General features: G+C 35.7%; 4 protein-coding genes across 4 annotated transcripts; all 4 read left to right on the forward strand.

Moving 5' to 3' along the window:
* Positions 1-18,449: 18,449 nt before the first annotated feature.
* On the forward strand, positions 18,450-21,576 carry LOC140864688 (putative late blight resistance protein homolog R1A-10). Its single transcript, XM_073268987.1, has 2 exons — positions 18,450-21,252; positions 21,333-21,576. Exons 1-2 carry the CDS (start codon positions 19,760-19,762, stop codon positions 21,430-21,432), a joined length of 1,593 nt encoding a protein of 530 aa, XP_073125088.1. The 5' UTR covers positions 18,450-19,759; the 3' UTR covers positions 21,433-21,576.
* A 14,628-nt stretch (positions 21,577-36,204) lies between these two features.
* Positions 36,205-37,063, forward strand: LOC140862081 (uncharacterized). The gene is made up of 2 exons (XM_073265084.1): positions 36,205-36,290; positions 36,688-37,063. The coding sequence occupies exons 1-2, from the start codon at positions 36,205-36,207 to the stop codon at positions 37,061-37,063; spliced, it is 462 nt and encodes a 153-aa protein (XP_073121185.1).
* Positions 37,064-64,167: 27,104 nt separating this feature from the next.
* Positions 64,168-66,548, forward strand: LOC140866563 (thylakoid lumenal 17.9 kDa protein, chloroplastic). Its single transcript, XM_073271581.1, has 4 exons — positions 64,168-64,606; positions 65,735-65,852; positions 65,949-66,018; positions 66,219-66,548. The coding sequence occupies exons 1-4, from the start codon at positions 64,275-64,277 to the stop codon at positions 66,437-66,439; spliced, it is 741 nt and encodes a 246-aa protein (XP_073127682.1). The 5' UTR covers positions 64,168-64,274; the 3' UTR covers positions 66,440-66,548.
* Positions 66,549-67,561: 1,013 nt separating this feature from the next.
* LOC140862082 (putative late blight resistance protein homolog R1C-3) lies at positions 67,562-70,186 on the forward strand. The gene has a single exon (XM_073265085.1). It carries the CDS (start codon positions 67,562-67,564, stop codon positions 70,184-70,186), a length of 2,625 nt encoding a protein of 874 aa, XP_073121186.1.
* Positions 70,187-72,089: the final 1,903 nt, after the last annotated feature.

The following is a 72,089-nucleotide window of genomic DNA, read 5'->3' on the forward strand; positions in this document are numbered from 1 at the left end:
CCTCTTCTTACTCCAAGAAGGGGCCAAGTGGAAAGGGTAAGAAACGTTCTGCCCCACCCAAGAAAATTGTACCACAAAAGAAGGCCAAGACAAAAGCTTCAAACGTGAACATATCCGGAGATGTTTGCCATCACTGCAAGAAACCCGGTCATTGGAAACGTAACTGCAAGGAATACCTTGAGCAGTTGCGAACTGCAAAGGGTATGTTTTACATTGAAATAAATGTTTCACTTAATAATACTTCTTGGGTATTAGATACCGGATGTGGATCTCACATTTGCAATGATTTGCAGGTGATGACAAGAAGTCGTAAGCTTAGGATGGGTGAGACCCAGTTGAGACTCGGAAATGGTTCCAGAGTTGAAGCCAAAGCAGTGGGAGACGTTTATTTAGTTTTGCAGAACAATTTTAAGTTATTTTTGAGAGATGTTTTATTTGTGCCAGATTTAGTTAAAAACATTATTTCTGTTTCTATGCTTAATAGAGATGGTTTTTCATGTAATTTTGTGAATGGGATTTGCAATATTTACAAGAATGAATGTTTGATTGGAAATGAACAACTTAAAAACGATCTATATAACTTAAAACTAAAAGACGTTCCAATTAATTATGTTGATAAACCGGTAACAACAAATAAAAGGAAAAACGATAGTCAAAACCCGGCAAACCTTTGGCATGCTAGGCTAGGTCATATTTCCTCAAGGAGGATGAACAAGCTAGTGGGAGAGGGCATGTTTGATATGTCTGATATTAACTCTCTACCTACTTGTGAGTCCTGCCTAAAAGGAAAAATGACTAAATCTCCTTTCAAAGGGAAGCCTGAACGTAGTCAAAATCTGTTGGATTTGATCTATACAGATGTTTGCGGACCATTTAGTATCGGTACTAAATTTGGTCACACCTACTTCATTACCTTTACTGATGATTATTCGAGGTATGGGTATTTATATTTAATGAAATATAAGTCTAAATCATTTGAAAAATTCAAAGAATTCAAGGCTGAAGTAGAAAACAAACAAGGTAGAAGTATTAAAGCAGTTTGATCGGATCGAGGTGGAGAATACTTAAGTACCGAGTTTTTGAGCTATCTAAAAGAGAATGGGATTCTCTCTCAGTGGACTCCTCCTATGACACCTCAGCTGAATGGTGTCTCGAATCGTCGTAATCGAACTTTGTTGGACATGGTTAGATCTATGATGAGCTTCACTGAGCTCCCACCTTCGTTTTGGGGCTATGCGCTTGAAACGACGGTATTGTTGTTGAAAAATGTCCACACTAAAGCAGTAGATAAAACTCCATACGAGTTATGAAATGGCAAAACTCCTAAGTATTCATACTTAAGGATTTGGGGATGTCCTGCTTACGTGAAGCAGACAGTGGGAGATAAGTTGGATAGTCGATCCACCTTATGTTATTTTGTAGGATATCCGAAGAATTCAATCGGATATTATTTCTATCATCCTACTGAAACAAAAGTGTTTGTTTCAAGGAATGCCACCTTCATGGAGAAGGAGTTCATATTAGATAAGAAAGGCAAGATGATGGAACTCAAAGAAATTCGAGAAGAACCCGAGATACAAAATAACGATCCTACACCTCAGGAACCATTGATTGACACGCCTATATCTAGGAGATCCGAGAGGACTTCTAGACCTCCTATTCGATATGGTTTTCTTCTTGAAGGGGATCAAAGTGAACCCGACATTGGATGTGATCCAAGAAACTTCAAGGAAGCAATTTCTGATGCGGATTCTAATTTATGGCTTGAAGCTATGCAGTCGGAAATAGATTCGATGCATTCGAACCAAGTTTGGCCTTTAGTAGATCCTCCCGATGGAATTGTTCCAATTGGGTGTAAATGGATCTACAAGAGAAAACTTGGGCATGACGGTAAGGTATTGACCTACAAGGCACGATTGGTGGCAAAAGGTTATACTCAAAGACAAGGAGTTGACTATGATGAAACCTTTTCACCAGTCGCAATGTTCAAGTCCATAAGAATCCTTATTGGCATAGCAGCTTGGTATGACTATGAGATATGACAAATGGATGTAAAGACTTCATTTCTTAATGGAAACATTAAGAAAAGATCTATATGATGCAGCCTAAGGGATACATATCCATAGGAAGCGAGCATAAGGTATGCAAGCTTCAGAGATCAATCTATGGTCTCAAACAAGCATCAAGAAGTTGGAACCAGAAATTTGATGAAACAATAAAGGATTTTGGTTTCATCAAGAACCCGGAGGAACCATACGTGTACAAGAAAGTAGTTAAGGATGCGGTAACATTCTTAGTACTTTATGTTGATGACATCCTACTCATTGGGAGTGACGTAGAGATGTTGCAGTCAACAAAGATATGGTTATCACGTAGATTCTCGATGAAGGACTTAGGTGAGGCATCCTATATTCTAGGAATACAGATCTATAGAGATAGATCTAAACAAATGATAGGACTCACTCAATCAACCTACATCGACACCATATTGAAAAGGTTTTCAATGGATGGGTCCAAGAGAGGACATCTACCTATGTGTCATGGAGTTTCTCTATCAAAGTCTATGTGTTCCAAGACTGATGAAGAGATAGAGAAGATGACACTCATACCATATGCGTCAGCCATAGGTAGTATCATGTATGGGATGATATCTACCAGACCGGATGTGGCCAATGCTCTGAGCGTCACGAGCAGATATCAAGCCAATCCCAGTCAAATGAATTGGAAAGCCGTGAAGGATATTCTTAAGTACTTGCGAAGGACTAAGAATTTATTCATGGTTTATGGAGGGAGAGAATTGAAGTTGGAAGGCTATACTGACTCTAGATTCCAATGTGACGTGGATGACTCGAAGTCAACCTTTGGATTTGTATTCGTGCTCAATGGCGGTGCTATCTCTTGGAAAAGTTCCAAGCAGGACACCACAGCGGATTCCACCACTGAGGTAGAATACATTGTAGCATCAGCTGCGGCTAAAGAGGCGGTTTGGATAAGGAAATTCATCCAAGAGTTGGGTGTAATTCCTGAAGCTGTTGGTCCAGTCCCGGTGTACTGTGACAACACGGGTGTCGTTGCTTTGGCAAAGGAACCAAGGTCTCATCAGAAGTCCAAACACGTACTGAGGAAATACCACATCATCCGGGAGATCGTGGAAAGAGGAGACATCATTGTCGAAAGAGTGTCCTCTACAGACAATATCGCTGATCCACTTACTAAGACCTTGCCAGGACCATTGTTTGACAAACATCGCGAAGCAATGGGATTACGTAGTATGACTAGTTGGCTTTAGGGCAAATGGGAGATTGAAAGAGTGGGTGCCCGGTTAGCCAACTTGTGGCTAAAGGGCTTTTATGACTCTATGTATAAACAATCTTTGTTTAATATAATTTATATTCATTAATGGCATTTTCTTTATCTTTCTTCATATTGTTATATTGTGATATACTATTGCTGTTTTGATAAAGACCTTGAATATACTATAGTGTAAGTAAGATGAGATAGTGAATAAAGAGAGATCACTATTATGAAACACATCTTATAGTCACTGTATATTCTAAACAGTTCCTAGTCAATTGAGCCGTCCGCAAATAAGGATAAGGATCGCTCGAGATTGAGACTAGCATTTGTGATGCCAAGTACCACGTTTCATTGGTAATGAACATGGAGATGTTCAAAGCATGCAAATGGATATTCATATGATGAATGATCGAACTACCCTATTCGGACTTTCCAAGTGGTTATTATTTATCGAGTGGATAAAGTCCGCGGTTTTGGTTGTACACCATTAGTCCTTATTACTTGAAACATCATTGAGACTTTATATGCTAGTACTGTACTTTGACTCGTTTACCGACTCTATTGGGGTCATCAGGTGTCGGGATTGGTACAGTTACGACACATATAGGAGTCGATGCTTTGTTGTCAAGGATTCACCACATACTTGCGAGTGTGGATATCCTATGCAATCTGAGGAGATATTAGTGTGACAAATCTCTGGCCAGAGTACTCGATGTGATTTAGGTTACTTGGTTTCCTAGTAGCACATGCGATGTCACTATTTGATCTTCAAGATGCATTGCATAGTTATCGAATCTCGAACAACTCTCGATGTACCAATGGTTGTTGATTCGATCGGGATATTTGGATGAAGGGACTGTACTGTACGCTAACCAAAATCTACTGGTTCTTGCAGGCACTATCAGTGATACCTAGGGAATCATGGGGCGATGTTGCTAGACGCTCTTACCATGATTCGATGGGTAAGTCGGAAATTGTTGTTCCGAGTCACAAGGAGTTGTGAGCCCACGGCTAGCTGTATCCCTGAACCATTGAGGGTTACACAAGTAATGGATTACTAAAATCCCGTAGAGATAGTTAAATTTAAAGAGTTAAATTTAATGAAAAAGAAGTTGGACTTCTTAACTAAAGGGAGTGAGATTTCCTAAAATGACATAGGGATGGGCATTTTTGGAAATCACTGAATTCGGATTTAGAAAAATTATCTTGACTCTAAAAGATGCAGAAATGGTTTCTGTGCACATTGGTGAAATCAGTTTATCAATCGGAGTCACGATGAATTTTATATTAATTTCTAGAACAACGGGATTGCCTTGTTGGGCTTAAGTTATGGATTGTGGGCTTTAAGGAGTTAGAGTTCTAATACAATTATAACTTAATCTAGTCTAGAAATTATCTATAAATAGGCAGCAGTGTTCGAAAATTCCATACAGTTCATTCTTGAATTTTCGAAAATACTGCATCAAATTATTCAAGAGGATTTTCGAAAAATTCCTCTGTTCCTTTTGAGAAAATTCGGACTGTAATTTTTGTGAAAAATTGCAATCCGAATTAACAGGTCAAATCTGTTTATTCTCTACGTAAAACTTCTGATTGATTTTTAGTGCAGTCAATCAGAGAGTTTCTGTTTTTCGTTCGTGGACCTAATTCCGGTGATTGATCGTGACGCCATCGGTTCCCGGGATTTAGAAGAAGAGCAGATTAAGTTCTGTTGGTGTCCATAATTTCGCTTCGAGATTTTAAGGTAAAATATTTAATTGTGATTATTTGTTTTACTTACACATATTTAATCGTAAAAGTTTTGATACCCTTGATATGGAATCGTTTCATATAATAAAATAAAATTTTTAAACTTCCGCTGCACCGGGTATCAATTCTTGATTGATCTGAACACGTTTTCCAACAGTGGTATCAAAGCCAGGTTGCTCAGATCAAACGATTAAATTGATCGATTGTACAAAATTTTTTAAGCCTCGGTTTTTGAAACAAAACGAATTTTTAAAATTAAAATTTAATGGGAAAATCGGGCAGCGATTGTCGCTGCCCAAGGGATCGCTGCCCAGGGCAGCGCTGGAAAAATTAATTTTTAATTTTTCAATTGAAATTTTAATATTTTGAAATTCTAGTTTTTGATCCGATCGAAAATTGTTTTTGATTGGTTCACGAGGCATCGGATCGAATTGTTCGAGTTCGAAAATTTTAAAATTGATTTTTGGATAAATTTAAATTTTTGGAAAATTTATAAATTTTATCCGTTAAATTAAATTTTATAAAATTAATTATTTTGGTACAATTGATGATAAGATATGATCTTATGGATGGATAATATAAAATATGATTTTATCTTTTAAATTATGATGTCTTTGCATGTTTATCCAATTATTTAATTATTGAATTAATTATTGGATAAAGGATGATCGATTGCCATGACCAATGTTTTAGGTGTATGTTAGGTAATTTAAATTTGTCTTATTGTTGTGGATTTTATTAATGGGCTTGGTTTATAGCCCAATATGATTGTCATTTGTAATAAAAAGTGGGCCTGGTTTATGACCCGTTCCCACCCCTAAAAATGTATCCCATATTTGTCATAGAAATTTATTGTAAATTTATGAGACTTAGTGGGAGACAAAGATTTGAAGACAAGGTGGGCCCAGCAGACAATGAAGACCGAAGAAATGTAAATTGGAAGCTCAATGTAATAGGATTGCATTGCATACTTGCATATCACCTAGGATTGGACTTAGACTCGTGATTGGCAACCACGGGTCGATTAGTTAATGGAATCGATCATCCTTAAATAATATATGATATTATTGATGTATGCATGTTTAGACTAAATTGTATGAATCCCGCAAGCATACATAAATTGCATGATGAGACAAATTTTCAAAATTAAAATCTCTCATTTTAAATATGATTTAAAATTGATATCAAGATTAATAAAAAGAGAATTTAAATATTGTTTAAATATTCCTACCTTCCATCAACGATCAATGTATGAGATGCTACCCGCGGATACGGTCCGGCTCATATTATTGGGGGGGCCCGTTCGTCGAAAAGCTGTACATTGGATCGACACATGTTGTAAGTTGGGTGGAACTCCCATGGGATTGGCTCATATTATTGGGGATCCACATGGCGATCGTCCATCACAACTTAATATTGATGGGTAATCTTGACATGTCATAATAAACGGCGTCATATTATTGGGCCCTTATTAGACATGAGGTAAAAACATGGGGATTGCTTTGGAAGCAATTGGGCTCTACCTTTTGAAAATTATGGTTGGCTGATATTATTCAGGACTATGATTTGTCAATTGGACTCCATGTTCCCACTAAGGAAATCGGCTTCTCGTTTTCACTAGAGGGTAGTGAAATCGTTAAAATAGTGGGAGTGTAATTCATAAAATAAATCTCGCCATATTTTATGTCTTAGTAAATTAATTAAGCAATCACTGATTATTGTCTGTTTCTTTTCAGTATTTCATTACAATGAATTCGCGAAATCCACTATACTCAATTTTCGAACAAAATAAATTGACTGGCGCAAACTATACGGAATGGTTCCGTAAATTAAAGATTGTTCTAAACTCGGAGAAAATTTTCTACGTGTTAGAAAAGAATCCTCCAAAGGAAGCACCGGCCAATATAAGTCCGGAAGAATTGGCAAAACTTGATCAATGGTGGGACCATGATATCAAGGCTAAATGCTATATGCAAGCTTCAATGTCTGATGAACTCCAAAGGCGATTTGAGGATGCCGTGAATGCTGCTGACATACACATGCACCTCAAGGAACTTTTTGGAGCTCAGTCAAGGTCGGAGAGGTATGCCACCGTCAAAGAGCTCATGACATGCCGCATGCGAGATGGGACTTCGGTCCGTGAGCATGGGGTACACATGATTGGGCTCATTGAAAAGTTGGTAACACTCGATTTGACATTGGAGCATAAGCTAAACGCGGACTTGTTACTTCTTTCACTTCCTTCGTCGTTTGACGGATTTGTGGTGAACTTCAATATGAACAAGATAGAGGCCACCCTTGAAGAGATAGTCAATATGCTTGTGTCTTATGAGGCCACATTAAAGAAGGATAAACCGGTACTCTTGGTTGGCTCCTCTTCTTACTCCAAGAAGGGGCCAAGTGGAAAGGGTAAGAAACGTTCTGCCCCACCCAAGAAAATTGTACCACAAAAGAAGGCCAAGACAAAAGCTTCAAACGTGAACATATCCGGAGATGTTTGCCATCACTGCAAGAAACCCGGTCATTGGAAACATAACTGCAAGGAATACCTCGAGCAGTTGCGAACTGCAAAGGGTATGTTTTACATTGAAATAAATGTTTCACTTAATACTACTTCTTGGGTATTGGATACCGGATGTGGATCTCACATTTGCAATGATTTGCAGGTGATGACAAGAAGTCGTAAGCTTAGGATGGGTGAGACCCAGCTGAGGCTCGGAAATGGTTCCAGAGTTGAAGCCAAAGCAGTGGGAGACGTTTATTTAGTTTTGCAGAACAATTTTAAGTTATTTTTGAGAGATGTTTTATTTGTGCCAGATTTAGTTAAAAACATTATTTCTGTTTCTATGCTTGATAGAGATGGTTTTTCTTGTAATTTTGTGAATGAGATTTGCAATATTTACAAGAATGAATGTTTGATTGGAAATGAACAACTTGAAAACGATCTATATAACTTAAAATTAAAAGACGTTCCAATTAATTATGTTGATAAACCGGTAACAACAAATAAAAGGAAAAACGATAGTCAAAACCCGGCAAACCTTTGGCATGCTAGGCTAGGTCATATTTCCTCAAGGAGGATGAACAAGCTAGTGGGAGAGGGCATGTTTGATATGTCTGATATTAACTCTCTACCTACTTGTGAGTCCTGCCTAAAAGAAAAAATGACTAAATCTCCTTTCAAAGGAAAGCCTGAACGTAGTCAAAATTTGTTGGATTTGATCCATACAGATGTTTACGGAACATTTAGTATCGATACTAAATTTGGTCACAACTACTTTATTACCTTTACTGATGATTATTCGAGGTATGGGTATTTATATTTAATGAAATATAAGTCTGAATCATTTGAAAAATTCAAAGAATTCAAGGCTGAAGTAGAAAACAAACAAGGTAGAAGTATTAAAGCACTTCGATCGGATCGAGGTGTAGAATACTTAAGTACCGAGTTTTTGAGCTATCTAAAAGAGAATGGAATTCTCTCTCAGTGGACTCCTCCTATGAAACCTCAGCTGAATGGTGTCTCGGAGCGTCGTAATCGAACTTTGTTGGACATGGTTCGATCTATGATGAGCTTCACTGAGCTCCCACCTTCGTTTTGGGGCTATGCGCTTGAAACGGCAATATTGTTGTTGAACAATGTCTACACTAAAGCAGTAGATAAAACTCCATACGATTTATGAAATGGAAAAGCTCCTAAGTATTCGTACTTAAGGATTTGGGGATGTCCTGCTTACGTGAAGCAGACAGTGGGAGATAAGTTGGATAGTCGATCCACCTTATGTTATTTTGTAGGATATCCGAAGAATTCAATCGGATATTATTTCTATCATCCTACTGAAACAAAAGTGTTTGTTTCAAGGAATGCCACCTTCATGGAGAAGGAGTTCATATTAGATAAGAAAGGCAAGATGCTGGAACTCGAAGAAATTCAAGAAGAACCCGAGATACAAAATAACGATCCTACACCTCAGGAACCATTGATTGACACGCCTATATCTAGGAGATCCGAGAGGACTTCTAGACCTCCTATTCGATATGGTCTTCTTCTTGAAGGGGATCAAAGTGAACCCGACATTGGATGTGATCCAAGAAACTTCAAGGAAGAAATTTCTGATGCGGATTCTAATTTATGGCTTGAAGCTATGCAGTCGGAAATAGATTCGATGCATTCGAACCAAGTTTGGTCTTTAGTAGATCCTCCCGATAGAATTGTTCCAATTGGGTGTAAATGGATCTACAAGAGAAAACTTGGGCCTGACGGTAAGGTATTGACCTACAAGGCACGATTGATGGCAAAAGGTTATACTCAAAGACAAGGAGTTGACTATGATGAAACCTTTTCACCAGTCGCAATGTTCAAGTTCATAAGAATCCTTATTGCCAAAGCAGCTTGGTATGACTATGATATATGGCAAATGGATGTAAAGACTGCATTTCTTAATGGAAACATTAAGGAAGAGATCTATATGATGCAGCCTGAGGGATACACATCCATAGGAAGCGAGCATAAGGTATGCAAGCTTCAGAGATCAATCTATGGTCTCAAACAAGCATCAAAAAGTTGGAACCAGAAATTTGATGAAACAATAAAGGATTTTGGTTTCATCAAGAACCCGGAGGAACCATGCATGTACAAGAAAGTAGTTAAGGATGCGGTAACATTCTTAGTACTTTATGTTAATGACATCTTACTCATTGGGAATGACGTAGAGATGTTGCAGTCAACAAAGATATGGTTATCATGTAGATTCTCGATGAAGGACTTAGGTGAGGCATCCTATATTCTAGGAATACAGATCTATAGAGATAGATCTAAAAGAATGATAGGACTCACTCAATCAACCTACATCAACACCATATTGAAAAGGTTTTCAATGGATGGGTCCAAGAGAGGACATCTACCTATGTGTCATGAAGTTTCTCTATCCAAGTCTATGTGTCCCAAGACTGATGAAGATATAGAGAAGATGACACACATACCATATACGTCAGCCATAGGTAGTATCATGTATGGGATGATATCTACCAGACCGGATGTGGCCTATGCTCTGAGCGTCACGAGCAGATCAAGCCAATCCCAGTCAAATGAATTGGAAAGCCGTGAAGGAAATTCTTAAGTACTTGCGAAGGACTAAGAATTTATTCATGGTTTATTGAGGGAGAGAATTGAAGTTGGAAGGCTATACTGACTCTAGCTTCCAATGTGACATGGATGACTCGAAGTCAACCTCTGGATTTGTATTCGTGCTCAATGGCGGTGCTGTCTCTTGGAAAAGTTCCAAGCAGGACACCACAGCGTATTCCACCACTGAGGCAGAATACATTACAGCATCAGCTGCGGCTAAAGAGGCGGTTTGGATAAGGAAATTCATCCAAGAGTTGGGTGTAATTCCTGAAGCTGTTGGTCCAGTCTCGGTGTACTGTGACAACACGGGTGCCGTTGCTCAGTCAAAGGAACCAAGGTCTCATCAGAAGTCCAAACACGTACTGAGGAAATACCACATCATCCGGGAGATCGTGGAAAGAGGAGACATCACTGTCGAAAGAGTGGCCTCTACAGACAATATCGCTGATCCACTTACTAAGCCCTTGCCAGGACCATTGTTTGACAAACATCGCGAAGCAATGGGATTACGTAGTATGACTAGTTGGCTTTAGGGCAAGTGGAAGATTGAAAGAGTGGGTGCTCGGTTAGCCAACTTGTGGCTAAAGGGCTTTTATGACTCTATGTATAAACAATCTTTGTTTAATATAATTTATATTCATTAATGGCATTTTCTTTATCTTTCTTCATATTGTTATATTGTGATATACTATTGCTGTTTTGATAAAGACCTTGAATATACTATAGTGTAAGTAAGATGAGATAGTGAATAAAGAGAGATCACTATTATGAAACACATCTTATAGTCACTATATATTCTAAACAGTTCCTAGTCAATTGAGCCGTCCGCAAATAAGGATAAGGATCGCTCGAGATTGAGACTAGCATTTGTGATGCCAAGTACCACGTTTCATTGGTAATGAACATGGAGATGTTCAAAGCATGCAAATGGATATTTATATGATGAATGATCGAACTACCCTATTCGGACTTTCAAAGTGGTTATCACTTATCGAGTGGATAAAGTCCGCGGTTTTGGTTGTACACCATTAGTTCTTATTACTTGAAACATCATTGAGACTTTATATGCTAGTACTGTACTTTGACTCATTTACCGACTCTATTGGGGTCATCAGGTGTCGGGATTGGTACAGTTACGACACATATAGGAGTCGATGCTTTGTTGTCAAGGATTCACCACATACTTGCGAGTGTGGATATCCTATGCGATCTGAGGAGATATTAGTGTGACAAATCTCTGGCCAGAGTACTCGATGTGATTTAGGTTACTTGGTTTTCTAGTAGCACATGCGATGTCACTATTTGATCTTCAAGATGCATTGCATAGTTATCGAATCTCGAACAACTCTCGATGTACCAATGGTTGTTGATTCGATCGGGATATTTGGATGAAGGGACTGTACTGTACGCTAACCAAAATCTACTGGTTCTTGCAGGCACTATCAGTGATACCTAGGGAATCATGGGGCGATGTTGCTAGACGCTCTTACCATGATTCGATGGGTAAGTCGGAAATTGTTGTTCCGAGTCACAAGGAGTTGTGAGCCCACGGCTAGCTGTATCCCTGAACCATTGAGGGTTACACAAGTAATGGATTACTAAAACCCCGTAGAGATAGTTAAATTTAAAGAGTTAAATTTAATGAAAAAGAAGTTGGACTTCTTAACTAAAGGGAGTGAGATTTCCTAAAATGACATAGGGATGAGAATTTTTGGAAATCACTGAATTCGGATTCAGAAAAATTATCTTGATTCTAAAAGATGTAGAAATGGTTTCTGTGCACATTGGTGAAATCAGTTTATCAATTGGAGTCACGATAAATTTTATATTAATTTCTAGAACAACGGGATTGCCTTGTTGGGCTTAAGTTATGGATTGTGGGCTTTAAAGAGTTAGAGTCCTAATACAATTATAACTTAATCTAGTCTAGAAATTATCTATAAATAGGCAGCAGTGTTCGAAAATTCCATATAGTTCATTCTTGAATTTTCGAAAATACTGCATCAAATTATTCAAGAGGATTTTCGAAAAATTCCTCTGTCCCTTTTGAGAAAATTCGGACTGTGATTTTTGTGAAAAATTGCAATCCGAATTAACAGATCAAATCTGTTTATTCTCTACGTAAAACTTTTGATTGATTTTTAGTGCAGTCAATCAGAGGGTTTTTGTTTTTCGTTCGTGGACCTAATTCCGGTGATTGATCGTGACGCCATCGGTTCCCGGGATTTACAAGAAGAGCAGATTAAGTTCTGTTGGTGTCCATAATCTCGCTTCGAGATTTTAAGGTAAAATATATAATTGTGATTATTTGTTTTACTTACACATATTTAATCGTAAAAGTTTTGATACCCTTGATATGGAATCGTTCCATATAATAAAATAAAATTTTTAAACTTCCGCTGCACCGGGTATCAATTCTTGATTGATCTGAACACGTTTTCCAACAGATTGTAGGCCGCAACATTACAATCCGCATATAGTTTTACGTCTTTATGCCAAGACTACAAACACAATCTTTAACATCTTTGTGTAAAGACTCTCACTCAACTAATCTATGAAATATATCTCTCTTTTATATGTGAGTGAGTTGGGTGTGAAGAACTTGACTTTTCAAGCTCAAGAATTTTGATGTATTCTTCACACCTTGGGCTTTGCTCTCAACTTACTTATTTCTTCAAGTAGGCTGCCCATGCTTTGAATCTCCTTCAAAAGCTTGTGTTTGAACTCCAAGATTTTGTACTTATAGGCTCCAAGAGTGATATAGCCGTTAGACACAAAAATAGAGCCGTTAAAATACTTTTGTATTGTTTCTATACTTTTTCTGGAGCTAAAATAAGTTCCACTAAACTGATCTTGGGAAACTGAATTTAGTGCGAAACTGGTACGGTAGCAGTTTCGGCACTGTAGCAGTTGAGCGATCTTCAGTTCGGGTGGGTAAACTACTCTTGGTCAACTTCACTTTAGGTAGTAGTTTAGCAACTTTCGAGACATGTGATCAGTCTAGCTTTGTATCTCTTGATTTGTTGATTTTTGGGCAAAGTGATGGATACAAAAGTTGTAGCCCTTGATCTTATATTTCCAACGCCACCAGAATCAATCAATTTGGAGTTCATATGCAACAGTTATGCTTGAAATACCAGAGCTACTCAAAATCAGTTTAGCACAAAATCGATTGAGTGCATATGATCAGTTTAATGTTATATCTCTTGAAACATTGATTTTGGGAAAAGTCATAAACATAAAAGTTGTAGCCCTTGTTCTTAGCTTTCCACGGAATTAAGAACCACTCAATTCGGAGTTAATATGCGAAAGTTATGCTTAAGAAACCAAACTATTGCAGAAATTCACTTCCGCACCAGTAACTTCAACTACGTTTAGCATCTACTTAGGAGCCGATTCAGTCTTCAACTTGTGAATATGATTTGTATATCATTCTCTTATCTTTCCAACCTATGGTGAATCATTCCATTCGGATAATGGAGCTGCAAGATATGGCCAAATTATCAGAACTGCTCGAATTAAACTGATGGTGTATTTGCTGCTAAACTGATCCGATTCAGTTTGGTATTGCGACGTTAGTTTGGCCAAGATAACATCCGTTTTTGCTCAACTGACTTGAAATACAATATGTTCCAAATTAAGTTTTCTTTGCAGTTGATTTGGCGGATAATCATTTGGATAACTGATGTAAGATATCATTGAAACACTGGAGCTCGCCAGAAATTCAGTTTAGCTGATTTCGAGTTTTGACTTCCATCTTAAAATGACTTCACTAGAGTAAATATGTTAGAAACACAATAACAAGTTTTGTTATCATCAAAATCAAGATTGTTTGTGTTCCAAAAACCCAACGCTTTATTCCATACCAATCAAATTATTGAATTTAATTAATTTAATTTTAATAATTAATTAATTTATTTATATATATATATATATAATCTATCTATATATAATATAATATAATATAATATAACCCCAATAAATATATGAGTTTCATTTGTGAATTTTTCTAATTGACCTTTTCCTCCATAATTAATTATTATTTATTCCTTAATTATTATTACTTGTTAATTACCCAACTAATTGACCTATTCTTCGATAATTAATTACTTGCTAATGACCATAATTTAATAATTATTCTTCTATAATCTATAAACAAATATTTATCCTTTGACGTTAATTTAATAAACAAATTTAATGATTATTCTTCTATTATATATATAAAAATATTTATCATTTGACGTTAATTTTAATAAACTTTGTTCTATACCAATCAGGTTTTTATTATTTTTAATGTAAAAAATAAATGTAATTTCAAAAATAACGTAAAATAAAAAAAATTGCAATTAATAACGTAAAACATCGAGCGTTCGCCACCAACTGTGGTGGACGCTGCCTTGTCGGCGGCCACAAGGCAGCGTCCGCCATCGACTGTGGCAGACGCTGCCTTGTTGGCAGACCCCGACCCCGCTACCCACCCCGCTGTCAACCACCGTTCCCACCCACCATCTGCCCGTAATCATCCATTCCCCCACCCACCCATCTATTTTTTTTTAAATAAATTATGGGAACACGGTATTTACACGTATATTTTCTTGACGCGTAAATATATATATATATATATATATATATATATATATATATATAATGCCACATCGCAAAATATATATAAATATATATACAAATATCGATTTATCGAATATATATTCATATATATATATATATATATAAATAATATATATGAATAAATAACGCCACATCGCAAATAATATGAGTGCTCAAAATATGAAATCTATATATATATATATAACTTTGGTTTTTTTTAAATATATATATATATATATATATAGGAATTTTCAGCTGCCCAACCATGTTTTCCCACTTGGTTCGCGACCACTAAAACCTGGTAGTGGGTTTTTAGTGATGCGAAAAAGAAAACAAAAAACACTAAAACCCACTACCGGGTTTTAGTGGTCGCGGACCAAGTGGAAAAACATGGTTGAGCAGCTGAAAAATATCTTATATATATATATAAATATATATAACGCCACATCACAGATTATATGAGTGCTCAAAAAAATATGAAATCTATATATTTATATATATGTATCTATCGTATATATACATATATAAATAAATATATATATACTGATAAATATATGTATAAATATCGTGTATCATATATAAATATAAATATAATGTACAAATATATATATATATATATATATATATATATAACATAATTTTGAATGTAAAATTATTTAAAATGAATGAAACATTAATATACTTACTTTAAGTTGAATTTTGCAGATGACGAAAACGAAAATTGAAGTCGATGAACGAGAGATGCGGAGAAGAGATTAGACGAATACTAAGCCCGACGAACAACAAAAAATTAAAGATTATGGATTTGAGAGAACGATACAGAAATTGAGCAATTGAGTTGAGCATATTGTGCGAAGTGTATTTAAAAGTCATTCGTATAATTAAACGGATAATTGAACATATATATGAGCGCATCTCGACCGTTGAAGTGGATACCCATTAAAATCGATACCGTTTAATTGGATATCGATTGGATTTCGATTGGTGGAGGGCTGCCAACAATTGGATATCACTGCCAACAAGGCAGCGTCGTCATAACTCGTGGCGGACGCTTGTGGCGTTTCACCTGAAACTTTTTAAATTTTACATTATTTTTGAAATTATATTTAATTTTTACATTAAAAATAATAAAAACCCAAAAAATTATTGATACCGTAAAAAAAAAATCAAATTATTGATATTAATAAAAAAACTGTATATAATTAGTTATCGATAATCATGAATCTCTTTAATAGAAAATTAATTATGGTGGCTTATATAAAAACAAAATCACTAATCTTAACAGAAAATAAACATAAAAATCTTATTACATTAATAGTGGAGACAGTCGAGAATAAATAGTATGAATTATTCTTCCATAATCAATATAAAAAAAAACATTTATCCTTTTGACGTTAATTTTAATAAACAAACTTAATTCTTCTATTATCTATAAAAAAAATATTTATCCTTTGACGTTAATTTTAATAAAATTTGTTCTACACCAATCAAATTATTGATATTAATAAAAGAAACTTTATATAATTAGTTGTCGATAATCATGAAGCTCTTTAATAGAAAATTAATTATGGTGATTTATATAAAAATAAAATCACTAATTTTAACACAAGATCAATTATAAAAATCTTATTATATTATATTGGATAGAGTCGAGAATAAATAATATGAATTATTCTTCTATAATCTATAAAAAAAAGTATTTATCCTTTGATGTTAATTTTAATAAACAAATTTAATGATTATTCTTCTATTATCTATAAAAAAATATTTATGCTTTGACGTTAATTTTAATAAACTTTGTTCTATATCAATCAAATTATTGATATTGATAAAAGAAAATTTATATAATTAGTTATCGATAGTCATGAATCTCTTTAATAGACAATTAAATTATGGTGGCTTATACAAAAAATTACTAATCTTAACACAAGATCAATTATAAAAATCTTATTATATTAATAGTGGAGAGATTAATTCGAAAGTAGATAGTTTGAATTTAATGTTATGTGTATCGTGAAAATAATTATCAAATTGCATAATCGTTCGGTACTTAATCTCATGCAAACAAATTGACTCATCGTTCAATTATTTATATATAAATATATATGTCAAGATAATGTCAATGACTCCGTCTATGAAATACACGTGAACATTTATCATAAAATTCTCCATCATTATCATTTACTTACCGTGCGTATATTAACGAGAATCCATGTGTACATTCATTCACGATTTAGATGATGTTTACAACCTCAAAAGATAAATGATTATAATTTTTTTTAAATAAATTATAATAATAAAATATTAATCAATAACAACATATTAAAGATGCTATATGACTTTTTGAATGTTTCCTATGACTTACAAATGTTAACTTATCCATTAAGATGAATTCGAATATCCATACAAAATCAGCTTTTTGCAGTTCAATAACATAGATGCAATAGATGATATTAAACACACATGCACCACTTAGAGAAAAATAACGACAACCAAGAGGTCGATATATGTCAAGATATGTATTCTTAGGCAAAATAACGAAATTACACTTTAAAAAGATAAAATTATATAATATGAATATTGATATCATCGATCAAAGAGTGATTACTTTGCTATTACAACAAAAAAGTTTTCAATATACATGTTTTTACAGTTAAATGAATTGAAGTTTGGTTTAGTTGTACGCACCAGAAAATATGTCATTTGCCTTTAATTATATCTGAAAAATCATCGCAATGTCTGTGTAACCATTACGATTCATAATTCGCTTGATTTGTGTCTGCATTGTAGGGGACACGTATTCATGAACTCATTTTCTCAAATCTAATCTACAATTTTCGAGCACTAATATTCGAGGTATCGTTAGCTTGTTATTTTTAATTTTATCCTTTCACATAATTAAATGTGATTGATTTAATTTGTGTCATATTGAAACAAAATTTAAGTCATCGGTAGTCAACCAACTAATGAAATGACTTGATTTCAGACTCTCAATTTTCATATATTTTATCTCTATATCTATTTACGAGTCATTATCTTGTAAATAAAAATTGATGATGGATTCTTAATCTTTTTTTCATATGAATATATACTCAATTTGAACTAATTGAAAAATTAGTTTCTCCATGTCATTAAATTACTAAAACAATCAATTATCTTTTAAAACTGTGATTTAACTCTGACTCATTCATGTGAAATTAAGTCCCTTTCGAGTAAATTATTTTTTTTAAATCAACACTTTTTTCCATCTAATGATGTTATTCACATTTTTTTTTATCAATAATCGCACCTAATTAATATACACATCATCTTTACTATATTATGATTAATAAACCCATTAGAGTAACTAACTTTGATCATTTTAATAAATTTTCAAATTTATCCTTATAATTATTTCAAATCTATTCAATGATTAAGAGGTAAAAATGTTATTTAGGATTAAAAAACTCCCAATTCTTATTCCCACTATCCCACTATCTTAATTTTTAATTATCATTTTTATAAAAATATATTATGTGCACATGCATTGCATGTGCTTAGTGTATTAATATTAATTATTATTCAAAAAACTGAAAAGCCTCATTCCTCTCTCATTCAACCTAATAAAATCTCCTTCTCTATCCACAAAGCACTTTTTTTTAAATACTTTCTACCAAATCCAAACGGGCTCTAAATTTCTAAGCAGAAGAGAAGCAATTCTACACGAGATTACGAAAGATGGTTTGGTAGCTTGGGAACTACACCAGAAGACGTGAGAATTTGGTATTCGAGAGATGCATTATTGGAGAAGGTTAGCCAAGAAAGGGAGCTTCGGAACTACATGACCAGGAGAGCCAACGCTGCTACCTTGATTATTCAGGTTAAAACTTGATTTTGTATCTTGAAAATTAAATTGAGTTATTGTTTATTGGGTTTTCAGTATCTTCTTTTTTTGTCCAAGTTTGAGATGAATTCAAAGTACGTGGAGGTGACATCATGAGATCAAAATGATAGAATTACTCCAGCGGCAGGAGTGGGAAATAATGATGAATAAAAGTGTCAATAATCTCACCAAAGTTGGTCAGGATTTGTGGAGAGCGAAAAACAAAAGGGATTTCTTATGTTCAGTGCATATTAGAGAGGGTTTTAAGTTTGTCTACAATAATTAAATGTGATGTGTATAATATTAAATACCATACGTGTATGTGATGTGACCAAAATAATCATTCAAATCTTCTTTGTCACCAAAAACCATGCCAACCCATCCATCATGATAAAAAAAATGACCCATTTCTAAACATTTTAAAAATAGTGGAATTAAATCAAAACCGACAAGATATCATATCAAAATTTAAAAGTGATAAATTTATAGGATTAAATATCAATTTTTCCAAAGTTATATGTATGCTAATTTAAGCAGTTCCTTATACCGTCAATTAATGCAATAACTCTCAAAAGCTTCAACTATCTAAAAATTAGGGCGGTGGTCAACGCCTAGGCGGTTTATCAATCTCTCTAGCTCAACTATTATATATCAAGTTATTTTAAAATTTTAGAATGAAATTTATTATAATTTGTAGGAGAAAATTAAATTTCAAAAACAAAATCAGAACCGATCTCTTGTAAAAAAAAATAATGATTAATTAATGGTATTATTCTTCCCGCACCCAGTTTTCCCAAAGCTAAATACATAAATAATGATTAATTTCCTTCGGGTCAACCCTTTTCTTTATAAATAATGATTAATTAATTGTATTATATCAAGAAAACGCGTGGCTCTCATTTTCCCATGGCTGCTTACGCTGCGCTTCTTGCTCTTGCTCGATCTTTGCGAGAGATTGGGGATCTTCAACAGTATGCCGATCCTCTTCACAAATTTCTTTCCATGATAAAGTTGATTTAATCATCACTTTCCTTGAAGATTATTCAGACAAGCATCATGGAACACTTGATTTTGTGGAGAATGGGATCAACAAAGCTGCATTTGAAGCTCAAGATTTCATGGATTCGTATTTGTGTTGGGCATCTACTACTGATCATGATGATGAGATGAATTTGGATCGAGACTTAACCATGGCGTCTGAAAGAATTGATTTTATTTTGGGAGAGACGCTGAAGATGAACAACAGTGACACAGCTCAAGATCTCCCATCCCTGTCTTATTCTTCTCCTGTTGATTCTTTATCTACGATCCAAGCCACTGCCAAAAAAATGGTTGTGGGATTTGAGGATGACTTGAATTCAATCAAAGAAAGGTTATACGAAGATTCTGCTAAGCTTCAAATCATCCCAATTGTGGGGATGGGAGGAATCGGGAAGACGACTCTAGCTAGAAGAGCCTACGAGGATTCAATCCTTTCTCAATACTTCGACACACACGCATGGATTACAGTGTCACAAGAGTATCAAAGGAAAGAGATTCTTTCGGGGCTTTTGAAGTCCCTCAAGAATGAACAATCTAATGGGAGCCAAGCAGAATTGGCAAAACGAGTGTACCAAAATCTCATGGGCAGGCGATATCTCATTGTGATTGATGATATGTGGAGTACCGAAGCATGGGATGGTTTAAAGATGACATTCCCCGATGATGGTAGTGGAAGTCGAATCTTGTTAACCACCAGGCTGTTAGATGTGGCTTCTTATGCAGGATGTTCAGATACTCTGGTTCACCAAATGAATTTTATAACTGAAGACCAAAGTTGGGAACTACTTCAAGAAAGAGTTTTTGGACAACAATCTTGTCCTCCCCAACTGGTGGAGGTCGGGAAGAAGATTGCGAAAAATTGCGGTGGACTTCCACTCACCATCGTAGTGGTTGCTGGACTACTGATTTCTGCAGAAAACGTCAAGAGAGAAGAAGTTTGGGAAAATATTTCGGACAATATAAGTTCTAGAGAGCCTACAATTGCACTTCAATGCTCAAAGATACTCTGTTTTAGTTATGATCGGTTACCTCTCCGACTAAAACCATGTTTCCTATACATTGCGGCTTTCCCAGAAGATTTTGAAATAGATGTTTCTAAGCTACTCAGGTTGTGGGTTGCGGAGGGATTTCTGAAACCAAATGATGGGTTCAAATGCTTGGAAGATGTTGGGGAAAGTTACTTGGAGGATCTTGTGAAGAGAAGTTTGCTCTTGGTGAGCAAGAAAAGGCGGGATGGTAAACTCAAAGCAATTGGAATCCATGATATGTTGAGGGAGATTTGCATAACAAAAGCTGAAGAAGATGGGTTTCTTCATCGTCATGTGTCATCCAAAACAGATTCCGGAACAGAATTCATAGAGAATCCATGTCGCCGCCTCACAATTCAAAACACCGAGGGAGATAAAGAATGGGAAGTCCTAGATTCAAGCGTTCGATCAATTCTACTGTTTTCCCATACAAATTCTCTGTCAAAATTACATGTACGGTCTAGGCACATCTGTATCTTCGATACACCAGGCATAAGCGGGTCCAACTTTTCAGATACAATCTCCACATTCCATAATTTGAGGTACTTACATTTTTCCAAATTGGATACATCTCCAGTCTCATTATCAAAATTTCCTAATCTTGAAACTATTGTTCGTGAAGATTATTTCCCAGTAGACCTACCATATCAAATTTTAATGATGCCCAAGTTAAGGCATCTGATCTTTCACGAAGGCCTTCATTTATACTACTACCCCTCTGACACCGAATTTGTTCATGAAAGTGATCTACAAACAATCGAGAGAGTGATAGATTTTGTATTCGCCGACCAGATCACCAGAATACTCGTGAATCTGAAAAAGTTGAAAGTTGCATATAATATGAAGAATCGTGGTTGGGATTATTTTAATTTCGGCAACCTTTCGGATTTACGAAACCTCGAGCACTTGGATATCATTGTGCGGTATAAGAATCAGGACTGGCGCCATTCCTCAATAACATGGAACCATGCTTTCCCAATGGCTCTAAAGATTTTAACTCTGGAAGGAGTCCCATTACCTTGGGAAACATGACCATAATCGGGTCGCTCCCGAATCTTCAAGTGCTCACGATGGCGGATAATTGTGGCACTAAACTTTCCGAGTGGAAAACAGTGGAAGGTGAATTTCTTCAACTCAAGTATTTTTGTTCTGAGTTAGATGGGCTGGTGAAGTGGGAAACGGAAAAAGAGCATTTCCCATGCCTTGAAACCTTGATTCTCGTGATGGCCAGGAGCATGGATGAGATTCCTGTTGGCATAGGAGAAATAGATACCCTTCAATGCATAGAGCTGTGGGGCTGTAAAAAATCATTGGTGGACTCAGCCAAGCAAATTGAAAAACATCAACATGAAAATGGAAACAATGGGTTTCGTGTCATTCATGACGATTAATGGACATTTTTTTTTTTTGAAGAATTATTACGAAAGAGATTCTTGTACATGGAACTATAAAAAAAAAAAAGAAAAAAAAAAAGAAAGTGTGGCCAATTGTGTTTTTAGTTTTTTACGTGCCTTCCACTGGGTTTATTGTCGTGTATCTATCTATTTATTTATTCTATTATATAAATATATGAGTTTATTGTCGTGTGTCTTCGTTTAATTTTTGAACTACGTTATGACTTGATCGCTATATTGGATACGTAGACAATTTAGATATATTCTGAGTACAGTCATAAATTTGTTGTTTTCTTTTCGCATGAAATAATAATGTCTCATATTTTTAGTGAAAGTTAAATACAATCAAAAGATTGGAAAAAAAAAATCTTCAAGTTTTCTTAGGTAGTCAAATAAATTCACAAATGAACTCACATAAATAAATTATTGAAAGAGAAAATCACATTAATTATTTAGTAGTGAGAAAAAAGTACTCAATTAAATTCACAAATGAACTCACATCTTTATATATTGATAATGATAAATTGTAGATGCAAAAATATGAAAGTGTATAATAAAAAATTAGTGTGTAAAAAATAAAAATATTTAAGTTAATTCACAATTGTTAATCATATGTTAATAATAGTAGTAAAATACATATTAGATAGATTAGAAATATTAAAATAAAGTAGATATTCATTAGATTAAAAAAAGTACACTATGCAACCTTTTTTATTTTAATTATTCATATACTATCTTAAAAAAATATTATTAGTAATTCATGTACTTGTTTATTTGTGAATTATAATATTGAATAAAATAAATTATAAAGTATGGTAAAAATATTTATTAGTCACATAAATAAATTATTGGAAGAGAAAAACATATTAATTATTTAATAATTAAAAAATGATAGTCAAGTAAATTCATAAATCAACTAACATATTTATATATGTAATAAATAATAATATAAATAGATAGATAATAGATAGAATAGATATATGTAATACATTATATATATATATAATTATAATAATAAACAAAGAACAAATTAAATTGAAGACATTAATGAGGGAATGACATATAAGTAAATTCACAGTTCAACTCACATATTTATATATGTAATAGATAGATAATAGATAATATATAATTTTAATAATAATAATAAACAAAGAACACATTAAGATATTAGATAGATTAAAAAAAATTAAAGTACACTATGCAACTTTTTTATTTTAAGTATTCATATATTATCTTATCAGAGTATTATTAGTAATATATATAATGTTACACACACAACGCGTGTGCTGCGGTGAATAATATATACTAGGCATAAGCATGTGTGTTGCATGTGTCAAGCAATGAAACCTATATTTCATATTAATAATTATATTATATGTCAAAAAAAATATATCGGTCAACTCTATGTTGAATTCAACTGAAAGAGACAAGAGTTGAATTTAGGCAAAAACGACGATAAATAATAGAACAAAAATGATATGAGTCTTTATGTATAAATGAGACATGTGTTAATGTTTCTACTGTATGATTGTTCAAACAGCAACGAGTTTCTTGTTATAAGACGCGGTCTTTCTATTTAATAATGAGAAAATGATAGTCAAATAAATTCACAAATCAACTCACATATTTATATCACGTTATTATAATGAGATGTCATAGAATCTTTTTATATAATAACATAATATTATATATTAAATATATACAAAATAGTAATACATGCTTAAATCTATCTATCTATATATTATATAAATATGTGAATTTATTGTCGCGTGTCTTCGCTTAATTTTTGAACTACGTTATAACTTGATTTCTATATTGGGTGCTTAGTCAACTTAGATATATTCTGAGTATAATCATGAATTTGTTGTTTTCTTTTTCACATGAAATAATAATATGTCTCATATTTTCAGTGAAAGTTAAATACAATCAAAAGATCGGGAAAAAAAATTCTTCAAATATCCTTAGGGTAGTCAAGTAAATTCACAATTGAACTCACATAAATAAATTATTAAAAAAATAAAAGCTCATTAATTATTTAATAATGAGAAAAGAGTAGTCAAGTAAACTCACAAATGAAGTCACATATTTATATATTGATAATGATAAATAATAGATGCAAAAATATAAAAGTGTATAATAGAAAATTAGTGCGTAAAAAATAAAAAATTTAAGTTAATTCACAATTGTCAATCATATGTTAATAATAATAGTAAAATAGATATTAGATAACTTAGAAAAATTAAAATAAAGTAGATATTCATTAGATTAAAAAAATAAAGTACACTATGCAGCTTTTTTTATTTTAAGTATTCATATACTATCTTAAAAGAGTATTATTAGTAATTCATGTACTTGTTCATTTGCGAATTATAGTATCGAATAAAATAAATTATAAAGTATGGTAAAAATATTTAATAGTCACATAAATAAATTATTGAAAGATAAAAACATATTAATTTTTTAATAATGAGAAAATGATAGTCAAGTAAATTAATAAATCAACTAACATATTTATATATGTAATAAATAATAATATAAATAGATAGATAATAGACAGAATAGATACATGCAATACATTATAATTATAATAAGGGAAAATAAGTTTTTTGGTCCATTAACTTGTCCATGTTTTGATTTTGGTCCATTAACTTTTTCGATGTGGGTTTTGGTACACTAACTTTGCATTTTTTGTGTTTTTTGGTCCAACTGCTTACGTGTCAACTTCTGATTGGTCCAAAAAAATGACGTGGACCAATCAAAAGCTGACACGTATGCAGTTGGACCAAAAAACACTGTAAATGCAAAGTTAATGTACCAAAACCCACATCAAAAAAGTTAATGGACCAAAATTCAAAGGGGGTAAAGTTATTGGACTAAAAAAATTATTTTCCCTTATAATAATAAACAAAGAACACATTAAATTAAAAATAGTCAAGTAAATTCAAAAATCAACTAACATATTTATATATGTAATAAATTATAACATAAGGTACCGCTTGGTAGTTTTGATGAGATAAATAATACATAGATAAGTAATATAATGTAATAAAAAATAAATAAAAAATGATAGTAAATATAGTATTTGATTTGATTGATGGATTATAATTTATTGATTTGATTTATAAAATTTATATTAAAAAATGACAAATTACCATTTTATCCTTTTAAAAATAAAATAAAATATGAATAATATTATTTATAAGGGGTAATATAGTAATTTAAATTAAATGATTTGATTGATGTAAGATAAATAATTGATGATTTGATTGATGTAAAATAAATAATTAATAGATGAATAAATAATATGATGAGAAGAACGTGGGATTTGATAGGATAAATTATACACATATTAATAATATAGGCTACCAAACGGAGCCTAAATAGATAGATAATAGATAGAATAGATATATGTAATACATTATAATTATAATTATAATAATAAACAAAGAACACATTAAATTGAAGACATTAATGAGGAAAATACATATGAGTAAATTCACATTTCAACTCACATATGGATCGAATGTTATTGTTGAAAGTAAAAGCTCAATTTGGTGCATACAAGAATTTGAAAAAAAGGTACACTTGATTTTTCAATTTCAATTTTTGTAATATCTTATTTATGATATTTTGTTCAAGGAAAACAATTTTGAAAGATGTCTGATTAATGTTGTCCATTCTTTTAAGAGAACATGACAGTGTCAATGAACACAGCTGATATACTGTAGTTTAATTCTTCAAGGAAGAATATGTTATCTCGCATGAAGCGATATATGAATTATGAATTTGACACAAAATATTGAAATATACGTCATAATCAAGTATCGTACTAAGTGTACATCGGTATCTCATATCACTATCGTACCTGAAGTACGTAAAGAGATTTTATTGATATCTATCAAGCAATATATAAAAGTTTGTGGAGACCGTTGATGTCTACCAAAATTATATGTTTCATCGTATGTTGATATAAATGTATGAAAGATCTTGAAGATCGTTTGATTGACGATGAAAAAAAATGATATGATGTGCTTGATATTATAAAATAGTGATATACAATATTGACGTATATGGATTTTTGAATCTAGTAGATATTGATTTGATTTAAATAGTATATTAAAAATTAATATTTTTAGAAGAGCTAAAGAGCTCCAAAAGTATCATTGATATAAATACTTTTAGAGTTTGACATAATGGATTGAATTGAACATTCAAATTATATAAATAGTTGAAAAACTATTGATATAGTGCACAAAGTTGTTAATGAATAAGCCAAAAGTCCCTAGACCCTAGATCGATAAATATGAATGTTTTTGAATCAAAGATCCATAAAATTTTATGAATTCTTATTGGCTTATCAAATTTTATATCACTATCATTAGCTCAAATTGGTAGAGAATCCCCATATTATCTAGAATGAATAAATAACGTGATCCCACAAAGCGCAACATGATGTTTGCAAAAATACGTATTGAGAAAAACTTCCAGAATATGTAATCAAGACAAGCTTGATCAAAAAAGAGTATATGCATATCAATTTTATGATTATAAATACGTTGGTTTAGTTGATTTATTTTTCCTCCAATAAACTATTAAACCATAAAAATAAATGGGTCATATTTGGAGATATCTGAAAGATATATTATAAATATTATGCCAAATGCTCATGTACTGGAAGTTAATGTTTATGCGATAAATGCACTACATAAATCTCTTGAAGAGATTGTAAATATGTTGGAAATAAATTAAATCTTATGATCAATTATTTGAGCAATGAGATTTTATGACGCAAAATTCTCATTTGTTATTTTTGTAAAACAATGTTTCCAACATTGAGGGGGAGAAATTAGAAGCTACAAGAATATTTTTGAGATCGATCCCAATGAATATAAAGTGAAAATGATGTTCAAAGTTTAAATCTCAAAATACATTATTTGATCTTGTGTATAATATCATTTATATTATTTAGCTTCATTTATGTTCAAGTTGAACAATATATATAAATCTTCTTTAGTGACGAAATCCCTTTAAAGAAAATGAGTGAACATCTCAATGTGAAAAGAATAATGAAGGCTGGTCGTTGTGAAAAGAAATTAATGTCCTGCAGGACCATATCTTATATTACTTGCAAGTAAATGAGAAAGACGCTAGAAGCGTGAACGACCAATTATTTCAATGAATTCAAGTTGGATTATGTTATTCCTGAAGAATAACAGATATATTAAAAGATGAGATTTTGCAAATTATTTGGGATCAAAACTATATAATCATTTGTGTGTTTTGCTATTATGCAAAATGATGATTATTTTGAACTACAATTTGTAGAGATTGTCAATAACAAATGATTGACAAGTGACATGTGACATATGAGCAAATATTAACATTTCAAGCGGATTATGAGAAAATATTTGCACTTATCGTGGATGCACTGATTTGATGGTGATACATATAGAATCATCATCGAAGGATTTGATGCTCAAAATATTGTTTTTGACAACTTGAAGAAGAAGATATATTTGGTCTTGAAGTAACATATCTATGGCAAAATCAGCATCTGAATCAATTTTTGGCAAATACGTGCACAAGATTGGAATAAGACGAGTTAATAATTTCAAGTGATGCTTGAAAGAGGGGGAACAATCAAAGTTGTACTCTTTTTCCATTGTCTATGATTTTTTCCACGTGATTTTCATAACAAGATTTTTAATGAGGCAATTAACAAGTATCGCGAGAGATGTCGTACTCTTTTTCCTTCATTAGGATTTTGTCCCATTGGATTTTTCTTGATAAGGTTTTAATGAGAAGCATCTGATAAGTGCAATTTTTGCACTTATATTTTATATGAATTAGCTTGGCTTTTGTTATGTTTTGAGCGATGTTATGCGTATTTTCTTGTCATTTGTGTAGTTGCAAGAATTTAGGTGACAACCAAATTTTGTTGAGAAAATGAAGTAAAAAAATGATGGAATAAGAAATTAAAGAAGAAAAGATGAAGAAAGGATGGTGCACCCGCGCACAAGCCCGGCGCACCCACGCCCTGTAAAGAATTTTCGAAGAATTGTGGCAACGTATGGCCCCCCGCGCCCATTCAGCAGCGCACCCGCGCTGTCTTGTTTTAATCGTGGCGCACCCGCGCCGGTGGAGAGGGCACCCGCGCTGCTTAGTCTCCTAAAATTTGGAAAGTATTGAGTCAAGTTAAAACAAGGATTTGATAAGTTATTTTGGGAGTTACGAGGGATTATGGACTTTTCAGAGCATTAGGACGTTTATTGAGAGATTGGGATTGCAAAAGAGCTCGAGAATTTGGTACGAAGGCTGAAGACGGCGGAATCCGGTGACGGAGAAGCTTCATTCTAATTCGTTCTAGTTTTCCTTTGAACTCTATTTTTCTTAGTTTATGGATTGTTGAAAAAACATGTCTTATTTGATTTTGAATTGCGTTATGAACTAATTTCTTAGTCTAGAGGTAGACTGATCTTGACTGGAAACAATGATTGAGATATTTTGATTTATTTATTTAAATTTCTTCGCACAGTTTATTTGTGTTTTCCTGATTTTAATGCTTTCAATTTACTGGCAATAGATTGAATGATATTTTGTTTAGAATCTATCACTCGAGAGAGGAAATTTTGAATACGACATAGAAAAATACATCTTTGTTGTTTATATTGTTCGAGAGGCATATAACTCCATAAAAGTCATTAGAAGAATTCTTGTACTATTTTCCGGATTTAATAATTGAACTTTGATAGAGATATTGAGTTTGTTATTGAATACGAATTTCTGCTTGACACTCGAGAGAGGTAGTAGAAAATAATAGGGATTCTTGGCTAATAAATTAGAAGATTTTATAATTGAACAATCATTAGAAATAAATTTTGGTGTATAGTCAAGTGAAGTCGAACCTCTAGCATTCATCGCTTATTGAATTTTTCTCTTGCGAACTCGTGGTTATTTAGTTTTGTTTATTGCAAATTTTAGTTTTATAAAAAATCAAACTATTTTCGTAGCTCTACATAGGATTATGATTTTATTAGTTGCAAATATTTGATCAAGATGTCCCTTTAATTTTGGAGAGACCATTCTTGGCGACTGGCAGAGCGTTAATTGATGTGCAGGAGGGTGAAATAACTCTACGATTTGGTGGTGAAGCTGTCACCTTCAATATCTATAAAACCATGAAATACCAAGATGAGGTACATTCTTGTAATCGCATTGATTTATCTAATTCTTATGAGAATAATTTTTGTGTAGGAATGGAGTTGGAGAACTCATTGGCTAGGTGTTTAATTAATTCTGTGAACCAGTTTGATGTGGAGGATTGGGAACTTAGAGAGCAATTTCTTGCTCTTGAAAGTTTGCCAAAGGAAAAAGATGGCCAAGACAAAATTAAAGCATTGTCTGAGGAATTCGAAAAAGAGGTACAAGTTTTTTCTACTACTGAATTGAAAGAATTGCCTGGTCATTTATGCTATGCATTTTTGGGAGAAAATTCGACCTACCCGGTAATTATTTCATCCTCTCTTTCTCATGATGAAAAGGATAAATTATTAAGAGTTTTTAGAAAATTTAAATCTGCTTTGGGTTGGTCAATTTCTGATATCAAAGGAATTAGTCCCAATATTTGCATTCATAAGATGTTAATGGAGGAGTCGTATAGTCCTTATGTAGATTATCAAAGCATGGGCACAATCTTTAATGTCTTTGTGCTAAGACTTTCACTCAACTAATCTTTCAAAGCATGCCTCTCGTATGTGTGTGAGTGAGCTCTCTTCAACTCATATACAAAGATATTGAACATGGAAGAGTGTTCTATAAAGTGGGTTTGGTGTAGAGGATTTAACGTTGAAAGCTCATCTTTTCATCTTCTTCCTCACACCTTGGGCTTGCTCTCATTCTAGCTTCTTTTTCTTCTATAATCTGCCCATGCTTTTAATCCCCATCAAAAGCTTGTGTTTGATCTTCAAAGTGTTGTATTTATAAGCTCCAAGAATTATTTGAACGTTAGATTCAATAATATGACCGTTTGGAATGTTTTTGGACACTTTTTGAAGTTGCAACGGTCATATTTGAGTTGCTGTCCAGTTTCTGAAGTTGAGCTGATTTTACTGTTCATAGGACTGGTTTGACCAATTCGATCTGGTCAAACTTATCTGGTCTGGTCAAGCTTTGATCTGGTCTGGTCCGACTTTGATCTGGTCGAGCTTTGATCTGGTCTGGTTCAATTGATCTGGTTAGGGCAACTTCGATCTGGTCTTGTTCACTTGATCTGGTTTGGCCATGTTTCATTTGATCTGTTCATTTGATTATAGCTCTTGATTCACTTATTTCTGGGAAAAGTAATGAACATAAAAGTTATAGCATTTTTTCTTGGCTTTCCACGGAATCAAGAATCGCTCAATTTCAAGTTTGTATGTGAGAGATATAGTTGAAATACTAAGCTGTGTCAGAAATTCTGTTCTGCAGAATTTCTGTGCAGATCTTGAAACTTCATCGTGCTCTATCTGCTTCTTATGCTCCGATTCAGATTGAGATTCTTAAAGATTATTTGTAGATCATTGTCGTAGCTTTGTAACGCATACTGAATCATCCCATTTGGATAAGTGAGCTGTATGTTATGGCCAAAATACCAGGACTGGTCTGTTTGATCTGGTTGCTGTAGCTTTGATCCGATTCGCATCCAGCTCAATGTTTCGACCACTTTTTCGCCTTGATAACGTCCGAATTAACTCATCTAGCCTGAGATATGACTTGTATATATTTGAGTAAGCTTTCCAACCGTTTTGGCCTCAAGTCATTTGGATCACCGAGCTATGAGATATGATTGATTTACTGAACTGCGCCAGCTTGAGTTATTTGATTTCCAGCTCAAACTTTCCAACTCTCATCTACTATCTACAACACTGGATGAAATATGTTATAAACATAATAACAAGTTTTGTTATCATCAAAATCATGATTGATTGTGTTTCACAACCCAACAATCTCCCCCTTTTTGATGATCACAAAACTTGGATAAAAATATGAACGTTATTTTTATCTAACATATTTCTCTCCCTTTTTGTATGAATCAAAAAGGTGTATTTTAAGCAAAAAAAATTTTCTCCCCCTTAAAATTATAATTAGCTCTCCCCCTATATTTATGAAACTTTAAAATCGATAAAAGTAGAGGGATAACTAAACGACATTTTTAAAAAAAATGCAATGCACAACAAATAAACAAATTGACAATTAGCAAGCTTTCATCAACATTGAACCAAATTATCTCAAACTATCAAGCATCACAAAATCAAGATTGATATGCCAATTGAAATATTCATGAAACATTTAAGTGTTCCTTTAGTCACTAAGCACAACCACAATTGTAAGGGAAATGACTAGACATTCTTCATTCAAGACATGCTAGCACAAATAGAATATCAAGATGGCATTCGAACTCAAAAACTCTTTAAAAGCTAATATTAATACGATTGTACCGAGTTTTCTTGATGACGTATGACTGAAATTTGAGTTTCTTTGTCCCATATATTGATGAGTGCAATATCTTTGAGCTTTTTGACAAAAACACCAACTTTATGTCCATTTCCAGTTTCTGCCGTAGCACACATGGTCTGACTTCAACGAATAAACTGAATTTTTTGGCGCATTACCAGGCTGCAAATTTTATACCGCTGCAATCCTCTACAAGTCTCGTTTGCAATGAAAAAAGCGGTTTGTCGTTTGGATACTCGATCAAAGAGTTATGCAATTTTTCCCAATGTCGCTGCAAGCTGTCAAAAATTATCAACTATGCATATATGTGTTAGAAAATCTTAAAAACAAAATTTTGAAGATCTAAATCAGTTTCAAGTGCTTTTTCAAGAACAACCTCTCTGATACCAATTGTTAGGATCGAAATATGTGTGTAGAGGGGGGGTGAATACACACTAAAAATATTTTAGAGCTACAATAGCTCGTTCTTGAAATGTTAAAAAATAAACCGAGCACCGATGAATTATATCGAGTTTGGTTTTCAAACCAAGCGGAATACACTCAAAATAATCCTTCGTATAAACCGAATAAACATTTTGAAAGTCATTTTAAAATAATGCAAGTTCAAATAATAAAAATAGTTTGGTTGAAGCATTTTATCAAACACTTTGTGTGTAATATTTTTGTTTATGAAGAACACATAAAATGCTTCAACAATGCATCTTAAAAACAGTGGCAATAATAATGTAAATGCGATAAACAAATATACACGAATTTGTTTATGGATGTTCGGAGCTCAATCTCCCACGTCACCCCTTCTTCCACCTCGGAAGGATCCACTAGAAGACTTTGATTTATACAACCCATTTGTACAAACCCAATCCGATTTAGGACTTATCCAATGCCTAAACAAGAACTCGTAGCCACTCTCGATCGTATGCCTCAACCTCACAATCCACATAATGTTTTACGTCTTTATGCCAAGACTACAAACACAATCTTTAATATCTTTGTGCTAAGACTTTCACTCAACTAATTTTTCAAAGCATGCCTCTCGTATGTGTGTGAGTGAGCTCTCTTCAACTCATATACAAAGATATTGAACATGGAAGAGTGTTCTATAAAGTGGGTTTGGTGTAGAGGATTTAACGTTGAAAGCTCATCTTTTCATCTTCTTCCTCACACCTTGGGATTGCTCTCATTCTAGCTTCTTTTTTTTCTATAATCTGCCCATGCTTTTAATCCCCATCAAAAGCTTGTGTTTGATCTTCAAAGTGTTGTATTTATAAGCTCCAAGAATTATTTGAACGTTAGATTCAATAATATGACCGTTTGGAATGTTTCTGGACACTTTCTGAAATTGCAACGGTCATATTTGAGTTGCTGTCCATTTTCTGAAGTTGAGCTAATTTTACTGTTCATCGGACTGGTTTGACCAATTCGATCTAGTCAAACTCATCTGGTCTGGTCAAGCTTTGATCTGGTCTGGTCCGACTTTGATCTGGTCGAGCTTTGATCTGGTCTGGTTCAATTGATCTGGTTAGAACAACTTTGATCTGGTCTTGTTCACTTGATCTGGTTTGGCCATGTTTCATCTGATCTGTTCATTTGATTATAGCTCTTGATTCACTAATTTTTGGGCAAAGTGATGAACATAAAATTGTAGCCCTTTCTCTTGGCTTTCCACGGAATCAAGAATCGCTCAATTTCAAGTTTGTATGTGAGAGATATAGTTGAAATACTAAGCTGTGTCAGAAATTCTGTTCTGCAGAATTTCTGTGCAGATCTCAAAACTTCATTGTGCTTTATCTGCTTCTTATGCTCCGATTCAGATTGAGCTTATTAAAGATGATTTGTAGATAATTGTTGTAGCTTCGTAACGCATACTGAATCATCCCATTTGGATAAGCGAGCTGTAAGTTATGGCCAAAATACCAGGACTGGTCTGTTTGATCTGGTTGATGTAGCTTTGATCCGATTCGCATCCAGCTCAATGTTGCGACCACTTTTTCACCTTGATAACATCCGAATTAACTCATCTGGCCTGAGATATGACTTGTAGATATTTGAGTAAGCTTTCCAACCGTTTTGGCCTCAAGTCATTTGGATCTCTGAGCTATGAGATATGATTGATTTACTGAACTGCGCCAGCTTGAGTTATTTGATTTCCAGCTCAAACTTTCCAACTCTCATCTAATATCTACAACACTGGATGAAATATGTTATAAACATAATAACAAGTTTTGCTATCATCAAAATCAAGATTGCTTGTGTTTCACAACCCAACACCTGCGTTGAAAGAAGTAGTAAAAGCTGAAGTGTTGAAATTATTGAATGCTGGTATTATTTATGCTATATCTGACAATTTTTGGGTGTCGCGAGTACAGGTTGTGCCAAAAAAAGGAGGTATGACTGTTAAAAATGATAAAAATGAGTTGATCTCCACTCGTACTGTTACTGGTTGGAGAGTTTGCATTGATTATAGAAGGTTGAATAAGGCTACTAGAAAAGATCATTTTCCTCTTCCTTTTATTGATCAAATGCTTGACAGGTTGGCAGGCTATAAACATTACTGTTTTTTAGATGGCTATTCTGGCTACAATCAAATTGATGCGCCAGAGGATCAAGAGAAAACAACTTTCACATGTCCCTATGGTACTTATGCTTTTAGGAGAATGCCATTTGGTTTTTGTAATGCATCGGCTACTTTTCAGCGGTGCATGATGGCAATTTTTTCTGACATGGTGGAAGAAGTTATGACAATTTTTATGGATGATTTTTCTGTGTTTGGGTCTTTTTTTATCATTGTTTGCATAATCTGATCCTTGTTTTGCAGCGTTGCCAAGAGAAAAATCTAGTGCTTAATTGGAAAAAATGTCACTTCATGGTGCAAGAAGGCATCGTACTTGGGCATAAAGTGTCATCTAATGGGTTTGAGGTGGATCGAGCAAAAGTGGTTGCGATTGAAAAGCTTCCACCGCCAAATAATGTGAAAGCCATTAGAAGCTTCTTGGGACACGCCGGGTTCTACAATTGTTTTATCAGAGATTTTTCTAAAATTACTAAACCTTTGTGTAATTTATTTGAAAAAGACACATCTTTTATTTTTGATGATGCGTGTTTGCAGGAATTCACAAAGATCAAGGAGGCATTAATTTCTGTGCCTATTATGATTGTGCCTGACTGGAAGGAGCCGTTTGAAGTGATGTGTGATGCCAACGATTATGCTGTAGGAGCAATTCTGGGACAAAGAAGAGATAAGATGTTTCGGGCAATTTACTACGCAAGCCGCATTCTTGACGGATCACAACAAAATTACACTACTACGGAAAAAGAGATGTTGGTTGTGGTTTTCTCCTTCGACAAATTCAGGTCCTATCTCATTGGCTCAAAAGTAATTGTTTATACTGACCATGCAGCAATTCGTTATCTCTTTGCCAAGAAGGATGCCAAGTCGAGATTGATTCAGTGGATACTCTTACTACAAGAGTTTGAATTTGAAATTAGAGACAATAAAGGAAGTGAGAATTTAGTGGCGGATCATCTGTCTCGCTTGGAGTTGGAAGGAAAAGTTGAACATGAACTCATCAAGGAGCCGTTTCCCGATGAGCATTTTTTTTAGGTAAATTCTAAACTTCCTTGGTTTGCTGACCTTGCTAATTTTCTTTCTTGTGGTGTTTTGCCTCCAGATCTTAATCATCACCAAAGGAAGAAATTTTTTCATGATGTCAAGTTTTATCTATGGGATGATCCGTTTGTGTACAAGAAGTGTAACGATCCACTGTATCAAAACGGATCTTTTCAGCGTGCTTTTGTCCTCACTCGCACGCACCCTAAGAAACTTCCCAGGGGGTCACCCATACTATAATTTTCCCAAGTTAAGCACGCTTAATTTTGAAGTTCTTATGTGATGAGCTTTCGAAAAGAAGATGCACCTTCTTGATATGAGTAATACATATGAAATCTTTTAAACTCTCCTCAACTATGCAGTCCCATACCTACACAGTCTCAGAATCCCTCTCATTCCGGTAGGATCGGTTCTTTCATGTCTCCCTCCGCCTTGAAGCCTACCAGGAGCCGCTCATTGTTCGTGCAACCTCTTGGCACCGACGATCACTCCTCGCCTCCTCAGCCCCAAGCGTCACATGCCCACCAGCTTCCGCTTGGTTCGTCCCCGAATCATACCGTACTAAGAGAGGTCGTCTCTGATACCATTTGTAACGACCCACTATTTCAAGGTGGATCTTTTCAGCATGCTTTTGTCCTCACTCACACGCACCTTGAGAAACTTCCCAGGGGGTCACCCATCCTATAATTTCCCCAAGTCAAGTACGCTTAACTTTGAAATTCTTATGTGATGAGCTTCCGAAAAGAAGATGCACCTTCATGATATGAGTAGTACATATGAAATCTTTTAAACTCTCCTCAACTATGCAGTCCCATACCTACACAGTGTCAGAATCCCCCTAATTCCGGCAGGATCGGTTCTTTCATGTCTCCCTCCGCCTTGAGGCCTACCAGGAGCCGCTCATTGTCCGTGAAACCTCTTGGCACCGACGATCACTCCTCGCCTCCTCAACCCAGGGCGTCACAAGAAGTATTCGGACCAAGTGATAAGGAGATGTGTAGATGAAGCTGAAGCAAAATAAATTTTGGAACAATGTCACTCTGCACCGTATGGTGGTCACTTTGGAGCCTCACGAACAGCCGCAAAGGTACTGTAGTTTGGTTTTTATTGGCCAATTTTATTTAAAGACAGTTATACCTTGGTAAAATCCTGTGATAGATGTCAAAGGATGGAGAATATATCTAGGCGTCATGAATTACCCATTACAAATATTTTAGAAGTTGAATTATTTGATGTTTGGGGTATTGATTTTATGGGACCGTTTCCACCTCCTTTGGTCAATCTTATATTTTATTGGCTGTTGATTATGTTTCAAAATGGGTGGAAGCAATTTGCACCCCCACTAATGATGCTCGTGTAGTGGTTAAGTTTGTGCAGAAAATTATTTTCACAAGGTTTGGAACCCCAAGGGCCATAATCAGTGATGAAGGTACGCATATTTGCAATAAAATCTTTAATTCATTACTGACAAAATATGGTGTTAGGCATAAAGTGGCATGTGCATACCATCCGAAAACAAATGTGCAAGCTGAAATATCCAACCAGGAAATTAAGCAAATTCTGGAAAAGACTGTCAACACGAACCGGAAGGATTGGACAATCAAGTTGGATGATGCACTATGGGCATACCGGACCGCGTTCAAAACTCCTATTGGCATGTCGCCATACAGGTTGGTCTTTGGTAAAGCATGCCATCTGCCAGTGGAGTTACAGCATCGAGCGTATTGGGCGGTGAAAAAGTTGAATTTTGATATGAAAGCTGCTGGAGAAGAGCGTTTGTTGCAGTTGCATGAGATCGATGAGTTTCGTAATAATTCTTACGAAAATGCCAAGCTATACAAAGAACAGACCAAAAAGTAGCATGACAAAATATTACTGACGAGAGAATTCGAGCCTGGACAGCATGTATTATTATTTAATTCTTGTCTCCGCTTATTTCCAGGTAAGTTGAAATCGAGATAGTCTGGTCCGTTCACCGTGGTGAAAGTGCATCCCTATGGAGCTATTGAACTGAGTTGTCATGATAGACAGACTTTTCAAGTCAATGGGCAGAGATTGAAACATTATTTTGGCAACAAAGTACGGAACATTGAGAATGTTGCATTGATCGAGTCGGTGTAAAAGCACTAGGAAATTCGGGCTGACGACATTAAACCAAGCACTTTTTGGGAGGCAACCCAAAGTTTTATTGTTCTCGCGTTTTTTTTTAGTTTTTATTTTTCTTTTTGTCATTTTAGTGTTTATTTGTATTGTTATCTTGTTTTCTTAATTATTTAATAATTATTATTTTTTTTCAGAGTGCACCCGCGCTTCAAGAGGGCGCACCCGCGCCCAAAGTGGCAGAAACTTTTGGTAAAAATTTTTGGGATGGCGCACCCGGGCCCTCAGGACAGCGCACCCGCGCTCAAAGTGGCAGAAAAATTGATAAAATTTTCTTTGAGACAGCACACCCGCGCTAGAGAAGGGCGCACTTGCGCCCAAATAGGCAGAAACTTTGGATTTTTGGTAGGCATTACAGCGCTCCCGCGCTCGGAAGACAGCGCACCCGCGCTCGAATGGCATGCCACGCGGCGCACCCGCGCTCTGTGATTTATAAGTCACGGCTTTTATCATTATTTGACAGATCCGTTCGGCCTTCTTTCCATCCAAGCTTCTATCTCACTTCGAAAATCTCCATTCCTGACACTCTAGGGCTGAAATCGTCCCGTATTTGTGCTTGGAACTTCAATTTGTGGGTTTTACATCTCATTTGTCTAAAAGAAATCTCCACAATTTCGAAGTTAGGGTTCCTCATCGGTGGGAATTTCAGATTTTGTTCTTTGATTACTATTGTGAGTTAGAAATTGAAGGTCTTTTGGAGTTGTATTTGCAATCTTACAAGGCTTTTGCACCTCTACGCGCCCAAAGCTAGTGAAAATCGAGGTACTTGGCTTAAACCACACTTTTATTTCGAAAATTTGGGGATTATTGCGGAAAGTGATTCAATTGATTGCCGTGGTGTTTTTGGGTGCCTATTTAATTGATTTATTGGTTGTAGTTGGGAGTGTGTTGGTTGTAGTTGAGTTTTGAAGTGTTGAGGAATTGTTTGCACGCCAAGTGTTTGATATGGGGCCTAAACGAAAACAAAAACAAGCTGCCTCATCTTCATCGGTGGATGTTTCGGATAATAGATTCGTGGACGAGGCGGTTACCGCTCATTATACCGCGATGTTGGCAAAAACTTTGGTGAAAGAACGCGGTTTTGATATAAGCAGGAGCGTTCATGCCATGAGAGAGATGGGTGAGGCAAGACAGTGGCTAAATTTCATGAAACAACCAAGGGATGCGGTTGTTCCAGTGGTTAGAGAATTCTATGCAAATTTAAAGGCGAAGAACGAACATTTGCGTGTGTTGGTGAGAGGTAAGTTGGTGGAGTTTGATGCACACACCATCAATACTTTGTATACATTGCCCATGATTTTGCACGACGAGTATGCGGAGTATACTAGTGATCAACAAGAATTTGAAGAAATCTGTGAGCGTATATGTCGAGAGGGTACTGAATGGAAGGTGAATTCGAAGGGCAACATGTCTTTTGCCAAGGCTGATTTGCTGAGTATCGAGAAAGGGTGGTATTCTTTTGTGGCAGCTAGGCTTTTACCGTCTGATCATACCACCACTGTCACACAAGAGAGGGTTGCATTGGTATATTCTATCGTCACGGGCAAGTCCATGGACCTCGGACACATAATCCAGGATTCCATTCTTCATTGCTCCACCGGCTCTACTACAGGCGGACTCACACACCCATCGATTATCACTAATTTGTGTCGCCTTGCTGGTGTTACTTGGGAGGCCACCGAGGAGTTACTGAAGCCTCGGGCAGCCATTTCTGTTACCCATGACCCAGCACCAGACCACCAGCCTGCAGTGGTACGACCGCCATGAGCCGCACCTGCGGTCTCTCCTCAGACTATCCCTGCCCGACTCACTCGACTGGAGCACGATATGGAGCAGTTTCGCTATCGAACGGATGTCTTTATGGGCTATATGATGGATTTCACATCTATTTTGGAGCAGCGGTTTCCAGCCACATCATCTGATGCTCCTCATTTTCCTCAACAGCCTGTTTGGCCTCCACAATACCCACCACCAACCGATCCCCATGGTGATGTTGCGGGCGATGACCACTGACGGTCGTCGCCATAGGTACGTGTATTCCCTTGTTCTTTTATTGATTCAGTGTACATTAGGGACAATGCACGAATCTAAGTTTGGGGGGATTTCTGTATGTTTAGTTTCATTTTGTTTGTTTAGTATGTGATGTTGTTTTTTAATCGAAGTGTTTGTCTGATCCTGTATCTGTGTCATGTTTGTTTTCTCTTATTGTGTTTGTTGGAAAACGATGTTCAGATCAACTAGAATTGATACCCGGTGCAGCGGAAGTTTAAAATTTTTCTTGGTATGGAACGATTCCATATCATGGGTATCAAAACTTTTACGATTAAATTCACACAAGAAAAATAAATAAATACAATTAAATATTTTACCTTAAATCTCAAAGCGAGATTATGGACACCAACAGAATTTAATCTGCTCTTCTTGTAAATCCCGGGAACCGATGGCGTCACGATCAATCACCGGAATAAGGTCCACGAACGAAAAACAGAAACCCTCTGATTGACTGCACTAGAAATCAATCAGAAGTTTTGCGTAGATAATAAACAGAATCTGTTAATTCAGAATTGCAATTTTTCACAAAAATCACAAGACCGAATTTTCTCCGAAAGGGACAGAGGATTTTGAAAATCCCCTTGAAATATTTAGAGTAAATTTCGAAAATTGAAGACTGAATCTCTTATGCAATTTTCGAACCCTACTGCATATATTTATAGTTAATTTTTAGACTAGATTAAGTTATAATTGTGTTAGGACTCTAACTCCTTAAGGGCCCACAATCCATAACTTAATCCAACAAGCCAAGCCCGTTGTTCTAAAAATTAATATAAAATTCATCGTGACTCCGATTGATAAACCGATTTCACCAATGTGCACAGAAACCATTTCTGCATCTTTTAGAGTCAAGATAATTTTTCTGAATCCGAATTCAGTGATTTCCAAAGGCGCCCATCCATATGTCATTTTAGGAAATTCCACTCCCTTTAGTTAAGAAATCCAACTTCTCATTCATTAAATTTAACTCTTTAAATTTAACTATCTCTACGGGGTTTTAGTAATCCATTACTTGTGTAACCCTCAATGGTTCAGGAATACAGCTAGCCGTGGGCTCACAACTCCTTGTGACTCGGAACAACAATTTCCGACTTACCCAACGAATCATGATAAGAGCGTCTAGCAACATCGCCCCATGATTCCCTAGGTATTACTGATAGTGCCTGCAAGAACCAGTAGATTTTGGTTAGCGTACAGTACGGTTCCTTCAACCATATATCCCGATCGAATCAACAACCATTGGTATATCGAGAGTCGTTCAAGATTCGATAACTATGCATAACGTCTTGGAGATCAATTAGTGACATCGCATGTGTTACTAGGAAAACCAATTAACCTAAAACACATCATGCACTCTGGCCAAAGATTCGTCATACTAATATCTCCTCAGATCGCATAGGATATCCACACTCGCAAGTATGTGGTGAATCCTTGACAACAAAGCATCGACTCCTATATGCGTCGTAACTGTACCTAATCCCGACACCTGATGACCCCAATAGAGTCGGTAAACGAGTCAAAGCACAGTACTAGCATATAGAGTCTCAATGATGTTTCAAGTAATAAGGACTAATGGTGTACAACCAAAATCACATACTTTATCCACTCGATAAGTGATAATCACTTGGAAAGTCCAAATAGGGTAGTTCAATCATTCATCATATGAATATTCATTTGCATGCTTCGAACATCTCTATGTTCCATACCAATGAAACGTGGTACTCCGCATCGCAAATGCTAGTCTCAAACTCGAGCGATCCTTATCCTTATTATCGGACGGCTCAATCGACTAGGAACTGTTTATAATATACAGTGACTATAAGATGTGTTTCATGATAGTCATCCCCATGTACTACCACATCTTACATACACTATAGTATATTCAAGGTCTTTATCAAAACAACAATAGTATATCATAATATAACAATATGAAGAAAGATAAAGTAATTACCATTCATAAAATGTAAATTATATTAAACAAAAGATTGTTTATACAAAGAGTCATAAAAGCCCTTAGCCACAAGTTGGCTATCCGGGCACCCACTCTTTCAATCTCCCACTTACCCTAAAGCCAACTAGTAATACTACGTAGTCCCATTGCTTCGCGATGTTTGTCAAACAATGGTCCTGGCAGGGGCTTAGTAAGCGGATCAACGATATTGTCTGCAGAGGCCACTCTCTCGACTGTAATGTCTCCTCTTTCCACGATCTCCCGGATGATGTGGTATTTCCTCAGTATGTGTTTGAATCTTTGATGAGACCTTGGTTCCTTTGTCTGAGCAACGGCACCCGTGTTGTCACAGTACACCGGGACTGGACCAACAGCTTCGGGAATTACACCCAACTCTTGGATGAATTTTCTCATCCAAACCGCCTCTTTAGCAGCAGCTGATGCTGCAATGTATTCTGCCTCAGTTGTGGAATCCGCTGTGGTGTCTTGCTTAGAACTCTTCCAAGATAAAGCACTGCCATTGAGCACGAATACAAATTCAGAGGTTGATTTCGAGTCATCCACGTCACTTTGGAAGCTAGAATCGGTATAGCCTTCCAATTTCAATTCTCTTCCACCATAAACCATGAATATATTCTTAGTTCTTAAGTACTTAAGAATATCCTTCACGGCTTTCCAATGCATTTGACCTGGACTGGCTTGATATCTGCTCGTGACGCTCAGAGCATATGCCACATCCGGTCTAGTAGATATCATCCCATACATGATACTACCTATGGCTGACGCATATGGTATATGTGTCATTTTCTCTATCTCTTTGTCAGTCTTGGGACACATAGACTTGGATAGAGAAACTCCATGACACATAGGTAGATGTCCTCTCTTGGACTCATCCATTGAAAACCTTTTCAATATAGTGTCGATGTAGGTTGCTTGAGTGAGTCCTATCATTCTCTTAGATCTATCTCTATAGATTTAAGAGGATGTCATTGTTGACTGCAACATCCCTACATCATTCCTGATAACCATATCTTTGTTGACTGCAACATCCCTACATCATTCCCAATGAGTAGGATGTCATCAACATAAAGTACTAAGAATGTTACCGCATCCTTAACTACTTTCTTGTACACGCATGGTTCCTCCGGGTTCTTGATGAAACCAAAGTCCTTTATTGTTTCATCAAATTTCTGGTTCCAACTTCTTGATGCTTGTTTAAGACCATATATTGATCTCTGAAGCTTGCATACCTTATGCTCGCTTCCCATGGAGGTGAATCCTTCAGGCTGCATCATATATATTTCTTCCTTAATGTTTCCATTAAGAAATGCAGTCTTCACATCCATTTGCCATATCTCATAGTCATACCATGCTGCTATGGCAATTAGGATTCTTATGGACTTGATCATTGCGACTGGTGAAAAGGTTTCATCATAGTCAACTCCTTGTCTTTGAGTATAACCTTTTGCGACCAATCGTGCCTTATAGGTCAACACCTTGCCATCAGGCCCAAGTTTTCTTTTGTAAATCCATTTACACCCTATTGGAACAATTCCATCGGGAGGATCTACTAAAGACCAAACTTGGTTTCCGACTGCATTGCTTCAAGCCATAAATTAGAATCCGCATCAGAAATTGCTTCCTTGAAGTTTCTTGGATCACATCCAATATCGGGTTCATTTTGATCCCCTTCAAGAAGAAGACCATATCTAATAGGAGGCCTAGAAGTCCTCTCAGATCTTCTAGCAATAGGCGTGTCTTGTGATGATTCTTGAGGTGTAGGATCGTCAATTTGTATTTCGGGTTCTTCTCGAATTTCTTCGAGTTCCATCATCTTGCCTTTCTTATCCAATAAGAACTCCTTCTCCATGAAGGTGGCATTCCTTGAAACAAACACTTTTGTTTCAGTAGGATGATAGAAATAATATCCTATTGAATTCTTCGGATACCCTACAAAATAACATAAGGTGGATCGACTATCCAACTTATCTCCCACTATCTGCTTCACGTAAGCAGGACATCCCCAAATCCTCAAGTACGAATACTTAGGAGCTTTGCCATTCCATAACTCGTATGGTGTTTTATCTACTGCTTTAGTGTGAACGTTTTTCAACAACAAAACCGTTGTTTCAAGCGCGTAGCCCCAAAACGATGGTGGGAGCTCAGTGAAGCTCATCATGGATCAAACCATGTCCAACAAGGTTCTATTACGACGCTCCGAAACACCATTTAGCTGTGGTGTCATAGGAGGAGTCCACTGAGAGAGAATCCCATTCTCCTTTAGATAGTCCAAAACTCGGCACTTAAGTATTCTCCACCACGATCCGATCGAAGTACCTTAATACTTTTGCCTAGTTTGTTTTCTACTTAAGCCTTGAATTCTTTGAACTTTTCAAATGCTTCAGACTTATATTTCATTAAATATAAATACCCATACCTTGAATAATCATCAGTAAAGGTAAGGAAGTAGGTGTGGCCACATTGAGTACCAATCCTAAATGGACCACAAACATCTGTATGGATCAAATCCAACAGATTTTGACTACGCTCAGGTTTCCCCTTGAATGGAGATTTAGTCAATTTTCCTTTTAGGCAGGATTCACAAGTAGGTAGAGAGTTAATATCAAACATATCAAACATGCCCTCTCCCACTAGCTTGTTCATCCTCCTTGAGGAAATGTGATCTAGCCTAGCATGCCAAAGATTTGCCGGGTTTTGACTATCGTTTTTCCTTTTATTTGTTGTTACCGGTTTATCGACATAATTCATTGGAACGTCTTTTAATTTTAAGTTATATAGATCGTTTTCAAGTTGTTCATTTCCAATCAAACATTCATTCTTGTAAATATTGCAAATCCCATTCACAAAATTGCAAGAATAACCATCTCTATCAAGCATAGAAATAGAAATAATGTTTTTGACCAAATCCAGAACATAAAAAACATCTCTCAAAAATAATTTAAAATTGTTTTGCAAAATAAATAAATGTCTCCTATAGCTTTGGCTTCGACTCTTGAACCATTCCCGAGTCTTAGTTGGGTCTCACCCATCCTTAGCTTACGACTTCTTGTCATCACCTGCAAATCATTGCAAATGTGAGATCCACATCCGGTATCCAATACCCAAGAAGAAGTATTAAGCGAAACATTTATTTCAATGTAAAACATACCCTTTGCAGTTCGCAACTGATCGAGGTATTCCTTGCAGTTACGTTTCCAATGACCGGGCTTCTTGCAATAATGGCAAACGTTTTCATCTTTATTCCCATTTGAAACCTTGGCCTTTCCCTTCTTATTTGGTACATACTTCTTGGGCGGGGCAGAACGTTTCTTACCCTTTCCACTTGGCCCCTTCTTAGAGTTAGAAGAGGAACCAACCAAGAGTATCGGTTTTTCCTTTTTTAGTGTGGCTTCATATGTGACAAGCATATTGACCATCTCTTCAAAGATGGCTTCTATCTTATTCATATTGAAGTTCGTCACAAAACCATCAAACGATGAAGGAAGTGAATGAAGTAACAAGTCCGCGCTTAGTTCATGCTCTAATGTCAAGTTGAGAGTTCCCAACTTTTCAATAAGCCCAATCATATGTACCCCATGCTCACAGACCGAAGTCCCATCTCGCATGCGACACGTCATGAGCTCTCTGACAGTAGCATATCTCTCCGGCCTCGATTGAGCTCCAAAAAGCTCCTTGAGGGCTTTGTGAATGTCAGCAGCATTCACGGCATCCTCAAATCGCCTCTGAAGTTCATCAGACATCGAAGCCTACATGTAGCATTTAGCCTTGATATTATGATCCCACCATAAATCAAGTTTGGCCAACTCTTCCGAACTTGTATTAGCCGGGGCTTCCTTCGGAGGCGGCTTCTCTAACACGTAGAAAGCTTTTTCCGAAGTTAGAATAATCTTTAACTTTCGGAACCATTCCGTATAGTTTGCGCCAGTGAGTTTGTTTTGTTCGAGAATTGTAAACAGTGGATTACGCGTATTCATTGTAATGTAATACTGAAATGGAAACAGACAATAATCAGTGATTGTTTAATTAATTTACTAAGACATAAAATATGGCGAATTTTAATTTTATGAATTACACTCCCACTATTTTAACAATTTCACCACCCTCTAGTGAAAACGAAAAACTTTTTCCTTAGTGAGAACATGGAGTCCAATTGACAAATCATAGTCCCGAATAATATCAGCCAACCATAATTTTCAAAAGGTAGAGCCCAATTACTTCCAAAGTAACCCCCATGTTTTTACCTCATGTCCAATAAGGGCCCAATAATATGACGCCGTTTATTGTGACATGTCAAGATGACCCATCAATATTAAGTTGTGATGGACGGTCGCCATGTGGATCCCCCAATAATATGAGCCGATCCCATGGGAGTTCCACCCAACTTACAACATGTGTCGATTCAATGTACAGCTTTCCGACGAACGGGCCCCCCAATAATATGAGCCGGACCGTATCCGCGGGTAACATCTCATACATTGATCGTTGATGGAAGGTAGGAATATTTAAATTCCCTTTTATTAATCTTGATATCAATTTTAAATCATATTTAAAATGAGGGATTTTTAATTTTGAAAATTTGTCTCATCATGCAATTTATGTATGCTTGCGGGATTCATACAATTTAGTCTAAACATGCATACATCAATAATATCATATATTATTTAAGGATGATCGATCCCATTATCTATTCGACCCGTGGTTGCCAATCACGAGTCTAAGTCCAATCCTAGGTGATATGCAAGTATGCAATGCAATCCTATTACATTGAGCTTCCAATTTACATTTCTTCGGTCTTCATTGTCTGCTGGGCCCACCATTTCTTAAAATCTTTGTCTCCCACTAAGTCTAATAAATTTACAATAAATTTCGATGACAAATATGGGATACATTTTTAGGGGTGGGAATGAGCCATAAACCAGGCCCATTTTTTATTACATATGACAATCATATTGGGCTTTAAACCAAGCCCATTAATAAAATCCAACAACAATAAGACAAATGTAAATTTCCTAACATACACCTACAAAATTGGTCATGGCAATCGATCATCCTATTATCCAATAATAAATTCAAAATTTAAATAATTGGATAAACATGATGTGGCATCAAAATTTAAAAGATAAAATCATATTTTATCTTATCCATCCATAAGATCATATCTTAGCATCAATTGTACCAAAATAATCAATTTTACAAAATTCAATTTAACGGATAAAATTTATAAATTTTCCAAAAATTCAAATTTATCCAAAAATCAATTTTAAAAATTTCGGACTTGAACAATTCGATCCGATGCCTCGTGATCTAATCAAAAACAATTTTCGATCGGATCAAACACTAGAATTTCAAAAATTCAAAATTTTAAAAAAATAAAAATTTTAATTTTCCGGGCTGCCCGGGACAATCCCGGGCAGCCCGTGCCTCAACCGGGGCTCGAGCTGGGCAGCCCGTCGCTACCCATTGGGCAGCGCCGATCGCTGCCCATGGCGCTGCCCTGCCCTGGGCAGCGATCCAATCGCTGCCCGCCCGTGTTACGCCCGTCAAAATTTTTTATTTTTTAAAAATTTGTTTTGTTTCAAAAACCGAGGCCAAAAATTTTGTACAATCGATTTAATTTAATCGTTTGATCTGAGCAACCTGTCTCTGATACCACTGTTGGAAAAAGATGTTCAGATCAACTAGAATTGATACCCGGTGCAGCGAAAGTTTAAAATTTTTCTTGATATGGAACGATTCCATATCATGGGTATCAAAACTTTTACGATTAAATTCACACAAGTAAAATAAATAAATACAATTAAATATTTTACCTTAAATCTCGAAGCGAGATTATGGACATCAACAGAATTTAATCTGCTCTTCTTGTAAATCCCGGGAACCGATGGCGTCACGATCAATCACCGGAATAAGGTCCATGAACGAAAAACAGAAACCCTCTGATTGACTGCACTAGAAATCAATCAGAAGTTTTGCGTAGAGAATAAACAAATATAATCTGTTAATTCAAAATTGTAATTTTTCACAAAAATCACAAGACCGAATTTTCTTCGAAAGGGACAGAGGATTTCGAAAATCCCCTTGAAATATTTAGAGTAAATTTTGAAAATTGAAGACTGAATCTCTTATGCAATTTTTGAACCCTACTGCATATATTTATAGTTAATTTTTAGACTAAATTAAGTTATAATTGTGTTAGGACTCTAACTCCTTAAAGGACCACAATCCATAACTTAATCCAACAAGCCAAGCCCGTTGTTCTAAAAATTAATATAAAATTCATCGTGACTCCGATTGATAAACAGATTTCACCAATGTGCACAGAAACCATTTCTGCATCTTTTAGAGTCAAGATAATTTTTCTGAATCCGAATTCAGTGATTTCCAAAAATGCCCATCCATATGTTATTTTAGGAAATTCCACTCCCTTTAGTTAAGAAGTCCAACTTCTCATTCATTAAATTTAACTCTTTAAATTTAACTATCTCTACGGGATTTTAGTAATCCATTACTTGTGTAACCCTCAATGGTTCAGGAATACAGCTAGCCGTGGGCTCACAACTCCTTGTGACTCGGAACAACAATTTTCGACTTACCCAACGAATCATGATAAGAGCGTCTAGCAACATCGCCCCATGATTCCCTAGGTATTACTGATAGTGCCTGCAAGAACCAGTAGATTTTGGTTAGCGTACAGTACGGTCCCTTCAACCATATATCCCGATCGAATCAACAACCATTGGTATATCGAGAGTCGTTCAAGATTCGATAACTATGCATAACGTCTTGGAGATCAATTAGTGACATCACATGTATTACTAGGAAAACCAATTAACCTAAAACACGTCATGCATTCTGGCCAGAGATTCGTCACACTAATATCTCCTCAGATCGCATAGGATATCCACACTCGCAAGTATGTGGTGAATCCTTGACAACAAAGCATCGACTCCTATATGCATCGTAACTGTACCCAATCCCGACACCTGATGACCCCAATAGAGTCGGTAAACGAGTCAAAGCACAATACTAGCATATAGAGTCTCAATTATGTTTCAAGTAATAAGGACTAATGGTGTACAACCAAAATCGCAGACTTTATCCACTCGATAAGTGATAACCACTTGGAAAATCCAAATAGGGTAGTTCAATCATTCATCATATGAATATCCATTTGCATGCTTCAAACATCTCTATGTTCCATACCAATGAAACGTGGTACTCCGCATCGCAAATGCTAGTCTCAAACTCAAGCGATCCTTATCCTTATTATCGGACGGCTCAATCGACTAGGAACTGTTTAGAATATACAGTAACTATAAGATGTGTTTCATGATAGTCATCCCCATGTACTACCACATCTTACATACACTATAGTATATTCAAGGTCTTTATCAAAACAACAATAGTATATCATAATATAACAATATGAAGAAAGATAAAGTAATTACCATTCATAAAATGTAAATTATATTAAACAAAAGATTGTTTATACAAAGAGTCATAAAAGCCCTTAGCCACAAGTTGGCTATCCGGGCACCCACTCTTTCAGTGTTAACTGTGTGTTGCGTTTCGTGTCAGTTTCATTGTGTGTTTGTCTTTTTGAGAGAAAAAAAATGAAAAAATGAGAAAAACAAAAGAAAAATGGCCTATGATGATGAGTTAAAAAAAGAAATATAGCATATAATCTAGTGTTGGCGACATTGTATCTTGAGTTCTCGCTTTTTATGCAACTATAACCTTGACTGTCGATCCTCCTGATAAGTAGAAAAAGTTTTGTGGATTTTGTAAGCGGATTGGATAATTTGACTCTTAACTTTGGTGATTTATGCTCAAGACCGAGGTAGACTGATACAAGCATAGAAATGATTTAGGCAAATTTAATTGAAAAAATGACTCCATCCGAGTTAGGAATAAGGGACTGAAATCCTAGTCGTCTTATGCTTGACTATGTATGCGGATTAAATGGGGTTGCAAAAGTAAAAATCTAAATTTTCTTACAACTCCATCTGGGCTTGGACAGTGTTTGAAATCCTATTCATTGTTCCATGCTAAGTTTGCGGAAAAAAATAATGGGATTGATGCTCCATCCGGGCTGTAGATGAGAGGATTGAAATTCGAATCCTATCTTTAATTATAGCCAAGTCTGCGGGTAATTTATGGGGCACAAATAAATAAAATAAAATAAAACTCGAATGCAAAATCCGGTAATTTTGAAAATGTAATTACTGATAAATTCCTTTTGATTTATGCGAGTAGAAGTTGAACTTGGTTGAGAGTATTTTGAAACTAGAGGGCGGGGTTAATGACTCTTTGAGGCTTACAGGTTGCATGATTTGATCAAAAGTTAGGTGGGTAGATGGGATTGGCTAATCACACACGAGGACTCTTGAGAAAATTAGCTACACATGGATTAATTGTTAAACATCTGAGGCCAGTTGGGTTATTCTAGTTTTACTGCTTTCTTGTGTGTTTTTAATTCCCTGTGTGTCTAAGTGTTTTGTTTGTTCTGTTTTGCTCGGGACTAACAAAAGTTCAAGTTTGGGGGGATTTGATAAGTGCAATTTTTGCACTTATATTTTATATGAATTAGCTTGGCTTTTGTTATGTTTTGAGCGATGTTATGCGTATTTTTTTGTCATTTGTGTAGTTGCAGGAATTTAGGTGACAATCAAATTTTGTTGAGAAAATGAAGTAAAAAAAAATGATGGAATAAGAAATTAAAGAAGAAAAGATGAAGAAAGGACGGCGCACCCGCGCCCAAGCCTGGCGCACCCGCGTTCTTTAAGGAATTTCCGAAGAATTGTGGCAACGTATGGCGCCCCCGCACCCATTCAGCAGCGCACCCGCGCTGCCATGTTTTAATCGCGGTGCACCCGCGCCGGTGGAGAGCGCACCCGCGCTGCTTAGTCTCCTAAAATTTGGAAAGCCTTGAATCAAGTTAAAAAAAGATTTGATAGGTTATTTTGGGAGTTACAAGGGTTTAGGGAGTTTTCATAGCATTAGGACGGCTATTGAGAGATTGGGATTGCAAAAGAGCTCGAGAATTTGGTACGAAGGCTGAAGACGGTGGCATCCGGTGACGGAGAAGCTTCATTCTAATTAATTCTAGTTTTTCTTTGAACTCTATTTTTCTTAGTTTATGGATTGTTGGAAAAAAATGTCTTATTTGATTTTGAATTGCGTTATGAACTAATTTCTTAGTCTAGAGGTAGACGGATCTTGACTGAAAACCATGATTGAGATATTTTGATTTATTTATTTAAATTTCTTCGCACAGTTTATTTGTGTTTTCCTGATTTTAATGCTTTCAATTTACTGGTCATAGATTGAATGATATTTTGTTTAGAATCTATCAATCGAGAGAGGAGATTTTGAATACGACATAGGAAAATACATCTTTGGTGTTTATATTGTTCGAGAGGCATATAACTCCATAGAAGTCATTAGAAGAATTCTTGTGCTACTTTCCGGATTTAATAATTGAACTTTGATAGAGATATTGAGTTTGTTATTGAATACGAATTTTTGCTTGACACTCGAGAGAGGTAGTAGAAAATAATAGGAATTATTGTCTAATAAATTAGAAGATTTTATAATTGAACAATCATTAGAAATAAATTTTGGTGTACAGTCAAGTGAAGTCGAACCTCTAGCATTCATCGCTTATTGAATTTTTCTCTTGCGAACTCGTGGTTATTTAGTTTTGTTTCTTGCAAATTTTAGTTTTATAAAAAATCAAACTATTTTCGTAGATCTACATAGGATTAGGATTTTATTAGTTGCAAATATTTGATATAATATCATTTATTCATTCTTCGTGGGATCGACTTTGACTTAGTTTCTATATTATAACTTGACTACGTGCGCTTGCGAGCGAAAAACATGCAACAACATCTATCGTCGGGAAGACATGCAAAGAAAATATATGTTGTTGTACTCTTTTTTTCTTTGTTCAGATTTTTCCCACGGGGTTTTAGTGTCAAGGTTTTAATGAGGCATCACTTGAGTCCCGATGAAGTTCCCGAGCATCCATCTTGCCAAATGGAGATTTTGAATAATTGATTGCTTGTGAAAATAATCATCTAAGGAGGAGTGTTATAAATATATTGTTATTATAGATGATTATCTTTATCTAGATAGATTTGGAAGATTTGTTATCAAGATAAATATTTCAAGATAATATTTGTAAAGATTTGTATCTTGTAATCTTTCCCTATAAATAGGATGATCGAGTTCAATAATAATTGCACATGAATATTGACTCATATGAATTTTCTCTTTTCTCATGAATTCTCTCTACTCATCGCTCTATTTCTATTATGATTTATAACAACAAATACATTATCTTACATACGAAATACATATCTGTGATATTAATTTAACATTAAATTAAATGTATACATTAACATTAAATTAAATATATACATTTAATAACATAAAATCTAAAACTCAAAACTTGTAAAAAAAAATCTAAAACTCAAAACAATGAACCGAAATTTGTTCATTAATCTCAAAGAATTAGCTATCTCTATATAAATCTACCACATTAAAAAAAAAAGATCATTCGCAAGTTCAACACTATCTAAAAGTTTCAAAATTTATACAACACCCTTCATGAATTCATACTCATATTTTTTTTATAATTTAAATATATGCAGGAAAATATGATCCACTGTATTTTATTCTCAAACATAATTGACCAATTAAGAAACACAAAAAATATCAGATCCATCAAGTTAAAGTCAAGAAAATAAATAAAGATTTCCCTAATGTCAACAAAGAAATCGAATTAGCACTACAACCCCACACAACTTAATTCAGACCCCATCAATTTCATGTGCACATTTATATTTAAAACATTTGAAGAAGCGAGAGACCAAAGTAACATAAACAAAGATATTGTTAAGATTTATTAATATCATAATGATTGATTTTACAATTTATAACTAATCATGATAAAGTTTATATAAACAGATGTCATTGGAATAATAAAAAAGGTCAATCATATAATTTGTTTCTCAAGGGATGAAAAAGGAAAATGATTTAGAAGAGAAAGGTAAATTTCAAATTGAAATATTATTAAAATTATTTAATATCATGACTTAATTTAATATAAAATGTGTTTTATAGAATGTATACAATTACAATAACTTTATGGGATGATCTCGCACAAAATGAAGGAAAAATATTGCAAATGGAAGAAAACAATCATCCAATTATGGCATTCTGCAACATGCGATCAACCAATTATCTCAGTAATATTGTATAATTATGACTCAATTATTTTTTCATGTAAATATAAATGCTCTAATAATATTAAAAAATTATAGATACAATCCAATTAAGATCATCAACGACCACTGGGATGTTAATATAACCTTATTGCATTGAGTCGGCAAAAATGAAATCATGATAAAAAAAAAAATCAATGTTTGTAATCAACTAAATAATTTGCTACTGGTTTTTCCGTTGTATTCTGAGGAACAGACGTCTGTAAGTGTTGATCCTCGAGCATCTTGTGGAGGCGACAAATCTGTTTTAAAGAAACTATACTTGTTACAGCTTCGATTTGCTTAAATATTTTCTTTTATACTATTGTATGTACTGTGAAGCCACGTTTTTGTCATAGGCAGGAATTGTAACAGCCACATTGAGTATGCAGATTAATGTTGCATGTATCAGCCAAGGATTGCAAAAGCTAGAAACCAAGAGGTTGTAACAGCTGAAATAATGAGGAATCATGGCTGTTAATGAACATTATTGGTCATGAATGAGGAGACCCTTCACCTGTTGATTTTTTTCCTATAAATAGTGGCAGAAACCCCAAGGAAATCACACAAAATTCGAGCACCACCACTCCACATTTCGGGTTTCAGCTTTGTCATTCGAAGCAGCATAATTCTTGCAGACTTCTGTCCAAGTATTGAGCAGAATTTCTGTCAAGGTTGGAGCATAAACTCTGTCCAAATTCGAGCATACTTCTTGTTCCAGTTTCAAGCAATCATCTACAGCAAGGCTAAGCCAAGAAGCTGACCGAGGTTGATCTAAGAAGCAGTGCCAAAGTTGATCAGGGAACCGCATTTTCTGTCCAGAACCGAGCAACTCAAACTTCTGCACGATTTGTTATAAATCGAATACTGTAAGAGGGCTTATACCTATATATGTTTTAAAAACGTTCATGATCTTGTTTGTGAAAGTTCAATCGTACATCTCTTGTTTCATATGTCTTTGAATTATGTACAAGTTATTCCATGAAACTCCTTGTTATGCACTGTTAGAAATCGACTTAAGAAGTGGTAAAGAATTCTGAAAACATGATAAGATATTATATGGCCCTGATGCGGTGGGTTATAATAACCGTTTATGGCCTCGCCCCCTTAGAGGAGTAAAAATTAGGGACTGATCAGTAGCCATGATTAACGAGATGAATAACAGTGCTATGTCTAAGTTTATGTTCCATTCATGATATGTATTGATGCTCAGTTTCAAGTTTTGCCTTGTCTTGATTTATGTTGCGACATGTGTTGGAACATGCTCCCTTTGAACTCCTATATATATGTATATTCAACTTTTGCATGTACGATTGGCCCCCTCTTGCTGAGTGTTTTCCAAAACACTCATCCCCCTTACTTCCCTTCCCAGATACCGAAGAGCAATTGGATGATGATGAGCAACACACTTTCTGGGGTTGGTGATCAAGTCTAGAATGATGAAAATGCTAGCAGTCTTACTAGTTTTATTATCTTTTATATTTTGTTTCCACTACTGTTATGTTTTGATATTGTAAAGACGTTTATGGATTTGTAAAAGACTGGTTGAAGGCTATTTTTACACTACAAGGCTTGTTGTTTTACGATTTAAAATTGTTAACAACGCCGATGCTACGTTTCGATCTCGGGGCGTGACATTTTTGTGGTATCAGAGCCGCCAGGTTCATAATCCGGGTGGGAATACCTTAGAAATTTTTTTGCAGTTTCTCACAGTAGGCCAAAGGGCCAATGTAGTCCCCTCCGAAACGATCTCACGAACCAAAAAGTCTCCGAAATCGCGTTTTTGCCTCCGAAATCGCGTTTTTGCCGTTTTAGGAAAGATTTAGAATGCTTATAACTTTTTATAAAAAACTCGAAATCCAATTCCGTCGATTGTGTCGTGATCCTCACAATCGATACTGTCAGCTCAATTAAAAATCTCAAAATTTTCCATTTTTGGAAAATTTTTCCAAAAAGTCCCGTTTCGTTTGTAATTATTGCAAACTGTTCATGTATTGTGTAATTGCTGAATTCTGATATATATATATATATATATATATATATATATTGTTCTAAGCCCTGCCTTTCCATTTGTTTTCTTTCAGGAAATGGCGCCCAGTTTTCCTCGTACTCGTGCCCATTCCATCTTTCGCATGAAGCAACTGGTTATTGATAACCAGAAGCATAAGATTACTCGACTTTGCGCTAAGGTAGTTCTTGCTAGATGTGAGCAGCGTGAATGGGAGAAGAGGGCCAACCAGTACTTCTATGAGTTAGAGCAAGTGAGGGGGGACAACATATATCTTCGTGATTACATGGACCTTAACCATTTTCGTGAAGAAGCTCTGCGCAACCAAGTGATTAAGTCTGAAGAAGAGCATAACAAAACGAAAGGAAAAATGGAGGCAGCTGAGATAGAACATAAGCAGTCGAAAGACAGATTGGGGACAGCACATGACACCATAGCAGAGCTGTCTGGTGTTGTTAGCCACTTGTCTAAACAAGTGGAACATGAGAAGCAGTTGAGGCAGCAGTCCTGCGCAGAACATGGGCAACGTCGTCAACAGATGCGAGATCGCATCCAACAGCTGGAAGCTCAAGTCCAGCAATTGCAGGGTACAGTGGCAAACTTGAATAATCATAATGCCATTCTACTCCAGGCCGTGAATCAACTGCAAGAAGAGGATTCCGAGGAGGAACCTGAGGAGGATCCGGAAGAGATTGAGGTTGAGGAGGTGGCCGCCGATGTTCTGGGGGATGGAGAAGTTATAGACTTAAATTAGTATGGATGCATTAGTTTTTATCCAGCTATGTTTTCTTGTCACTTATTTCCAAATCAGTTGTTGCTTTCAATTCCAAAACTATCAGTTGTTGTTCGGTTGTTATTCTGAAATTCAATGAATGGTCTTTTGTTTACCTATGTGTTCAACTTGTTAAGTTATTTTTCTAATCCATAAATCTATCAGAATCTTAGAAACTTTTACGTATGTAGGACAATGGACGAGAGACCAGTACACAACAATCGTAACCCACGCTATAGAAACCGCAACAACAACAATGAAGGGAACCCTCCTCCTCCACCGCCACCGCAAGGGTTAGGCCTAAATCATGCTGACTTGGCAGCTATAGCAGCCATTGTGGCTAACACCCTTCAAGGGTTGGGAAACACGCCTGTAAATGGCAATCCACCACCACAGGCAGTACCACAGGTGCATGGGGTGAAGTATCATTACGAGTCACTGAGAAAGAATCGAGCCCAAACCTTCAAAGGAGATCCAGATCCTGAGGTTGGCCAATATTGGCTCAAGAATATCGAGACTCAACTCCGCCTACTCGAGATCCCTGATGAGTTCAAGGTGGATGTAGTAACACCCTTCTTGGAAGAAAAGGCCGCCAAGTGGTGGGAGGCAGTTTCACCACCTATGATAGTAGCTGGTCCAATCACGTGGCAACAATTTAAGGATACGTTCTTGAAACAGTACTATCCAGCCGAGGTTAAACTGCAGAAATTGAGTGAATTTGAAAATTTCACTCAGACTCAGGATATGTCAGTGGTTGAATACACTTCAAAATTCAATTCACTCGGAACGTATGCTCCCACTATCATGGCTGATGATGTCTTGAAGATGCACCGTTTCAAAAGAGGTTTGAGCAGTCGTATTCAGACAGCTTTAGCAGTATACCATGCCACAAGTTTCGCTGATTTAATGGGAGCTGCAATTCGAGCTGAGACCGATATCAAGCGAAGGGAAGACGAGAACACGAACAAGAGACCACTTGTGGGGCAATCTTCAACAGGAAAACAGCCATTCAAGAAACCATATCAGTTTACTGGAACAAACAAGAGCACTCCTTCCAAACCAAGTAATCAAGAAATCAAACCATGTAGTACTTGTGGATTTAAACACTTCGGAGAATGCCGCAGAGCAACTGGTGCCTGTTTTGGATGTGGGAAGACTGGGCACCGCATTGCAGATTGCCCAGAAAACAAGAGGAAAGAAACTGAGGCAAAAGGTAGTTCAACTCCGAATAAACCAAAGGAGAACAAGCCGAATGCCCGAGTTTTTGCCATAACCCAAGAGGAAGTTGAGAATGCAAATGACGTTGTAGCAGGTACCATCCTAATCAACAAAACTTCTGCTTATGTGCTGTTTGATTGTGGTGCTACGCATTCATTTATATCTAAGAGGTTTGCTAAGAAGTTAGGACTTACTCCTGAGATACTTGAGGAACCTTTTAGAGTAGCAACTCCCACTAGCAAAACAATTGAAACACATAGGGTTCATAGAGATTGTGTAATTAACATCAGTGAACACGTATTTCAAGCTGAACTCATTCAGCTCCCCATGGTAGAATTTGATGCCATTTTAGGAATGGATTGGCTAGCAAATAACCATGCTTTAGTAGATTGTCGCATGAAGAATGTCAAATTGAGAACTGCAAATCACGACGAAGTCATTTATCATGGCAAATTCAAGGATCAGAAGTCTCTTTTATCTGCTTCTCAAACGTGGAAAGCTATGAAAAGTGGCGAAGAAGTATACCTAGCAGTGGTAGGCGAGGTAAAGGAAGAAGTTACACGTTCATTAGAAGATATTCCGGTAATTCAAGAATTTCCGGATGTGTTTCCTGAAGAACTTCCTGGGGTAATTCCCGACCGCGAAGTGGAATTTGAAATTAATCTGGTACCTGGTGCTGCACCGATCTCGAAAACACCATACCGAATGGCTCCAGCAGAGTTGAAAGAATTAAAGGAGAAACTCCAAGAATTGTTGGATAAAAAGCAGATACGACCAAGTGCATCTCCTTGGGGAGCCCCGGTCCTATTTGTAAAGAAGAAAGATGGGAGTATGAGATTGTGTATTGACTACAGAGAACTCAATAAAATCACAATCAAGAACAAGTATCCTCTTCCAAGAATTGATGATCTGTTTGACCAACTCAAAGGAGCAACAGTCTTTTCCAAGCTAGATCTAAGGTCAGGCTATCACCAGTTGAAAGTCAAGACAGAAGATGTTCCGAAAACTGCTTTTCGGACAAGGTATGGCCATTACGAGTTCATGGTAATGCCTTTTGGACTAACCAACGCACCAGCAGCGTTCATGGATCTCATGAATAGAGTTTTCAAGCCGTTCCTCAACAAGTTTGTGGTGGTGTTTATTGACGACATCCTCGTATATTCACCAAGTGAAGAAGACCACAAAGAGCATCTCCGGCTCACTCTTCAAACGCTGAGAGAGAAAGAACTCTATGCCAAATTCAAGAAGTGTGAATTTTGGCTAAAGAGCATCACCTTCTTGGGCCATATTATATCCAAAGATGGAGTATCTGTGGATCCCAAGAAAGTGGAGGCAGTCATGGACTGGAATAGACCAAAAACGGTAACTGAAGTTCGGAGTTTTCTAGGTCTGGCTGGCTATTATCGGAAGTTTGTGGAAGGATTTTCCTCAATAGCTATACCTCTCACCAAACTTACACAAAAGAACTCTAAATTCATCTGGGATGAATTGTGTGAGAAGAGCTTTCAAACCTTGAAAGAAAAATTGGCATCCACTTCAGTGTTGATTTTACCAACGGAAGGTAAAGATTTTACCATATACAATGATGCATCAAAAGGAGGGTTGGGATGTGTACTCATGCAAGAAGGTAGGGTAATTGCGTATGCATCAAGAAAACTGAAGCCGTATGAGCAAAACTACCCCACGCATGACCTTGAATTAGCCGCAGTGGTCTTTGCACTAAAGATTTGGAGACATTATCTTTACGGTGCAAAGTGTGAAATATTTACTGATCATCAAAGTCTCAAGTACTTGTTTACTCAAAAAGAGTTGAATATGAGACAAAGAAGGTGGATTGAACTATTGAAGGATTATGACTTGACAATAAGCTATCACCCTGGAAAAGCAAATAAGGTAGCTGATGCTCTAAGTCGGAAGAACATGGGTAAGGTAATCTTAGCCTCACTCTCAGCACAACCATGTCTTCGAGAAACAGTCAAGTTGAAACAGAGCCACGATCCTTCTTTAGCAAAATTCAGGGAGCAAGCAGGAGAAGGAAAGGCACCAAATCTTGAAATAGATTCCAATGGAGTTATGTGGATGAAAGGACGATTGTGTGTACCCGACATTGATAATCTTCGTCATGAGGTAATGTCTGAAGCACACAAATCAAAATTTTCAATCCACCCCGGCAGCACCAAGATGTATCGAGATTTAAAAGGAAACTTTTGGTGGAATGGAATGAAAAAGGATGTTGCTGAGTTTGTGTCTAGATGTCAGGTCTGTCAGAAAGTTAAAGCTGAACATCAACGACCTGGAGGATTACTTCAACCGTTGGAAATTCCAGAATGGAAGTGGGATCACATTTCTATGGATTTTGTTGTCGGCTTACCCAAGTCACGGCAGAGTCATGACGGAATATGGGTAATTGTAGACAGACTTACAAAGACAGCGCATTTCATACCGGTCCGCATGAATTACAACCTGGATAAACTAGCTACTCTGTACATGGACAATGTCGTAAGATTACATGGCGTACCTGCTAGTATTTTGTCAGATAGAGACCCGAGGTTTGCATCCAGATTTTGGAAAAGCTTTCAGAATGTCATGGGAACCAAGGTCACTCTCAGTACGGCTTATCACCCTCAAACTGATGGCCAAACAGAGAGAACGATCCAAACATTGGAGGACATGCTAAGGGCTTGTGCTCTAGACTTTAGTGGAAACTGGAGTGAACACTTGCCTTTAATCGAGTTTGCTTACAACAATAGTTACCACAGCAGTATTGGTATGGCACCATACGAAGCATTATATGGGAGGAAGTGTCGCTCACCTTTATACTGGGATGAAGTAGGAGAGAAAACCATAACGGGACCTGAACTAGTTCAAGAAACGGTAGAAAAAGTAACCATCATCAAGGAAAGACTCAAAGCTGCTCAAGATCGACAAAAGAGTTGGGCTGATATGAAGAGACGACCGTTGGAATTTGAAGTAGGTGAAAAAGCGTATGTAAAAATCTCACCCATGAAAGGAGTTGTTCGATTTGGTAAAACTGGAAAATTGAATCCCAGATATGTCGGACCATTCGAGATTTTGGACAAAGTAGGAACCTTGGCATATAAACTGGCCTTACCACCAGATATGTCAAGGATTCACAATGTTTTCCATGTTTCTCAATTAAGAAGGTACATCCCAGATCCCAGTCATGTCCTTGAAATTAAACCTCTGGTAATTGAAGGGAATCTAAATAAGGAGCTCAAGTATGAAGAGATTCCAATACGAATAGTGGATACCAAGGATCAAGTCTTGAGAAGAAGAACCATTCCATACGTGAAAATTCAGTGGTCTAATCACACGGAAAAGGAAGCCACTTGGGAATTGGAAGAGAATATGCGCAACCTGTATCCATTCCTATTTGAAGAACAAGTCAATCCAAGTTTCGAGGACGAAACTTCTTCCAAGGTGGGAGGAATGTGAAGCCACGTTTTTGTCATAGGCAGGAATTGTAACAGCCACATTGAGTATGCAGATTAATGTTGCATGTATCAGCCAAGGATTGCAAAAGCTAGAAACAAAGAGGTTGTAACAGCTGAAATAATGAGGAATCATGGCTGTTAATGAACATTATTGGTCATGAATGAGGAGACCCTTCACCTGTTGATTTTTTTCCTATAAATAGTGGCAGAAACCCCAAGGAAATCACACAAAATTCGAGCACCACCACTCCACATTTCGGGTTTCAGCTTTGTCATTCGAAGCAGCATAATTCTTGCAGACTTCTGTCCAAGTATTGAGCAGAATTTCTGTCAAGGTTGGAGCATAAACTCTGTCCAAATTCGAGCATACTTCTTGTTCCAGTTTCAAGCAATCATCTACAGCAAGGCTAAGCCAAGAAGCTGACCGAGGTTGATCTAAGAAGCAGTGCCAAAGTTGATCAGGGAACCGCATTTTCTGTCCAGAACCGAGCAACTCAAACTTCTGCACGATTTGTTATAAATCGAATACTGTAAGAGGGCTTATACCTATATATGTTTTAAAAACGTTCATGATCTTGTTTGTGAAAGTTCAATCGTACATCTCTTGTTTCATATGTCTTTGAATTATGTACAAGTTATTTCATGAAACTCCTTGTTATGCACTGTTAGAAATCGACTTAAGAAGTGGTAAAGAATTCTGAAAACATGATAAGATATTATATGGCCCTGATGCGGTGGGTTATAATAACCGTTTATGGCCTCGCCCCCTTAGAGGAGTAAAAATTAGGGACTGATCAGTAGCCATGATTAACGAGATGAATAACAGTGCTATGTCTAAGTTTATGTTCCATTCATGATATGTATTGATGCTCAGTTTCAAGTTTTGCCTTGTCTTGATTTATGTTGCGACATGTGTTGGAACATGCTCCCTTTGAACTCCTATATATATGTATATTCAACTTTTGCATGTACGATTGGCCCCCTCTTGCTGAGTGTTTTCCAAAACACTCATCCCCCTTACTTCCCTTCCCAGATACCGAAGAGCAATTGGATGATGATGAGCAACACACTTTCTGGGGTTGGTGATCAAGTCTAGAATGATGAAAATGCTAGCAGTCTTACTAGTTTTATTATCTTTTATATTTCGTTTCCGCTACTGTTATGTTTTGATATTGTAAAGACGTTTATGGATTTGTAAAAGACTGGTTGAAGGCTATTTTTACACTACAAGGCTTGTTGTTTTACGATTTAAAATTGTTAACAACGCCGATGCTACGTTCCGATCTCGGGGCGTGACATTTACTACGACCTTTATTCGTTCTTATAATATTATTTCTGTAATATTTGCGTTTTGAGTTTGCATATTTTGCTAACAAACATGACCATAATCGGGTCGCTCCCGTATCTTCAAGTGCTCGAGTTTACGGGTAATCATATCACCAAATGTTCGTGGACGACAGTGGAAGGCCAATTTCTTCAACTCAAGTGTTTTCATTCTTCCTTAGATTATCTGGTGAAGTGGAAAACGGAGAAAGAGCACTTCCCATGTCTTGAAACCTTGATTCTCGATTTTGTGGCGTTGAGTGATGAGATTCCTATTGGCATAGGAGAAATAGATACACTTCAATACATAGAGCTGCGCTAGCTACTGTATAAACTCATTGGTGGCCAGACTCAGCCAAGCAAATTCTAAAGCATCAACATGAAAATGGAAACGATGCTTTCCGTGTTCATGTCATTGATTCGTATGGACGCAATGTTTTGTTTTGAACAATTATTATGAAAAAGATTCTTGCGAGAATCTGTGTTTGTTTAGTTGAAAGATTTCTGTTCTAGAATGAATTATCTATCTTCAAAGTGCTGCCAACACTTTCACCGTGCAAATTTTTTTTGTTTTTTAATTAATAATATTTTGTAAAATCATTATTTATTTAATATTATTATAATAATTTTTTAAAAAAAGTTTAAATTTTTATTCGAATTTTTGAATTTTATGTCAGCTGAAAAATTCTAAAAAATTATTAAGAAGACAGGTAAAAAATTTACGATTAAAAACATAAACTGATTAAATAAATTATTATTATTATTTTTTATTATTATTATTATTTTGTCAGCCGAGTTATATACCTTGTTTGGATTCATGGAGGTTCCTCGTTTACGTGGATAAACGTAGAGGAATTAATTTGGATCTATTCAGAGTCTAATTGATGCAAAAATACTATTAGAAAATTCCCTAATCCGAACTCTTTTTAAGCAAAGATATTCAAATTCAAGCTGAATTTGAGCTGATAAATCAACTTTAATTTCCTAAAATTATTTTAAGTCGTATTCACCATCCTCTACATATATTTTCGATCATAATGCACAGTTAGTGTGATACCCATGATCGATTTTTTGATACATTAAATAAGCTATATTTTTATAATATTTATTTTATCATAATAGCAAAACAAAATATTTTTATAATATACATTTTATCATTTTCCCATTTATTTTGATCAAATCAACCATTACACTCTAATTACTATTTGTCATAAATCATCATGACTTATCAAATTCCTACCCACTAACCCATGTTTTCCCTCTCAATTTACTACCAACTAAACCAAATTCAATTTCTTACAATTAATGTGGCCCTTTGAGTTGCTTAGAAATTTTAGCATAAATATATTACACTAGTCACATTCTCATTTCAATCCATAATATTCATAAAAAGAAAGAGAGAGAAATCATATGGAAGACATGTATATTTCCTTCAAACATTCATATTATAGTATCTAAGAATTAAGTTCTTGTGACATCTAAGAGTTAAACTCTTATGACAAAGAGTAGATGAAGCTTATAGAAGAATTTTATATCAGTTTTCGATGCAACAAGATTTTTCAGGTAAGTGAGTTTATATATATGTTTTAAAATAATGACGTTCTTGATTTCGAAAACTCGATCGTACATTATTCGTTTCATATCCTTTGATTTCATTTTCATGTTTCGTTCTGCACAATTATTTGTTATGCACTGTTAGAATTCAACTTAAGAAATGATAAGAAAATTCCGAAAACATGATATGATATAAGGCCCTGATGTGGTGTGTTATAATAACCGTTTAAGGCCTCGTCCCCTTATAGAAATAACAATTATGGACTGATCAGTAGCCATGATTAACGAGATGAATAACAGTGCTATGTCCAAATTTATGTTTCAGTTATGATAAGTATTGATGCTCAGTTGCGAGTTTGCCTCTTGTCTTGATTTTTGTTGCGACATGTGCTGGAACATGTTTCATTTGAATTCGTATCATATATATATTCGATATTTGTGTGTACAATCGACCCCTAGTTGCTCAGTGTTTTCCAAAACACTCACCCCCTTACTTTTCTTCCCAAATACGGGTGAAGATCAGTCGGAAGATGATGAACAACATGCGTTTTGGTGTTGGTGATCAAGTTCAAGATATGGAAATTCAAGAATTTATTTCAGTCTTATTTCTTACTACGTTATTGCTTCCGCACTTGTGTTTTCTCTGTAAAAATAGTTATGATTTATGAAATAGACTGCTTTTTTGGCAAGAATTGTATTACAAGACTTGTTGTTTCAATGTTAAATTGTTAAACAACGCCGATGTTAACTAGGTCCGGTTTCGAGGCGTGACATTTAGTTATTACACGTAGATAGAATGAAAAAACAAAATTTAGCAAAATATCCAAATTAGAAACCTTAAATTAATTTTGCTTAATCGTTTAGTAATAAAAAATATAAATATATATTTTTTAATTAAGAGAGTTTTATTTATATTTCAAAAAATATTGATAATACCCCACATCATATAATTGATTATCTGTTAGACGTCAAATTTATCCTTACATATATTGTTACTCAAACTATATATAATTATGATAGGTAAAAAATTTCGATCTATAATTAAAAAATTACAATAAAAATATATATTTATATTACACTATTTTAAATCTTGGAATAACGTATTTTCAAAAATAAATAAATAAATATATCATAAATTTTAATTAAAATTATATCAGAGACCTCTTGTGCAAAACAAGACTGCAAGTCCATGCGACTTTATTACCGCCTAGAAGCGAAAAACGCGAAATATCCCACCCAAAAAACCAAATTAAGCAACCGAAAAAACTGAATTAAGAAGCTCTAAAAATGATGTCGGGACTGAGGATTCATCATCTTCCTGCCACGTTCTTCGTCTCCAAACCATCCCAAAAATATGCCACAAAATCTTCTCCGACGAACATTCGAAGTAATTATGATTACATTTTCAAGAATCAACACTGTAAAAGAGATGATTTTGGCACGAATTTAAGGCCTTCCAATTGGTCTAACAACCTCATCTCTCTGGCAATTGCTGCGGCTTTGATCACTCCACTGCCTTCTCCGGCAATTCCTGCTTTCGGTTCCAAATCCGTTCCTCTTTCTTCCGCCGCCACTCCATTCTCGCAGGCCCAGAATTTACCTACTGGACTTGAAGATGGGTATTTTTGCTCTTCTCTTTCCTTCAATTTTTGTTGGTTTCTTGTGTATTTTTATCTCTATTTCTTCTCTGGTGTGGTTTTTTATGTTACAGTTGTGTTTTCTGGTTAAAATATGAAAAGGGTTCATGTAATTGTTGCTGCTTTTTTTTTTGTCCGTTAATTTTCGATTTCTATGGGAATTGGGAAGGAGATGGAGCTGTGGTTAGAATGAATTATTGTTCTTTTCTGTTGATGTATGTTCGAGCATTTGTCATTTTACGAAAGGATAATGATTTTGATTCTTGCAATAGAGTATGCCATTATTGCTTCTCAACTATTACATTTGGAGCTGAGAAGTCGAGTATAATCGTTGTTCTTAAGAAATTTTGATGTGAAATTTCGAGTAGTTTATCTCTGATACTCAATTCATACTTGAATCTTCCTCTGATTCATCTGACAGAAGTGTTAATTTGAGTGCGTTTCTACATTGTCTTTGTACAAATATATTTAACAAAACAACCGTGTTGCAATTGAATAACATGAAATGAAGTTTGTCACACAGAGCTTGAGTTATCCTAATCAATTCGAACATGTATGCCGTGTGTCGGCCATCTGGTATTGACCGCATCACTTTTTTTTGTTCAAGTGAATTGTGATGCGGATATTGCTATTGGTGAATTTTGATTGAGGAACGTTATTTGTGGTTGGATAGAACTGTTGAAAGTATATATAGTTTAAATTTCTTAAAGGAAGATGAAGTAGAAACCAAAAGGCAATATGGCCTGATTATTAGCTTCTGGCTTATTGTGCGCGTCTGTGTGCGTGTATCTATATAAGTCAAACTAAAGATATAGCAGAAGCTCTTTAAGAAAAAGGAAAAAAAAAAAAAGACTTTTGAGGCTGCTGCCTCTAAACATACTCCAATATACTCTTCATTTTAATGTAGTGTTAATATCACTGGTAAACGAAAATGGATTTAGTGATGTTGCTGCATCGACTATCCTTAGTTTTAGTTACATGAGTGCCTGATGTATGCTAAGTCTCCTTTATAATTACGTAAGTTGTGTTCATGAATCGTTATCAACATTACCTTTTGAGTTTGCTAGGAACTGAAAGATTTATGACTAGTTCAATGATCCATTATCGCAGGAAAATCCGGCCTTGCCCTTCAATAAACCCAGGCTGTGTCTCCAGTAATCCGAGGTCATCAAATTTTGCCTTCCCATGGACCGTATCGGGGAAATCTACTGATGGTTCTGCCATTCAGGTTTAAGGATCGTGATATGGTTTATGTTCAACGTTTTCGTGACTCTTCAACAAAGGGTTCTGTAGTTCTAAATTACTTTCTAATAATGACTACCAGCAATTGAAAGATGCAATTCTTAAGACACAGAAGAATGTGAAGCTTCAGCCAGTTGAAGATACACCTACAGGTAAATAAAAATATGATAATCGGATGCATTTGCTCGGGTAGATATAAGGGAACCTGTATTGTGTTGTTAGATAGACTGATGAAAAATATATTATGCATAAATCATATATATCCTATTGGCTAGAATGATGTGAACAATGTGGATTGGTAAATTGTGTTTGGTTTGTTCTTAAAGTTTTACGATAGCGTGAAAAAATGTAGGTAAATATCTGCAAGCTGAGGTGGATGGAGGATTTGGTCGAGACGTTCTTGAATTTTTGGTGAATGGAGATGTGGTTGCATTTCGAGCTATGGCCACCAAAGTTACATATGTGTATCCCTTTACAACGGCCTTAGGCGACTTGAGAGGACAGGAAGAAAGAATTAAGAAGATTGTGAATGAGTTAGGATGGTATGCTCCAAGTTTTGATTCTATGGATTAGGAAATAATAAAGTACTCAAACTGTTAACTGGTGACACTACGTTAAATTTTGAAAATCTGTTTAATCTGTTACCTTTACACATGATGCAGCATTGTTCTTTTACTTGTAACTATATTAGTTTTCTGCTTTTCCATTGCTTTTGTACGGCGGAGCCATAAGTTCTCTGAGGCTGACAGAACTAAAAACCTCAGATTTTACAATTGCAGGGAGCCAAAGTACATTTTTATAGATGCTCGTATAGAGTGTTAGTTCGACTCTGCCTTTGGAGTGTTACCCCAAGGTTGGTGCAGAAAAATATAAAAAATTTTGGTGCCATCAAGTCAATAATCTAGGACCTCTCTCCAAACTTTTTATATATTAGTATTTTTGTCTTTATAAATACTTTATGTTATATCGAAAGATAAATTTATAACCATAAAAAAGAAAGATAAATTTATATATTAATTATTTTTAATTTGAGAAAAATAAATATTTAATATGATAGTTATAAATAGTAAATAATAAATTTATTGAAATATGAAAATAAGAGATAATCATGTCTATATATCAAAATGTTCGAGATGTGGTTACTAATTATTTTGTGTATCGCATGAACAAAAAAAAATTATGATAAGTAAAAATACCATAAACATGTTATCATAACAGCCGAAAATTTTGATTTTAATCATAAGAAAGACTTGTGACAATGCTTAAGTAAAGGACTCATATTAGATTTATTATACCTTCAACACAAGTTATTCGTTAAAAATTAGAGAAAATATTTGTTTTAAGGAAACAACTTTTTTGGTGAATTAACTTTTCCTATTTTGTGTTTTTGAGACACAAAAAAAATATTGACTTGTCCGATGACACATTAATCTTTGGATAAAATAAGTCCGAAATCAAAAGTGCATCATAAACAAACTTAAAATTTAATAGACCAAAAATCCAAAATTGGACAAATCAATTATAAAAAAAAAACTATTTTCCTTCCATCTTGTTTTATTGTTGTCGTTGTTGTTTGGTTCTCTTTTTGTTTTATTCCAGCTCGGTAGCTACATGTACAGACAACTTTCCATTTGTATCTTCTTGCTACGCTACTTCATCTGTTACTGTACGTTCATAAAAAAAAAAAAAAAAAAAATGGCCGCTTACGCCTCTCTCCTTGCACTTGCTCGAACATTGCACCAGATTTTGACTCTCGATCGCTATCCCAATCCTCTTGACAAAGAAAAAATTGTTTCCCTCTTCCAAAAGGTTGATTCCTCCCTGAATTTCCTCCAAGATTATTCAGACCAGCACGGCGGGACAGTCGATCTTGTGGGAAACGAAATGAAAAGTGCTGCATACGAAGCGCAAGATTTCATGGATTCATATTTGTTCTTGGTATCAAGAAACGATTTTGATTCGAGTTCTTCAGAGCCTTTCAGCGTGGCGAGCGTTGACCAAGGCCTGAACTTGGCGCTGGAAAAGATCGATTTTTTCTGGGAAGAAGCGATGAAGAACAAGAAGATTCCGCTAAGCTCCATGGCCGATTCTTCTCCCGTCGACCATTCATCCGCGATCAAAATCCCTGTCAAGAAAATGGTCGTGGGATTTGATGATGATATCGATGCGATTAATGAACAGTTGTACGAAGATTCTGCTAAGCTTCAAATCATCCCAATTGTCGGGATGGGAGGAATCGGGAAGACGACTCTAGCTAGAAGAGTTTACCAGAGTGCCATCCTCTCTCGACATTTCGACATCTGCGGATGGATTACAGTGTCTGCCGAGTATCGAAAAAGGCAAGTTCTTTCGGGGCTTCTTCACTACTTGGTGGAAGCCGATGATGTTCAATGTCACCAGAGCGATGCTCAGTTGGCTACACTAGTGTATCAAGGTTTCATGGGTAGGCGATACCTTGTCGTGATTGATGATGTATGGGATACCAAGGCCTGGGATGATCTGAAGAGGGTATTTCCAGAGGATGGTATCGGAAGTCGGATCTTGATAACTACTAGGCTATCAGATGTTGCTATTTATGCAAGATCTTCTAGCTCTCAGCTTCACCTAATGAAGTTTTTGAACGAAGATCGAAGTTGGGAGCTACTCCAAGAAAGGATTTTTGGACTGGAATCTTGTCCTCCCGAGTTGGTGGAAATTGGGAAGAAGATTGCTTACAGTTGTGGGGGACTTCCACTCACCATTGTGGTGGTTGCGGGGATACTCATATCCACAAGCAACATCATGAGACAAGAATTATGGGAAAATGTTTCGAAAAATATAAGTTCGACAGAGCCTACAATTGAGTCGCACTGCTCAAAGATACTATGTTTGAGCTGTGATAGGTTGCCTCTTCACCTAAAGCCATGTTTCCTCTACATGACTGCATTTCCAGAAGACTCGGAAATCGAAGTTTCCAAACTAATCAAGATGTGGGTTGCAGAGGGATTTCTTAAACCAAGTGATCGGTCTAAATGCATGGAAGATGTGGGGGGAGGGTATTTGGAGGATCTTGTGAACAGAAGCTTGATATTAGTGAGAAAGAAAGGGCCGGATGGGAAACTCGAAACTGTAGGAGTCCATGATCTGTTGAGGGAGATTTGCGCTACAAAAGCTGAAGAAGAGGGGTTTCTTCACCATGTCTCATCCAACAGGAATGTCCATAAAGTAGACGCAACACAAAATCCATATCGCCGCATCAGTATTCATTACACACAGGCTCTTTGGGAGTGGCGAATACAAGAATCAAGTATCCATTCGGTTCTGCTTTTCTCCGAGAGAAATTTGGGATCAACATTTTTCCTAAGCTCTAGGCGCCTCAGTATCTTGGATGCACCCGAAGTAACTTGGCCAAACTTATCGGATGTAATCTCAGCACTATTCAATTTAAGGTACATTGCATTCGCCTTAAACGATTCGTCCTGCCCCCACGGATTTCCTACCTCAATAACCAAACTTCCCAACCTCCAGACTGTGATTGCTCATAGAACATACTTCAGACGAGACTATCTTTTGCAAATACAGTGTGAAATCTGGGAGACGCCCAAGTTAAGGCATTTGATCACTGACACCCCTTTTCGTTTGCCGAGTCCCTCCAGCAGAGGAATCGTTCAGGAGAGCGATATACAAACTCTTGAAACAGTGGTTGACTTCAAGTTTACTGAAGAGATCATCAAAATATTTGTGAATCTGAAGAAACTCAAAGTTATTTTCACTATGTGCCTTGATAATTGGGATGATTATAATCTCAACAATCTTTTCCGTCTGAATAACCTTGAAGAATTAAAAGTTTCTGTGGATGACTTGCCAAATCCCTCCATAACATGGAACCATACTTTTCCAATAAGTCTCAAGAAGTTAACTCTAGAAGGAGTTCCTTGGCATTGGGACAACAACATGACCATAATCGGGTCGCTCCCAAATCTTGAAGTTCTCCAGATGATGAATATTAAAGTCACCGGATTCTCGGAGCACTGGACGCCAATGGAAGACCAGTTTCTTCGTCTCAAGTACTTTCGTTCTTCGTTAGATCATTTGGTGAAGTGGGAAGTCGAGAAAGAGCATTTTCCAAGCCTTGAAAGTTTGATTCTCAGGCGTGCACAAATTGATGAGATTCCTAGTGGCATAGGAGAAATAGATTCGCTTCAACTCATCGAGTTGCAGTTCTGTAAGGAATCATTAGTGGATTCAGCAAATCTCATTCAGCAGCAGCAACATGAAAATGGAAACTTGGCGTTTCAAGTTCGAGTCAATAATTCTGATAAACACGATTTTTGGTTTTGAACAATTATCATGATGGTTTTTGATACGGGAAATTATCAGTTCTTCATTCATATGAAATAAAAACTATCTAGTGGTTTTTTCTCAACTAGAAAGATAGAGCGCGAAGAATTTAGTCTTCCAACATATTGAAACTCAAATTGAATCTTATAATTATTCACGTGCACCGATGCATTAATATTACTAAAACAATAGTCCCTTAAAAAGTGTGACAATTTAATTTTCTTATGTAGTTGATTTGTCATATATGACATTGGGATGATGACTGCCTCCAGTGAATATAATGTTTATAAATCCTAAACGCCTAAAAAAAAATGTACTCCCCACGTGGTTTGTAATCGTAGATTTTGTCTATTTTTCTTCATTACTTTTTAAAACCTAGTATTTTTTTTCAATCGCTTTTGCCATAAGCAAAAGATCATCATTGAATTGTAGACTACACTTTGGAATGTTTTTTCTTTGAATGATTTTGCAGTTATTCAGTAGTTATTTAGCTGTTTTTTTCTTTGAATGATTTTGCAGTTATTCAGTAGTTATTTAGCTGTAATCTAATTTATTGGTGATTCATAATTTCATAATCATATTTTTTGCAAATTAAGACAAGATTGATATTGTGGGCTAATTGCATCAACACCCCTTGTGAAAAATAAAATAAAATAAAAAAACAAAACAACAAACACCTAGATATATAATTAATAGCACGTTAGAACCTATGTTTTAAAATTTTAGCATAAAACCTCCTATCAATGGGGTAAATGTGTACGAGTTTATATAACATATGAGTTAAGGTAATGCAATATCTATTATCTATTACATTACATATATATTATTATTATTATATCATTTTATTATATATAAATATGTGAGTTTATTTGTGAATTTACATGGTTATCTGTTGGGAAATTAAGTTTTGGTGTTTACAATTACAAAGCTCAACTGACCTAAAAGAAGATCAAACTGAAAGGCATTAAGCTGATTTATAGAAGCTAAACTGCCTTGCTCAACTAGCCGGAAACGCTACGCTAAACTGACTCATCAGTTTACCCTCATCAGTTTACTACCATACCATTTTCGGATAAGTTCTTCCGTATTCTGACACACTCTGCAGAAGGTAGTGCCGCGATGCAAAGGTAAATGCCAGCTCCAAAATTTGTTCTTGAAAATGACAAATACAACGGGAATAATTCAAAAATCTATCTGAATATTCAATTTGAAATTATGACCGTTAACATCCAAGGGTATAAATAGAAATCTTGATCGTTCAAAGTAGCTCTCTCTAGCGCTGTAATTTCTGCTCACTTTGCTTACAACGAGAACATCTCAGAATCTCAAAAGCTTTAAAGCCGATCAAGGAACTCGAAGCACAAACACCTGAGTGTTAATCTGATCATCGAAGGATCAATCTTGTGCAAAAGAAGTCGAGTTGTATTCATCCTTGTTCTATCATCAGTCTAGAACTGAAACTGAGTTGTTATACTAAGGAGTTCTTGTTTAGGCACTGTCTAAGGCCTAAAATGGATCGGGGTTTTGCAAATTGCTTGTAAAATTCAAAGTCTTCTAGTGATATCCTTCCGAGGTGGAAGAAGGGGTGACGTAGGAGTATTTGAAATCTCCGAACATCCATAAACATTTTCTTGCGTTCTTTTCAGTTTACCTATTACTTTTACCAAACCTAAACTGATAAATAATTACTGTTCAAATCTGTAATTTGACATATTTCTGCACACACTTTGTTTATCAAATCACATTAGACACCAAGATAAGTCTAGAATTCCATCACTAAACCGATCGAGTTCAACCTTTTCATACAAAATTGTTTATAAGTGTATTCACCCCCTCTATACTTATAACCGATCCTATCGTTATCCATTTTCATTATTAATTATCTAATTAATGCGTGTATTTT

The sequence above is a fragment of the Henckelia pumila genome, chromosome 4, assembly GCF_033568475.1.
Source record: "Henckelia pumila isolate YLH828 chromosome 4, ASM3356847v2, whole genome shotgun sequence".
Lineage (NCBI taxonomy): Eukaryota > Viridiplantae > Streptophyta > Magnoliopsida > Lamiales > Gesneriaceae > Henckelia > Henckelia pumila.

Excerpts from the sequence above, each read along its gene's own strand:
- LOC140864688 (XM_073268987.1), top strand. The coding sequence starts at position 19,760 with ATGGATTCGTATTTGTGTTGGGCATCTACTACTGATCATGATGATGAG. Across the intron at positions 21,253-21,332 it reads TCCACATTCCATAATTTGAG|ATTATTTCCCAGTAGACCTA; the intron begins GTACTTACATTT and ends TTGTTCGTGAAG.
- LOC140862081 (XM_073265084.1), top strand. The coding sequence starts at position 36,205 with ATGAAGCTGAAGCAAAATAAATTTTGGAACAATGTCACTCTGCACCGT. Across the intron at positions 36,291-36,687 it reads CCTCACGAACAGCCGCAAAG|GCATAAAGTGGCATGTGCAT; the intron begins GTACTGTAGTTT and ends ATATGGTGTTAG.
- LOC140866563 (XM_073271581.1), top strand. The coding sequence starts at position 64,275 with ATGATGTCGGGACTGAGGATTCATCATCTTCCTGCCACGTTCTTCGTC. Across the intron at positions 64,607-65,734 it reads CCTACTGGACTTGAAGATGG|GAAAATCCGGCCTTGCCCTT; the intron begins GTATTTTTGCTC and ends CCATTATCGCAG. Across the intron at positions 66,019-66,218 it reads AGTTGAAGATACACCTACAG|GTAAATATCTGCAAGCTGAG; the intron begins GTAAATAAAAAT and ends GAAAAAATGTAG.
- LOC140862082 (XM_073265085.1), top strand. The coding sequence starts at position 67,562 with ATGGCCGCTTACGCCTCTCTCCTTGCACTTGCTCGAACATTGCACCAG.